Below are 67,360 nucleotides of genomic sequence, written 5' to 3'. Positions count from 1 at the left end.
TCAATAAAACATTATTGTCCTGAATTAAATCCCCCGGGAAAGGGCGCCCTCGGGGACTTCGGAACTTCAGGCCCCGCCCACCACACCTCTGGGGTTCAGGCCAACACGCCGTTGCCATGGCAGCAGGGGGGCGCGGCTGACGTGCTGCGGGGTTTCCGGGAAGATGGCGGCTGTCGAAGCTGCTGCAGAGCCGGTAACGGTGGTGGCGGCTGTTGGGCCAAAAGCGAAAAACGAAGAGGAGGAGGAAGAGGAGCCGCTGCCACCGTGCGAGGCGGTGCGCTGGGCCCCGGTGGGGGCGGTGGCGGAGGCCGGGCCTGGAGCAACTGCGTTTTTCGAAGAGACGGCGGCCGAGGAGCCTGGCGCGGTCCCGGGCTCCCCGCCGGATTCGCCGGGCCGGACGCTGCGGCGGCTGCGGGCAGAGCGGCGGCGGCTGGACTCGGCGCTGCTGGCGCTGTCCTCGCACTTCGCGCAGGTGCAGTTCCGCCTGCGACAGGTGGTGCGCGGGGCGCCGGCGGAGCAGCAGCGCCTTCTGCGGGAGCTCGAAGACTTCGCCTTCCGCGGCTGCCCTCACGTCCTAGGTTACGAAGGGCCCGGCGACCCCGCCAGCGATGAGGGCGATGGGCTGCCGGGAGACCGGCCACGGTTGCGGGGCGAGGACCAGGTAAGTGGTCGGAGCCGGGCCGCGAGGGATATGGGAATAGGGGGGTCGTGTGGGTGGCGATCTAGACCCGGATAATGGTGCATGAGAGGAGAAGCCTCCCCGACTCGGTTGGTGAGTACGTGTGTCGGAGACCAGGAGACTGGAGTGCGGGGCCGGCTGAAGGGCAAGAGGACAGAGGCCTGGGAAACTGAGGGTGAGCGGTGTGCACGAAAGATGTGGGGAGATGCCGGTGCGTGATGACGTGAGGGGTAGAGGAGCGGTGAGCGAAGTGAGTCGTTCAGAGGGCAGCAGAACAGCCAAGAGCAGTGCTGCGCCCACTCACCTTTCCCTCACGTATCTAAGTCTTGAACGCTTACGCTGCTAGAGGACCCCGACTCCGGGGATTGGGAAAATTGGCAAAGGAAAAGGACAGTGAGTTGGAATCCATGGAAATTTAGGTTGACTCCCTGTCCCTGCTTTCCTGAAATCTAGGCAGTCTTTACACTTCTCTGGGTGGGAGTTTGGGTTAACAGCAGGGTCTCTTAGTAACTGAAATAAACACAACTCTTGATTATATAAATTTCCTAATGTTGGAATTTTTCTTTTTTAAGAGACGTTGGAGGGGGGTCTTGGTATGTTGCCCAGGCGGGTCTCGAACTCCTGGTCTCAAGCCATCCTCCCGCCTCAGCCTCAGGACTACAGGCGTGCGTTACCGTGCAGGCTATAATGTTGAAATTTTTAAACTCTTCCTCCATCCTGATGAATCATTAGGTATTCTGAATGAGGTCCTCTGGTAACCGACAAGATCAATTCAGTGTGCCTACCCCAGAAGTAGTGAAACTATGTATAAGACACCAGGTAAACGTTTCCTTACAAGCTTTGCATCTCTGGAAGTGCACAAAGTGCTGGCTTTATTGGAAGTATTGAGGTACACTGCCTTTTCACTTTATTTATTTATTTGTTTGTTTATTTTTGAGACAGGATCTCACTGTCACCTAGGCCAGAGTGCAGTGGCGCAATTTCGGCTTACTGCAACCTCTGCCTCCTGGACTCAAGCAATCCTCCTGCCTCAGCCCCCCCAGTGTCTGGTACTACAGGTGTTTGCCACCACACCCAGTTAATTTTATTTTTTGTTAAGACGGGGTTTCGCCACGTTGCCCAGGCTGGTCTTGAACTCCTGAGCCCAAGCGATCTGCCCTCCTTGGCCTACCAAAGTGCTGGGATTATAGACGTGAGCCACCATGCCCCATCCCTTTTCACCTTTTTATTCTTCAAACTACAATCTACTTGTGGCTTTCTTCCTACTTACATTGGTTTTAGCCAAGCAGATTTATCAAGCAGATAATGATCTGTTTATTTTAATCTGAACTGTTTCCAGTGCAATCCTGTGTTTACTGTTCCACCCTTCTCCGTTGGTGAGTATGTGTGTCAGAGACCAGGTACCTACAACTCCTTACGCAAGAAGCACTCACCTCAAACTGCCAGATTTAAGGGCTAGAAAGGAGTGGACAGCACCAAAGGTTCTAGGTGATAAGAAACTCTGTTCATTTTCACCTTCAGGAACACTAGGCCAACCCCATTTTCCATGATGTGATTATGACACATTGCATGCCTGTAGCAACATCTCATGTACCCCATAAATATATACACATATTACGTACTCATAAAAATTAAAAACTAGCTGGGCGCAGTGGCTCACGCCTGTAATCCCAGCACTTTGGGAGGCTGAGGCGGGCGGATCACCTTAGGTCAGGAGTTCGAGACCAGCCTGACCAACATGATGAAACTCCGTCTCTACTAAAAATACAAAAAAAAAAGATTAGCCAGATGTGATGGCGCATTTCTGTAATCCCAGCTACTGGGGAGGCAGAGGCAGGAGAATGGCTTGAACCTGGGAGGCGGAGGTTGCCATGAGCCAAGATTGCGCCATCGTACTCCAGCGTGGGCAACAAGAGCGAAACTCTTGTCTCAAAAAAAATAAAATAAAAAATAAAAGGTAGACTGTGTGCAGTGGCTCATGACTCTAATCCCAACACTTGGGGAGGCAAAGGCTGGAGGAGGATCACTTGAGCCCAGGAGTTGGAGGCTGCTGTGAGCTATGATCATACCACTATGCTCCAGCCTGAGTGACAGAACAAGACTCTGTCTCAAAAAGAAAAACAAACATTGTACCACCTTAAAAAAAAAAAAAAAGTAGTGCTTAATTCACCTACAAGTTGTAATCTTATATTTATACATTGACAGGTGAACAGGTAGGACCAGAGTAGGAGATATCATTGACTGAATGATTTACTTCTTACCACTTACCTTTTTTTCCTCTCTCTTTTTTTTTTTTTTTTTTTGAGACAGGGTCTCACTCTGTTGCCCAGGCTAGAGTGCACTGGCATGATCAGGACTCACTGCAACCTTGACTCCCAGGCTTAATAGATCCTCCCACCTCAGCCTCTCGAGTAACTGGTACCACAGGCGAGCACCACCATGCTCCACTAGTTTTTTGTATTTTTTTGTAGAGATGGGGTTTTGCCATATTGCCCAGGCTGGTCTTGAACTCCTGGGCTCAAGCAAGCCACCCACCTTGGCCACCCAAAGTGCTGGATTACAGGCATGAGCCACTGTACCCAGCCAAATTTTTTTTTTCCTTGAGACAGAGTCTCACTCTGTCACCCAGGCTGGAGTGCAGTGGCACCATCTTGGCTCACTACAACCTCCGCCTCCTGGGTTCAAGCGATTCTCCTGCCTCAGCCTCCCAAGTAGCTGGGACTACAGGCACCCATCACCACGCCTGGCTAATTTTTGTATATTTAGTAGAGACAGGGTTTTGCCATGTTGGCCAGGCTGGTCTCGAACTCCTGGCCTTGAACTCCTGACCTCATAATCTGTCCGACTTGGCCTCCCAAAGTGCTGGGATTACAGGCATGAGCCACTGCGCCTGGCCCTAGATTTTTATTTTCCACTCTTTTGCCCAGGCTGGTATGTAGCAGCATGATCACAGCTCACTGCATTCTCCACCTCCTGGGCTCAATCCATCTTCCCAGCTCAGCCTCCCAAGTAGCTGGGACCACAGGCGCTTACTACCATGACTGGCTAATTTAAAAAAAAATTTTTTTGTAGAGGTGGGGATGTCCCTATGTTGCCCAGGCTGACCACTGCACCTGGCCCCCAATTTTTTTTTTTTTTTTTTTTGAGACAGAGTCTGGCTCTATCACCCAGACTGGAGTACAGCAGCACATCTCAGTTCATTACAACCTCTACCTCCTAGGTTTAAGCTATTCTTCTGCCTCAGCCTCCCTAGTAGCTGGGACTGCAGGCATGTGCCACTATCCCTAGCACAATTTTGTATTTTGTGTAGAGACAGGGTTTTGCCATGTTGGCCAGGCTGGTCTCGAACTCCTGACCTCAAGTGATCCACCCACCTTGACCCCAAATATTTTAAAACAATATTTTCTTTTATCTTACTTCATACTGGAAATGATTTATGTTATTTCCTGCCTTGCACCAGAGCTCATTGTTCTCTCTTGTTTGCCCATACTCCAGCAAATAGCATACTGTAGCTACCATGGCAAGTGACAGAGTTCAACAGACTTGGTCATGAAAATGTAATCAGAATTTATGGCTGATTTCTTTCTTCCCTGACATCATAAAGTTGGGAAACAGTGAGAACAAAAACAAAGACTTTTCCCCAGTTCTTTCTCCTTGGGCTGGTTAGACAACTTTCTCCACTCAAGAGGTCATTATTTGGAATTTGTCATTCTTTTCCTTTTTTTTTTTTTTTTTGACACAGAGTCTTGCTGTGACACCCAGGCTGAAGTGCAATGGCATGGTCTCGGCTCCCTCCAACCTCCGTTCCCCAGGTTCAAGCCATTCTTCTGCCTCAGCCTCCCAAATAGCTGGGATTACAGGCACGTGCCACCACACTGGGCTAGTTTTTGTAGAGACAGGATTTCAGCATGTTGGCCAGGCTGGTCTCGAACTCCTGACCTCAGGTGATCTGCCTGCTTTGGCCTCCCAAAGTGCTGGGATTACAGGCGTGAGCCACTGCGTTCGGCCATACTTTTCTTAATTCAGTTCGGTGACATACAACAAATGCATGTTGAGCGCTTATCTTGTGCCAGACACTGTGCCTGGCATTTGTGGTTCAAAGTCAAAACCTTTGTCCTTAAGGAGTTCATAGACTAGAAGAGACAGAATCCTAAACAAATAATGTGATATGAGCTAGACTAGAAGTGTGTACAAACTCTAGAGGAAATGTTTAGTTACGCCTGGGGAAATCAGGAAACCTGTTAAAGGAGAACTAGGCCTTCACCAAATGGGGAAGGGGGACAGGGTTCTAACAATATGCAGCTGTACTCTGAAAGGATCACAGAGAGACTGTCCTCAGAAAAGGCTTGCTTTCATGTTGAGCAAAGCTAAAGCAAGAGGATTGCATTTTAAATACTTAAAAAGTTAATTTGTTGTTTTCTTTTTCTTTTTTTTTTTTTTTTCATCTCTCTCATTACTTACTTCTTGAGGGCTTGGTAAGTACCATTTTAAGGTTAAATGTAATACCCTGTAGACTTCTAATTTAAGACGCAGCCTTACCCCTACAAATGATTTGCTGGTTTTGTTTTTTGTTTCTGAGACTCAAGAAAGACAAGGAAGAATCAGTGTTTGAGAATAAGTTGACAAGACTTTACCACCCTGAAGCATTTTTATTAATTGAAATGCAGAAACTACTGGTGGCCAACAGTTAAAATAAGGAGTCACTAGTCAGCAAAACTTACAGATACTTTTTTTAAGAAACATTGTTACCTTCCCATCCCCATTATGTGGCTTTTGGATTTTTTTCACTGCCTTAGGCACTTGCCTTTTACTCTTTTGTTTTTGTTTTTGTTTTTTTGAGACAGAGTCTTGCCCTATTGCCCAGTCTGGAGTGCAGTGGTGAAAACAAAGCTCACTGTAGCTTCAACCTCCTAGACTCAAGCGATCATCTTGTCCCAGCCTCTTGTGTGACTGGGACCACCATGCCACCACGCCTGGCTAATTTTTTTTTTCTTCGAGACAGGGTCTTGCGAAGCCTTGACCTTTTGGGCTTAAGCAATCCTCCCGCCTCAGCCACTCAAGTAGCTGGGACTACAGGCATGCACCACCATGCCCAGCTAATTTTTAAAAATTTTTTTGTGGAGATGAAGTCTCACTGTGTTGCCCAGGGTGGTCTTGAACTCCTGGGCTCAAGTGATCCTTTTGCCTTGGCCTCCCAAAGTGCTGCGATTACAGGCGTGAGACACCACTCCTGGTGCATTTGATTCTTTTGATTTTGCAGAAGTGGTCTATCATACATCAAAGGGACTTTGGTGAACCTTAGGAAAGCTGGTTATGAGTTTTAAAGCCTCTCTCCACACCCTTACCCCAGATTCTTTTGCAAAATTTGGCTGCACAGAGTAATCAGGAGTTGTGTTATGGTAACTGGCTGTGGAGCATGGCGTGTCTTAATTCCTAGAAGGGTATCTTAGCTGAGATAGGTTGTCTCTACCCTAACTAGACCTTTGGAGGGAAAAGCCTAATTGTATTCATATCCTATTTCCAATGAGGGACAGATCGTTTCTTTTTTTTTTTTTTTTTTTTCAGACGGAGTCTCGCTCTGTCGCCCAGGATGGAGTGCAGTGACCGGATCTCATCAGCTCACTGCAAACTCCGCCTCCCGGGTTTACGCCATTCTCCTGCCTCAGCCTCCCGAGTAGCTGGGACTGTAGGCGCCCGCCACCTCGCCCGGCTAGTTTTTTGTATTTTTTAGTAGAGACGAGGTTTCACCATGTTAGCCAGGATGGTCTCGATCTCCTGACCTTGTGATCCGCCCGTCTCGGCCTCCCAAAGTGCTGGGATTACAGGCTGGAGCCACCGCGCCGAGCCCCTATAGTTTCTTAAAGAAAACACCCATTTAACAAATTGCCTAGGATGAAATAATTATTCTTACTTTTGAATCTGTCCTATGAATTGTATATTTCATTTGAGTTATTGGAAACATCTTATATTTTATTGGTCATGACTGGCTCGAGCAGATTGTTAATGTGCCCTGAGTTTTCCTTTTCCTGCATAATAGACCCAATTGTTTTCTTGCCTTAGAGTGAGCAGGAAAAACAAGAACGTCTGGAAACCCAAAGGGAGAAGCAGAAAGAACTGATACTACAGCTCAAGACCCAGCTAGATGACCTGGAAACATTTGCCTATCAAGAGGGCAGTTACGACTCGCTGCCACAGTCCGTGGTGTTGGAAAGACAGCGGGTGAGCAGACCCCAGAGGCACCTCCACCACTGCCCAAGGTTAACTTGTCCCTTCCAGCATTCACAGGGCATCCTCTTTCAGCTCAGTTCTCCTTTGGCCTTACTGAGAATCCCTCTGCTGGCCCAAATCAAAGGGAAATTTTACTACTATAAGGAACCATTCTTTGCTCATACATGGAAAACACAGGTTCCAAAGTTTTATAATATAATAATTGAGCTCTTTCTTTTTGGTGGTTGTAATTAATAATAGAAATAAGAATATGACAATAATTTCATTTGATCACTTAAAAAATTCTACTTGGGCCCATTATACAATGTAATCTAGCTTTTTTGTTTTGTGTGTTTTGTTTTTTTTTTTTTTGAGATGGAGTTTAGCTCTTGTTGCCCAGGCTGGATTGCAATGGCGCCATCTCAGCTCACCACAACCTCCGCCTCCCGGGTTCAAGCAATTCTCCTGTCTCAGCCTCCCAAGTAGCTGGGATTACAGGCATGCGCCACCATGCTGGGCTAATTTTGTATTTTTAGTAGAGACGGGATTTCTCCACGTTGGTCAGGCTGGTCTCGAACTCCCAACCTCAGGTGATCCACCAGCCTTGGCCTCCCAAAGTACTGAGATTACAGGCATGAGCCACCGTGCCTGGCCGTACTCTAGCTTTCTCCTACTACTCACCACCTTTTGATAAACATGCCAGGAATCCAGACTGATTTTAATACTGTATTTATTTATGTAAGACCTGGGTAGACAGGTAAATCTGCTGGTGGAGGTACAGTTACAACCTCCCCTGCATGTTTCTCTACCCCTGTGCTGTGGCTGTTTTTCTGGCTGGTCTGGAGTTTATGTTGTCAGAATTTATTTATTTTATTTTTATTTTTTGAGACAAAGTCTCAGTTTGTCACCCAGGATGTAGTATAGTGGCATGATCCTGGCTCACTGCAACCTCCGCCTCCAGGGTTCAAACGATTCTCCTGCCTCAGCCTCCCGAGTAGCTGAGATTATAGGCACCTGCCACCATGGCCGGCTAACTTTTGTATTTTTAGTAGAGATGGGATTTCACCATGTTGGTGAGGATGGTCTTGAGCTCCTGACCTCAAATGATCCACCCACCTTGACCTCCCAAAGTGCTGGGATTACAGGTGTGAGCCACCACACCCAACCTATTATCAGAATTTTAAACTGTTCCTAATGTCACTAGGGTATTTTGCACCTTGATATTTTATAGAGATTTTTCTTTAGTTGCCTACAGTAGGGCAAGAAGGGATAAGAAGGATTAGAAATTAAGAAAAATTGGCCAGGCACAGTGGCTCACGCCTGTAATCCCAGCACTTTGGGAGGCCGAGGCGGGCATATCACGAGGTCAGGAGATCAAGACCATCCTGGCTAACATGGTGAATCCCCGTCTCTACTTAAAATACAAAAAATTAGCTGGGAGTAGTGACGGGCGCCTGTAGTCCCAGCTACTCAGGAGGCTGAGGCAGGAGAATGGCGTGAACCCAGGAGGTGGAGCTGGCAGTGAACCGGGTCGCACCACTGCACTGTAGCCTGGGTGACAGAGCGAGACTCCATCTCAAAATAAATAAATGAATAAAAGTAAGAAAAATCGGCTGGGTGCGGTGGCTCATGCCTATAATCCCAGCACTTTGGGAGGTTGAGGTGGGAGGATCTCTTGAGGCCAGAAATTTGAGGCCAGCCTGGGCAACATAACAAGACCCCGTCTCTACGAAAAATTGAAAAATTAACCAGGTGGTAGCATGTGTCTATAGTCCCAGCTATGGGGGAGACCAAGGCAGAAGGATTGCTTGAGCACAGGAGTTTGAGGTTACAATGAGCTATGATCACATTACTGGACCCTAGCCTGCGTGACTGAGCAAGACCCTGTCTCTTAAAAATCAGTGTATATTGGCCGGGCGCAGTGGCTCAAGCCTGTAATCCCAGCACTTTGGGAGGCTGAGACGGGCAGATCACAAGGTCAGGAGATCGAGACCATCCTGGCTAACATGGTGAAACCCCGTCTGTACTAAAAAATACAAAAAACTAGCTGGGCGAGGTGGTGGGCGCCTGTAGTCCCAGCTACTCGGGAGGCTGAGGCAGGAGAAGGGCGTGAACCCGGGAGGCGGAGCTTGCAGTGAGCTGAGATCTGGCCACTGCACTCCAGCCTGGGTGACAGAGCGAGACTCCGTCTCAAAAAAAAAAAAAAAAAAAAATCAGTGTATATTCTCCTTGAATGAAGCCTTTAGAGCAACTAAGTATAAGGTTTGTTGGATCATCAGCCACTTTGGATTTTTCATACTGTTGTTCTTCTGAGTGAAATCTGACTAGCCTGGTAGAAATTTACTGTGAGTGGGAGGATCCATTTTTATCAGAGAACTAAGAGTTCTTTTTACTTTAAAAGTAGAGAGTCTGTGTCCTTATCTTGATCAATCAGCAGTTAAGTCATTTTCTTTCACAAATTTAGAGGTCTGTTTTTTTACTTCCATTTAAGGACAGAAGACATACTTAGATTCTCCTCCCTAACCCTCTCCCTAAAAATTTCCAAAGGGTGTGCTCATTGCTTGTGATCTTGATAGGTGATCATAGATGAGTTAATAAAGAAACTGGACATGAATCTGAATGAGGACATCAGTTCCCTATCCACTGAAGAGCTTCGTCAGCGCGTAGATGCAGCGGTGGCTCAGATTGTCAACCCAGCCCGAGTCAAAGAACAGTTGGTTGAGCAACTAAAAACTCAGATCCGAGACCTCGAGATGTTCATCAACTTCATCCAAGGTTAGATGTCATAATAATTATATTCTGAGTACTAGTAAAAAGGTGCCAATTCTGGGTTTTTTTTTTTTTTTTTTTTTGGAGACAATGTTGCGCTCTGTTCCCCGGCTGGAGTGCAGTGGCGCAATCTTGGCTCACGGCAACCTCCTGCGCAATCTTGGCTCACAGCAACCTCCGCCTCCCAGATGCAAGCAATTCTCCTGCTTCAGCCTCCCGAGTAGCTTGGATTACAGGCTCCCGCCACCACGCCTGGCTAATTTTTGTATTTTTAGTAGAGACGGGGTTTCAGTCTCTACTAAAGAGAGTAGAGACTGTTGGCCAGGCTGGTCTCGTACTCCTGACCTCAAGTGATCCGCCCACCTCAGCCTCCCAGAGTACGGGGAACTACAGGCATGAGCCACCACACCGGGCCAAAAGGTGCCAATTCTTGATGTACTGTTTAAGAGGCTTGATGGCTTAGTAGGGGAGACAGCATTGGCAGAGTAGAAAGAGCATGGGTTTCAGAATCAGATAGTTAAAATCTCCACTCTCCTACTCATTGGTTTTATGTCCTTGAGCATGTTACTAACCTCTTTAGTCTTACTCTTCTCATCCATAAAATGATTCATGGTTCATTCACTTAGCAAATATTTATTGAGCCAACTACTGTATGCCAGTCCTCATTTTACACAATTAAATAGGACAAGATTTTGTGAAATTCTTGTTTGTAATAGGCACCATTAAGTATTATTTTTCCTTTAAAGATCTGCCATAAAGAGCTAAATAAGTCTCTTCTATAATTTCTGATTCCAGATGAAGTGGGAAGCCCCTTGCAGACAGGTGGTGGACACTGTGAGTGCAAGGCCGGTGGGAAGACAGGAAATGGCTGCAGCAGAACAGGCAGCAGCAGACCGCCTCCAGGAAACAGCAAAAGTAAGTGTAGTTTCCAGAACAGGCAAATCTCTAGAGACAGAAAGTAGATGAGTGGTTGCCTAGGGCTTGGGTGTGCTGAGGAGAAGAGGGAAATGAGAAACGCTGATGGTATGGAATTGCTTTTGGGGAGGATGAAATATTCTAAAATTGATTGCAGTGACAGTTATACAATTCTGAATATACTAAAAACCACTGAATTAACACTTAAATGGGTGAATCGTAGGGTATGTGAATTATATCTCAATACAGCTATTATTAACCAAAAAAAGGAGGCCCAGCTACATCCTGGGTGGCTCTTGCCTTCATGTGAGACCCAGCATGTGGTTCAGACTGATCTCAGCCTGAGATTTGTTGAGTGTAGCTCCGTGCCATCATGGCCTCTCACTAATGAGCCATTGTCTTTTCTAAGCAGCAAAGGCAGAGGATGTGAAGAAAGTCCGGGAGACAGGGCTGCACCTGATGCGGCGAGCGCTGGCAGTGCTCCAGATCTTTGCTGTTAGCCAATTTGGTTGTGCCACAGGCCAGATCCCTCCAACCCTGTGGCAGAGGGGCCAGGCTGACCGAGACTACTCTCCCTTGCTGAAGAGGCTGGAGGTGTCAGTGGACAGAGTGAAGCAGCTAGCCTTGAGGCAGCAGCCACACGACCATGTCATCACCTCTGCCAACCTCCAGGACCTCTCTCTGGGAGGCAAGGATGAGCTGACTATGGCTGTGCGGAAGGAGCTGACGGTGGCCGTAAGGGACCTGCTGGCCCATGGACTGTATGCCTCCTCCCCAGGGATGAGCCTTGTTATGGCTCCTATTGCTTGTTTGCTGCCAGCCTTCTCCTCGGCCCCTGAGGCCATGCACCCCTGGGAGCTCTTTGTAAAGTACTACCATGCTAAGAACGGCCGAGCTTATGTGGAATCCCCAGCCCGGAAGCTCTCCCAGTCCTTCGCCCTTCCTGTTACGGGAGGCACTGTTGTGACCCCCAAACAGAGCCTGCTGACAGCCATCCACATGGTGCTGACAGAGCACGACCCTTTTAAGCGCAGTGCAGACTCAGAATTGAAGGCTTTGGTGTGCATGGCACTGAATGAGCAGCGTCTGGTGTCCTGGGTGAACCTCATCTGCAAGTCTGGGTCACTCATCGAGCCTCACTACCAGCCCTGGAGCTACATGGCACACACAGGCTTTGAGAGCGCCCTCAACCTGCTCAGTCGCCTCAGCAGCCTCAAGTTTAGCCTCCCTGTAGATCTGGCTGTGCGCCAGCTCAAAAACATCAAAGATGCCTTTTGATGAGAGTGCCCTAACCCCAGACAAGCTCCTTGCTCAGTAGGAATAGATGTGTTAGTCTTCCAGCATAGGAGCAAGGAATCAAAAGTGGGGTTAAAGGCTTTTTTGCCAGACCCTGCTCAGGCAGTTGGCCAAATGAGTGCAAAGTCTGTTTTCCCCACCAACTTAGCATCTCGGAAAGATGTGCTGGAGAGACCCTCTTGTTAAGAAGTTTCTGCCAGGCCGGGCGCAGTGGGTCACGCCTGTAATCCCAGCACTTTGGGAGGCCGAGGTGGGAGGATCACAAGGTCAGGAGTTTGAGACCATCCTGCCTAACACGGTGAAACCCCGTCTCTACTAAAAATACAAAAAAATTAGCCAGACATGGTGGCAGACGCCTGTAGTCCCAGCTACTCAGGAGGCTGAGGCAGGAGAATGGCGTGAACCCGGGAGGTGGAGCTTGCAGTGAGCCAAGATCATGCCACTGCACTCCAGCCTGGGCAACAGAGCGAGACTCTGTCTCAAAAAAAAAAAAAGGTTCTGCCCTAGTTTGTACCCACAGTATATGTGTGGGCACTTGTGCTTGAACCTCTATAAAAGGAATCAGGCCAGGCATGGTGGCTCACGCCTGTAATCTAAGCACTTTGGGAGGCTGAGGTGGGCAGATCACCTGAGGTCAGGAGTTCAAGACCAGCCTGGCCAACATGGCGAAACCCCATCTCTACTAAAAATACAAAAAATTAGCTGGACGTGGGTGGCACACTCCTGTAATCCCAGCTACTCAGGAGGCTAAGGCCGGAGAGTCGCTTGAGCCCAGGAGGTGGAGGTTGCAGTGAGCCGAGATTATGCCACTGCACTCTAGCCTGGGCAACACAGGGAGACTCCATCTCAAAAAAAAGAAGACATTCAACTTCAGGCTCCTGTTAGTTGAGCTATCTTCTTTCACTTGAAGCAGGTTTGAGAGGCCAAGGCCAGAATTTAAGTTCCTTTTATGAATAGATTTCCCTTTCTTTCTGACCCCAAGGTCAGAGGAGACTATATTCCATTTCTGCCTCTAAGACTAGGAATGGAATTTCTGAAACAACATTTCTTTTTTTTTTTTTTTTTTTTTTTTTTTTTGAGACGGAGTCTTGCTCTGCCACCCAGGCTGGAGTACAGTGGCCGGATCTCAGCTCACTGCAAGCTCCGCCTCCCGGGTTTACGCCATTCTCCTGCCTCAGCCTCCCGAGTAGCTGGGACTACAGTCGCCCGGCTAGTTTTTTGTATTTTTTTAAGTAGAGACAGGGTTTCACCGTATTAGCCAGGATGGTCTCGATCTCCTGACCTCGTGATCCGCCCGTCTCGGCCTCCCAAAGTGCTGGGATTACAGGCTTGAGCCACCGCGCCCGGCCTGAAACAACATTTCTAAGGGTGGTGACCACAGGTTGATTTTAATATGAGCCTTTTTTCTTGTAGAGGTAAGAAGTAAAATCTTCCTGACAAGGTAGTCCTCGTGGCACAGACAATAGGCTTTCTGTTTATGAGGGGTGAGAACCGTGTTTGTTATTATGTTCTTTAGCAAGTAAACATTCCTCTGCTCACCTCCCAACAAGACTAACACAGTCTTTAGAAGTAAATATATTGAAGACAAACGAGAAAATCCTGGCTACCTAAGTTGAGTATGTACAGGAATACAAATCGGTAACCAGCAGCTGTTCCTCAGATTGTGACTCACTGGGTACCACTTGTCCTGGAGGCTGGATGGTGGAGGATATCTGGTTATAGGTACTGCAGCAGAGATAGGTGCCACAGGAGGCTACAGCAGATCACTGTTTCCAGAACAGAGGGAGGAGTATCTCATTGCGAAATAGACTCTAGAGTGGTTCTATTTGGTCTTCAGTATTTTAGCCTCTTTAGTTCACATTTGTCATGCAGCTTGTGGTGAGTGCTGCTCTAGGACTGGCCAAAGATGGGCAAAATGGATCACTCCGGACACTACTAATTCAGCATTATTTTCATGTCTTAAAATTGCCACCTGCACTTTGTTTCTGCACTATTTTGTAGTGCATTTTAACTTAAATTTTTTCCAGCAACATGTTACTTAAGATACATTATTGATATTTCATTATAATTAGTGCACCTTCCCTGTGAAACAAGAGAATTGTAAAATGTTGTGGAAAATGATACCTATGTGGATGCTAATGAAATCGTAGTATTTCGTGTAGCTTCTCTGAAGACCTTAGAGACCTGCAGCTTTGGTTTGTAAGTGGGCCTTATCAGCCCATCTGATCCAGATCAACATTTTTTTAAAAGCTGCCTGTATCCTCTATCCTCTGTGATGGATCATCTCACCTTTGATGGTGGTAGTAGGGGTTTTTTGCCTGAACAAGTTCACTAAAAAGTCCCCTTGGCATGACCATCCCCTCCTGCCCACGCCTATAGTCCCTCCCCACAACAGATGTCATCACACATGCTGCTTTTGGAATTGGCACTGTTTTTTTTGTTTTTTGTTTTTTGTTTTGAGGCGGAGTCTTGCTCTGTCGCCCAGGCTGGAGTGCAGTGGCTGGATCTCAGCTCACTGCAAGCTCCGCCTCCCGGATTCCTGCCATTCTCCTGCCTCAGCCTCCCAAGTAGCTGGGACTACAGGCGCCCGCCACCTCGCCCGGCTAGTTTTTTGTATTTTTAGTAGAGACGGGGTTTCACTGTGTTCGCCAGGATGGTCTCGATCTCCTGACCTTGTGATCCGCCCGTCTCGGCCTCCCAAAGTGCTGGGATTACAGGCTTGAGCCACCGCGCCCGGCCTTTTTTTTTTTTTGAGATAGAGTCTCGCTCTGTTGTCCAGGCTGGAGTGCAATGGCGTGATCTCAGCTCACTGCAACCTCTGCCTCCTGGGTTCAAGCGATTCTCCTGCCTCAGCCTTCTGAGTAGCTGGGATTACAGGCGCACACCACCATGCCCGACTAATTTTTGTTTTTGTTTTTGTTTTCTTTTTTGAGACGGAGTCTCACTCTGTCGCCCAGGCTGGAGTGCGATGGCGCAGTCTCAGCTCACTGCAACCTCCACCTCCCGAGTTCAAGCAATTCTCCTGCCTCAGCCTCCTGAGTAGCTGGGATTACAGGCACCCGCCACCATGCCCAGCTAATTTTTAGTAGAGATGGTGTTTCACCATGTTGGTCAGGCTGGTCTTGAACCCATGACCTCGTGATCTACCCGCCTCAGCATCCCAAAGTACTGGGATTACAGGTGTGAGCCACCATGCCCAGCCCTAATTTTTGTATTTTTAATAGAGATGGGTTTTCACCACATTTGTCAGTCTGGTCTCAAACTCCTGATCTCAGGTGATCCACCCACCTCGGCCTCCAAAGTGCTGGGATTATAGGTGTGAGCCACTGCATCTGGCCAGGATTGGCACTTTTAAATCCACTTGTCTGGATATCAGTTAGGGTGGGTGGTAACTGGTATAGCCATATGGCATAGCCCAGCGATCACCCCAGTATTGCCTTTTTCAAATACAAAAACAAAACTTGTGTTAAGGCCTTATGCTAGCATTACAGGAAGCATTTTCATTTGTCTCATTCTAATTTAATTCTCACTACTTACAAGGTGGGACAGTATTATCCTCACTTTACAGCTGAGGAAACTGAACTGCAGAGAGGTTAAATATTCTGTCCCTGTTTACATGATGATGGAATTCCTGAGATTTGGAGTCAAGTTTCCTGAATCCAAAGCCCATAGTCTATCTTGTCACTTCATTTTATCATGTTGTTTCTAGATTTTGGTTCCTCTTTCTCTTTTATCCACCACCCTCATTCCTACCCTTACTATGGGCAGGAGAAGGTATTTTCCACACAGTTGCCAGAAATTTCAGCTCCCGAAGAACTATACTGCAGGGAGACAGGCAGGCAGCCATGACTTTGATGTCCAAGTTCTTTTTTTTTTTTTTTTTTTTTTTGAGACGGAGTCTTGCTCTGCCACCCAGGCTGGAGTGCAGTGGCCAGATCTCAGCTCACTGCAAGCTCCGCCTCCCGGGTTTACGCCATTCTCCTGCCTCAGCCTCCCGAGTAGCTGGACTACAGGCGCCCGCCTCGTCGCCCGGCTAGTTTTTTGTATTTTTTAAGTAGAGACAGGGTTTCACCGTATTAGCCAGGATGGTCTCGATCTCCTGACCTCGTGATCCGCCCGTCTCGGCCTCCCAAAGTGCTGGGATTACAGGCTTGAGCCACCGTGCCCGGCCATGTCCAAGTTCTTGAAACCTAAATGTGTGTATCAACTGAGACAATTCCAATAATACCATCAGCATCCCTGCAGTCAGATATCTGCTAAGCTCTGATATCATCTGTCATCACTGGGAACAGAGCTCTGTCCTTGGCTTAGGGGGAGACAGGACAAGGGAGGAGAGACAGGCCAGTCCACCCATATCCAAGGATACGCAAGAATGGAAGGGTAAAGAGCCATGGATATGTATGCAGGGGAAGTGCAGGATGTGTTGTACAAGTATGATCTGCGAAGTATTGTTAAAGCTGTCTAAGGTGCTCTCCAATCGTTCATTCACTATTGATCACTTAGCAACTGCCTGCCCAGGCTAGATGCTAAAGAAACAGATAAGTAAACCTACCCCGTGCCCTCAACAAACACAGTCAAGCAAAAGAGATACCATACCAATTGGAGATTTGGAAAAATTGTTAAAATATAAATTGCTGGGTCCCATCCCCAGAGTTTTTTATTCAGTTGTTTTGGGGTGGGGCCTGAGAATTTGGTTTCTAACAAGTTCCTAGGTAATGGTGATGCTACTGCTCTGGGAACTACACTTTGAGATGAGAACCACTCATATCCAAACTAAGATTATGTTCTGTAATAAAGGTAAGTACAGATTGGACTGCTGAGAGAGCCCAGAGAAAGGAGAGATTAATTCTGTCTGGGAGAATTCTGGAATAACCTTGAAGGATGGATAGAATTTGAATAGGATTTTGCCTGGCTACTTGGAGAGGAAGAAAAAGACACAAGGAACAGCCCAGGGGGTATGTGAAGGGTGGGGGAGTCAGGAATTTATGCTGCAGGAAAGGTGGCAAGGAAGGAAAGGAGTGAAAGTTCACACTATTGAATAAGCCAACAATGGATTTCAAGAAAAGTGAAGGACTTCTCGGCCGGGCGCGGTGGCTCAAGCCTGTAATCCCAGCACTTTGGGAGGCCGAGACGGGCGGATCACGAGGTCAGGAGATCGAGACCATCCTGGCTAACACGGTGAAACCCCATCTCTACTAAAAAATCCAAAAAAAAAAAACTAGCCGGGCGAGGCGGCGGGCGCCTGTAGTCCCAGCTACTCGGGAGGCTGAGGCAGGAGAATAGCGTGAACCCGGGAGGCGGAGCTTGCAGTGAGCTGAGATCTGGCCACTGCACTCCAGCCTGGGCGACAGAGCAAGACTCCGTCTCAAAAAAAAAAAAAGAAAAGTGAAGGACTTCTCAAGAAAAAGAGTTATTTAAAGCTGTTGTTCAAAATAAGATCTATAGATCATATGGCTCCACTCCAGACCAGAATTACCATCTCTAAGGTTGGAGACACTTTAATAAGCATCCCGGGGGCCAGGCACGGTGGCTTACGCCTGTAATCCCAACACTGGGAGGTCGAAGTGGGCGGATCACGAGGTCAGCAGATTGAGGCCATCCTAGCTAACACTGTGAAACCCCGTCTCTACTAAAAAAATACAAAAATTGCCGGGCGTGGTGGCTCACGCCTGTAATCCCAGCACTTTGGGAGGCCGAGACGGGTGGTTCACGAGGTCAGGAGATTGAGACCATCCTGGCCAACATGGTGAAACTCGTCTCTACTAAAAATACAAAAAATTAGCTGGGCGTGATGGCAGGCGCCTGTAGTCCCAGCTACTTGGGAGGCTGAGGCAGGAGAATGGCGTGAACCCGGGAGAGGGAGCTGGCAGTGAGCCGAGATCCGGCCACTGCACTCCAGCCTGGGCGACAGAGCCAGACTCCGTCTCAAAAAACAAAAACAAAAACAAAAAATTATCCGGGCGTGGTGGCGGGCGCCTGTATTCCCAGCTACTCAGGAGGCTGAGGCAGGAGAATGGCGTGAACTTGGGAGGTGAAGCTTGCAGTGAATCGAGATCGCGCCACTGCACTGCAGCCTGGGAGCAAGCGGGAGACTCCGTCTCAAAAATAATAATAATATAATAATAAGCATCCCGAGTGGGCACGGTGGCTCACGCCTGTAATCCCAGCACTTTGGGAGGCCAAGGTGGGTGGTCAGGAGTTCGAGAACAGCCTGGCCAACATGGTGAAACCCCGTCTCTACTAAAGATACAAAATTAGCCGATACAAAATTGCCGGGCATGGTGGCATGTACCTGTAGTCCCAGTTACTTGGGAGGCTGAGGCAGGAGAATTGCTTGAGCTCAGGAGGCTGATGTTGCAGTGAGCCAAGATCATGCCACTGCACTCCAGCCTGGGCGACAAAGTGAGACTCCATCTAAAAAATAAAAGACATAAGGCAAAATTCAGAGGATTTAGTTACTAATTTGATTTGGAGGGTAAGGTGGCTTAGTCCCAGCTACTTGGAAAGCTGAAATGGGAGGATCGCTTGAGGCTAGGAGTTTGAAGCTACATCACACCTGTCAATAGCCACTGCATCCAAGCCCGGCAACACAGCAAGACCTCATCTCTTTAAAAAATGAAATATATAAGAAAAAGACATTTTAAAAACTACTGGAGGCCAGGCATGGTGGTTCATGCCTGTAATCCCAGCACTTTGGGAGTTTGAGGCAAGTGGATCACTTGAGGCCAGGAGTTCGAGACCAGCCTGGCCAACATGGTAAAACCCCATCTCTACAAAAAATATAAAAATTAGCTGGGTGTGGTGGTGGGAGCCTATAGTTGCAGCTACTTAGGAGGCTGAGGCAGGAGAATCGCTTGAACCTGGGAGGTAGAGGTTGCAGTGAGCTGAGATCACGCCACTGCACTCCAGCCTGGGTGACAAAGTGAGACTCTGTCTGGAAAAAGAAAAAAATTGGAATGGGGCCGGGCACAGTGCCTTGCCTGTAATCCCAACACTTTGGGAGGCTCAGGTAGGAGGATCACTTGATCCTACAAGTTTTTGAGACCAGCCTGGGCAATACAGTGAGTCCCCATCTCTACCAAAACAAGAAAAAGTTCTTTGTTATTGTTTTTTTTAATTACATGGTCATGGTGGCCCACACCTGAAGTCCTAGCTACTCAGGAGGCTGAGGTAGGAGGATCACGAGCCCAGGAGGCTGAAGCTGCAGTGAGCCATGATTGTGCTACACACTTCAGCCTGGAGGACAGAGCAAGACCCTGTCTCTCAAAAAATCAAAACAAAACAAAAGCCATTGCAATGGGATTCTCAGGGATACAGGGAAAACTGTATCACTGGAAAGCTTCAGAAGAGAACTGATGAAATCCTGATTGTTCCCACGTCTTGCCCAAGACAAATCCTATAGGTTCAGATAAGCAAAAACTGTGAGATAGTTTATCTTTCCCTTAAACTCGGAAAGCACATAAGGTACCATCTGGAAACACTGTTCTGGTGAGTGATGGGAACTATAATTCAGTTTGAGAGCTAACTAGACCTAGATTCAGACCTAGATTTGAATCCCGTCTATGCCACTGAGTAGGATTAACCTCAGACACGCAATTTATCCTCTCTGAATTGCAATTTCTTCATGTCTAAATGGGAGGAGAATGCCTAAGATGCAGAGTTGTGCAGATTAAACAGGCTGTGGCTTACCTCATATCTTGCCTGAGAGAGAATCGGTGCTCAGGATAGTGACATGGTAAACAGTATGGGCTCAGGAATTGAATTGCTTGAGGCTGAGCCCCAGCTCCATTACTTACCCACTATAGACTGGGCAAATCTCTCTAAGCCAGTTTCCTCGACTCTAGAATGGAGATAATAATAGTACCTATCTCTTTTTTTTTTTTTTTTTTTTTTTTTTTTTTTTTGAGACGGAGTCTCGCTCTGTCGCCCAGGCTGGAGTGCAGTGGCCGGATCTCAGCTCACTGCAAGCTCCGCCTCCCGGGTTTACACCATTCTCCTGCCTCAGCCTCCTGAGTAGCTGGGACTACAGGCGCCCGCCACCTCGCCCGGCTCGTTTTTTTGTATTTTTTAGTAGAGACGGGGTTTCACCGTGTTAGCCAGGATGGTCTTGATCTCCTGACCTCCTGATCCGCCCGTCTCGGCCTCCCAAAGTGCTGGGATTACAGGCTTGAGCCACCGCGCCCGGCCAGTACCTATCTCTTGGTGTTATGATGACCCAATCTGATGATGTGCATAAATAGATTAACCTGGCCTGGCACAGGGTAAGCAGCTGCCATCCTCCTCCTCTACCTCCCTCATGCTTATTCTAGTTGATAATGTCAGTGACATCACTAGACTGTAACTGTTGGGGGTATATATCCCTCTTGTTTGTTTTTTTTTTAAACCAAATTTAGCAGTGGAGGGCTGTATACCAACTTTAGTGACCCTAACGTTGATAAGTTCTGATAACACACTACCATCGGACCAGCCACCCTTGTCTGATATTTGTCCCTCCCTCTTTAGCTAACCGTGCCCCCGACAGGCACCAATAAATGCCCTATTTTTTTCCCTGTGTCTCCCAAGAGAAAAAGTAAATTTCAGATTGTGTTCCCCCTCCTAGCGCCAGAGAAAGGAACTACAACAAAGCCTAGCTGCTGAGTTCAGACAACGCAAAGCACACACGCCCTCCCAGCTCTTCAGTCCGCCTGAACGACTCTCCTTTGCTCTTGTCTACTGCTGGAGCTGCTAATAAAGCTTGATTCAAATACATGAGCTGCCTAGTCCTGCGTTCCCCTTATGAGCTTCTTCCGCCTGCAAGTCGAGACTCAGCACCACACAAGTAGCGCAGCGAAGCCTGAAGGGCGGGACAGGAAGTGAGGTCATTCCTCCCCGGGGTGAAAGGTTAGCGGAAGTGTTCTTTTTTCCTTTTTGCTGTAGGCCTGAGTGGTTGCTGCCGGTGAGTAGAAGCTTAGGTTGAATCTTTCAATCCGCCGCCATCCGCGGCTTGGGGGTCGAGGGTCCGGGTGGCGCCGGGTGCGTTCCTTCCCTAGGTCTCTGGCGGCTACGTATCCGATCCCGTCCTGCGAGCAGGGCCCGCGGGCGGCCTGGACCAAGGCGGCAGTGAACACAGTCTGAAGTTCCGGCCCAAGACCTGGGCTTGCTGGCAGGAGTCGGCTCTGGGCGTCTTTGGCTTTATGGATTTTTAAGTGGCCCTCTCTTCTTGCTTTCTGCAGACATGGGCAAGTTCATGAAACCTGGGAAGGTGGTGCTTGTCCTGGCTGGACGCTACTCTGGACGCAAAGCCGTCATCGTGAAGGTATCAGCCTCGCGGAACTCTGCGTCCTTGCATCCCGGGACCAGGCTGGCTCTGGTGGAGCAGGCAGGCTTGGAATTCAAGGCCCCCTTCTGGGGCAGTAGCCAGTGAGCACGGTCGGGGTGAATGTGGAAAAGCTTTTGAGAGAGGAAGAGGCACAGTAGAAGCAAATGTGAGCTGAATTGGGCTCCTAACGCTTAACGCCTTCTCCACCAGAGGCTTTAAATATATAGCAATAATGGCTGACATTTATTGCACACTTGCTATGTGCTCCCACTCCCTTTCAGGTATTGTCATGTGCAGTCCTTTAAGTAATCATAGGGAATTCCTTTTCTTTTTTTTTTTTTTGAGACGGGATCTCTGTCCAGGTTGGAGTGCAGTGGCGCGATCACTGCAGCCTCGACTTCCTGGGCTCAGGCGATTCTCCCATCTCAGCCTTACAAATAGCTGGGACTGGCCGGGCGCGGTGGCTCAAGCCTGTAATCCCAGCACTTTGGGAGGCCGAGACGGGCGGATCACGAGGTCAGGAGATCGAGACCATCCTGGCTAATACGGTGAAACCCCGTCTCTACTAAAAAAATACAAAAAACTACCCGGGCGACGAGGCGGGCGCCTGTAGTCCCAGCTACTCGGGAGGCTGAGACAGGAGAATGGCGTGAACCCGGGAGGCGGAGCTTGCAGTGAGCTGAGAGCCGGCCACTGCACTCCAGCCTGGGCGGCAGAGCAAGACTCCGTCTCAAAAAAAAAAAAAAAAAAAAAAAACAAATAGCTGGGACTACAGGTGCGCGCCACCATCCCCAGCTATAGGGGGTTCCTTCCTGTTGCTAAGGTTTAGAGGTGTTCTGTTATTTACCTGAAGTGCTCCAGCTGGGCATCTGTAAGAAGAGGAGGAAATTGCTTTTAGAAAGGTCGCGTAGCCCCTCACTGTTTTCCTGCTACCCATGTTTTTGTAGCTTCTTGAGAAATTTCCCTGGGCTCTGGCCACATACACCACTGCGTTTTACTGTTGTGGGGACACTGGAGTACCCCTGGATTCCCCTCTCCCATCTCCTGAGACTGGGCTCTGGAATGAGGCTCTGGTGTCTTAGCCTTGGCTGTACACTTTACTAGCAGTGGAGCAAGTGAATAGTTAACAAGTCTTGTGAGCAGTGCTTGGCATATAGCAAGTACTTCTTAAATGTTAACTATTGCTACTTTTAAATCTCTTATCTCTAATAAGCCGTTCCAGATGCTTCCTAGTGGAAATAAACACTGTTCTGTTTCTCTTTGGTCATTTCGCATAACTTTCTGTGATTTTTCTTTGTATAATGGTGGGTCTTGGAGACCTGAGGGAGGAAATATTTTTTTGACACTGCCCTACCTCTAACACAGTGCCTAAACAGGCCCTCAGTGAATAACAAATGTAATTCTTATTCATTTAGAACATTGATGATGGCACCTCAGATCGCCCCTACAGCCATGCTCTGGTGGCTGGAATTGACCGCTACCCCCGCAAAGTGACAGCTGCCATGGGCAAGAAGAAGATCGCCAAGAGGTCAAAGATCAAGTCTTTTGTGAAAGTTTATAACTACAATCACCTAATGCCCACAAGGTGAGCATTTCAAGAACTAGAATTTTTAAATTTCTTCTCTCCGCTCTGTTGAATAAGGAGACAAACCTTGCAGCCATTCCAGCACCAGGAAGGAATATCGTTTCCAAATTGTTCATCTTCAACTCATGAAGTGGCCATGGTTTCCAGTTTTACCTTTGATCCATCTTTTAAGTGTTAGGTAAAGATTGTTTTCGATCCACAGTAAACAAGGCATGAGGTCTGATCTGCCCTCTTCCACACTGTTCCACCCTCAAGAATAAATACTATAGGTTTCAAAAAGTCTGAATGCGCGAAAGCAAGCCTCCCTCAGTTAATTTCACTCACCTGTTGGGCCCTTTAGTCTGGGGACATACACTATTTTTTTTTTTTTTTTTTTTTTTTGAGACGGAGTCTCGCTCTGCCGCCCAGGCTGGAGTGCAGTGGCCGGGTCTCAGCTCACTGCAAGCTCCGCCTCCTGGGTTTACGCCATTCTCCTGCCTCAGCCTCCCAAGCAGCTGGGACTACAGGCGCCTGCCACGTCGCCCGGCTAGTTTTTTGTATTTTTAGTAGAGACAGGGTTTCACCATGTTAGCCAGGATGGTCTCAATCTCCTGACCTCGTGATCCGCCCGTCTCGGCCTCCCAAAGTGCTGGGATTACAGGCTTGAGCCACCGCGCCCGGCCGACATACACTATCTTAGTGCAAGTGTTTTTTTGAGAGGAAGTCTCGCTCTGTCGCCCAGGCTGGAGTGCAGTGACGCGATCTTGGCTCACTGCAAGCTCCGCCTCCCAGGTTCACGCCATTCTCCTGCCTCAGCCTCCAGAGTAACTGGGACTACAGGTGCCCACCACCACGCCCAGCTAATTTTTTGTATTTTTAGAGATGGGGTTTCACTGTGTTAGCCAGGATGATCTCAATCTTCTGACCTCGTGATCCGCTCGCCTCGGCCTCCCAAAGTGCTGGGAATACAAGCGTGAGCCACCGCAGCTGGCCTAGTACAAGTGTTTTTTAATAAGTATGATGGGCGGGCGCGGTGGCTTAAGCCTGTAATCCCAGCACTTCGGGAGGCCGAGACGGGCGGATCACAAGGTCGGGAGATCGAGACCATCCTGGCTAACAGGATGAAACCCTGTCTCTACTAAAAAATACAAAAAACTAGCTAGGCGAGGTGGCGGGCGCCTGTAGTCTCAGCTACTCTGGAGGCTGAGGCAGGAGAATGGTGTAAACCCGGGAGGCGGAGCTTGCAGTGAGCTGAGATCCAGCCACTGCGCTCCAGCCTGGGCGACTGAGCAAGACTCCATCTCAAAAAAAAAAAGTACGAGAGGCCGGGCACAATGGCTTCACCTGTAATCCCACCACTTTGGGAGACTGGGGCAGATGGATCACCTGAGATCAGGAGTTTGAGACCAGCCTGAACAACATGGTGAAACCCCGTCTCTACTAAAAATACAAAATTAGCCGGCCGTGGTGGCACATACTTGTAATCCCACCTACTGGGGAGGCTGAGGCTAGAGAATCTCTTGAACCCAGGAGGCGGAGGTTATGGTGAGCGAAGATCACACCATTGCACTCCAGCCTGGGCAATGAGAGCGAAGCTCCGTCTCAAAAAAAAAAAGTGTGAGACCGAGGCAAGTGGATCACGAGGTCGGGAGATAGAGACTACTGGTTAACACATGAACCCAGGAGGTGGAGCTTGCAGTGAACCGAGATCGTGCCACTGCACTCCAACCTGGGTGACAGAGCAAAAGTCTGTTTCAAAAAAAAAGGTGCGAGAATTGAGAAAGTCCCGAACAATAATTGCCAGAACCCAGCAGCATGCACCTTAAAGTTTGCTGCTGGTACTGCACATTTACTCTTGGTTGGCACCGTGGCTCATGTCTGTAGTCCCAGCACTTTTGGAGGCCGAGGCAGGTGGATCACTTGAGGTCAGGAGTTCGAGACCAGCCTGGCCAACATGAGGAAATCTCTACTAAAAAACACAACAATTAGCTGGGCATGGTGGCTGGCACCTGGAATCCCAGCTATTCCGGAGGCTGAGGTGGGAGAATCACTCGAGCTTGGGAGGTGGAGGCTACAATGAGCCAAGATTGCACCACTGCACTCCAGCCTGGGTGACAGCTCACTCCATCTCAAAACATAATAATAATAAAAGGGCAGAGAGCTGTTTCTCGAGTTCTGGGATGTGGTGGGGTTGAGGCAGCTAGTTTTTGTGCTGTCATGAGACTGACTGCATTGGCAGAACTTGAACAATAAGGAATGGTTTCAAATAGAAAGTTAGCCAACTGTCATGATGAAAGTCAAGAAGGCCTAATTTGGCTGGGCGCGGTAGTTCACGCCTATAATCCCAGCCCTTTGGGAGGCCGAGGCAGGCGGATGACGAGGTCAGGAGATCGAGACCATCCTGGCTAACATGGTGACACCCTCATCTCTACTAAAAATATAAAAAATTAGCTGGGCGTGGTGGCGTGCGCCTGTAGTCCCAGCTACTTGGGAGGCTGAGGCAGGAGAATGGTGTGAACCCGGGAGGTAGAGCTTGCAATGAGCTGAGATCGCACTACTGCACTCCACCCTGGACAACAGTGAGACTCCGTCTCGAAAAAAAATAAAACAATAAGGCCTAATTTGATTATTCTTAGCTATAAAAGTAAAGTAGTAGTGGGAAATTGAGAATGAAACATTACATTTTACGTTTTATTGGCTTGAATCCAATAAATGTTAAAAGTAGGCCGGGCACGGTGGCTCAAGCCTGTAATCCCAGCACTTTGGGAGGCCGAGACGGGCGGATCACAAGGTCAGGAGATCGAGACCATCCTGGCTAACCCGGTGAAACCCCATCTCTACTAAAAAAAATACAAAAAACACTAGCCGGGCGAGGTGGCGGTGCCTGTAGTCCCAGCTACTCGGGAGGCTGAGGCAGGAGAATGGCGGGAGCCCGGGAGGCGGAGCTTGCAGGGAGCCAAGATCCGGCCACTGCACTCCAGCCTGGGTGACAGAGCAAGACTCCGTCTCAAAAAAAAAAAAAGTGGATTTCCAGGTAATGTCATCAGGATGTGACTGATGGTTGCTTCTAAGGAGTCAGACCCTGATTCCCTAGTGTCCTACAAAGATTTAGGCTGTGTGGGGGCTCCTGGCAGTATGTGGGCTAATCCTGCCTCTCCACCTTTGTCCCCAGGTACTCTGTGGATATCCCCTTGGACAAAACTGTCGTCAATAAGGATGTCTTCAGAGATCCTGCTCTTAAACGCAAGGCCCGACGAGAGGCCAAGGTCAAGTTTGAAGAGAGGTAAGTAGGCTTTGGTAGTGAATGGTGGAGTATGGTTTCACTATTTCCATTCCTCTCCTCACTGATGTTCTCTTTTTTTTCCTTCTAGATATAAGACAGGCAAGAACAAGTGGTTCTTCCAGAAGCTGCGGTTTTAGATGCTTTGTTTTGGTCATTAAAAATTAAAAAGGAAAGAAAGCCTGTGTCTGCATGCTGTTTGTATTACCAGACTGTGAAAAGGAGAACGTTATTGAATAGGAAACACTGGGTGGGCTGGGCACAGTGGCTCACACCTGTAATCCCAGTGTGAGGCCGAGGCAGGCGGATCAGGAGGTCAAGAGATTCGAGACTGGCCGAGTGCGTTGGCTCAAGCCTGTAATCCCAGCACTTTGGGAGGCCGAGACGGGCAGATCACGAGGTCCGGAGATGGAGACCATCCTGGCTAACTCGGTGAAACCCCGTCTCTACTAAAAAAAAATACAAAAAACTAGCCGGGCGAGGTGGTGGGCACCTGTAGTCCCAGCTACTCGGGACGCTGAGGCAGGAGAATGGCATAAACTCGGGAGGCGGAGCTTGCAGTGAGCTGAGATCCGGCCACTGCACTCCAGCCTGGGCGACAGAGCAAGACTCCGTCTCAAAAAAAAAAAGATTCGAGACCATCCTGGCCAAAGTGGTGAAACCCCATCCCTACTAAAAATACAAGAATCAACTGGGTGTGGTGGTGCAGGTCTGTAGTCCCAGCTACTTGGGAGGCTGAGGCAGGAGAATCACTTGAACCTAGGAGGTGGAGGTTGCAGTGAGCCAAGATAGCACCACTACACTCCAGTCTGGTGACATCGAGACTGTATCTCAAAAAAAGACACTGGGTGATGGATGAGGGCCTGGGAAAATGTTAAATCTGCCTTAATGAGATTTACACTGCCTCTGTCCTTGGCTTGATAATCCCTGTGAAGAATTTTGTAGCCTCCCTGGCTTCTACCCATTACGTGCCAGGAGAACCAGTGCTACACTCTGCCCCTCCTTGTGACAACCAAAAGCCCCTGAGTGGTAGGGATCACGTATTTTTGATTGAGAACCGCTAACCTGAAATTCTCAAACCTTAGCACAGATAGAGATCACCTGGATGGTTTGTTAAGCCACAGATTGCTGAAATCCTGCCCTCAGACCCATCCAGTAGGTCTGAGTTACTAGTAAGTTTTCAGATGACGCTGGTACTGGTGTAGATGAGATGGGCACCACCCTGGAGAGCTGCTCCTGGTGGTAACGACGGATGCCAATGGTGAAACCCTGAGCCTAGAGCTGCTGTTTAATAGGACAAGGGAGTGCTCCTCAAATGGCCTGGCTGGCGGAGACTTGAAGAAAGTGATGAAAGGGGCTTGGGCATTGGGCTGTGCCGCTACTGTGCACTACTGTGTTTGTGCAGGAGAGATCTGTGGCTCTTAGGATCTGGCATTTTACCTCACAATGGACTGCAGCTAGCCATGTTGCATGGATGAAATAGGTGTTCCATCTGAACTGGTTCTGTCACTAGAGGGAACCAAGATTCAAACAGGCCAGTTTGCCAAGGTACCACACTTGCACTTGGGAACCGGAGGGGGCAGGGGGGCGGGAAGGGGCCCAAAGTAGGATTGGTGAGTAACTGGAAAAAACCTTGGGCTAGGTTATTTATTAGGAAACTTTTTTGAGAGGGAGTTTTGCTCTGACCCACCAAATCTGGAGTGAGGTGGTGCCAAATCTGCTTACTGCAACCTCTGCCCACCCTGGCTTCAAGCGACTCTCCTGCCTCAGCCTCCCAAATAACTGGGACTACAGGAGTGTGCCACCACACCCAGCTAATTTTTGAATTTTTAGAAGAGACAGGGTTTCACTATGTTGGCCAGAATGATCTTGAACCCCTGATCTCATGATCTGCCCGCCTCAGCCTCCCAAAGTGCTGGGATTACAGGTGTGAGCCACCACATCCAGCAGGAAACTTTTTTTTTTTTTTTTTTTCCGAGACGGAGTCTGGCTCTGTAGCCCAGGCTGGAGTGCGGTGGCCGGATCTCAGCTCACTGCAAGCTCCGCCTCCCGGGTTTACGCCATTCTCCTGCCTCCGCCTCCCGAGTAGCTGGGACTACAGGCGCCCGCAACCTCGCCCGGCTAGTTTTTTGTATTCTTTAGTAGAGACGGGGTTTCACCGTATTAGCCAGGGTGGTCTCGATCTCCTGACCTTGTGATCCGCCCGTCTCGGCCTCCCAAAGTGCTGGGATTACAGGCTTGAGCCACCGCGCCCGGCCGTTTTTTTTTTTTTTTTTTTTTTTGAGACGGAGTCTCGCTCTGTCGCCCAGGCTGGAGTGCAGTGGCTGGATCTCAGCTCACTGCAAGCTCCGCCTCCCGGGTTTACACCATTCTCTGGCCTCAGCCTCCCAAGTAGCTGGGACTACAGGCGCCCGCCACCTCGCCCAGCTAGTTTTTTTTTTTTTTTTTTTTTTTTTTAAGTAGAGATGGGGTTTCACCGTGTTACCCAGGATGGTCTCGATCTCCTGACCTCGTGATTCACCCGTCTCGGCCTCCCAAAGTGCTGGGATTACAGGCTTGAGCCACTGCGCCCGGCCCGGAAACTTTTTAACTTGAATCTTCTCATACTTAAGTATTAAGGCATCTCTATTGAGACAGACTCCTATTAAGTAGCTTGCCTACTCAGCGTCAAACCCTAAGTTTAAATACTATTCCTACCAGGTTTGGATCCATGCTTCTCCGATTCCTAGCCCTGTGACGTTGGGCATGTTTCTAATGCTCTGTGCCTCAATTTTCTAAATCTGTAAAGTGAAGAAAATAGAACCAACTTATTGGCACTGATTTGAAGAGTTAATTCACATAGAGCACAAGGGTGTTGGCCACGTAACAGCTCTCGGTGCTGGGCAGCCTTTTTTTTTTTTGAGACGGAGTCTGGCTCTGTGGCCCAGGCTGGAGTGCAGTGGCGCGATCTCAGCTCACTGCAAGCTCCATCTCCTGGGTTCACGCCGTTCTCCTGCTTCACCCTCCCGAGTAGCTGGGACTACAGGTGCCTGCCACCGTGCCCGGCTAATTTTTTTTTTTTTTTTTTTAGTAGAGACAGGGATTCACCGTGTTAGCCAGGATGGTCTCCATCTCCTGACCTCGTGATCCGCCTGTCTTGGCCTCCCAAAGTGCTGGGATTACAGGCGTGAGCCATTGTGCCCGGCGGTGCTGGGCACTCTTAGCAGTTTTCTGATTTTTTTTTTTTTTTTTTTTGAGACAAGAGTCTTGCCCTGTCACCAGACTGGAGTACAGTGGCACAATCTCAACTCACTGCAACTTCCGCCTCCCAGGTTCAAGCGATTCCCCCATTTCAGCCTCCCGAGTAGCTGAGATTACAGGTCTGTGCCAACATGCCGGGCTAATTTTTGTATTTTTAGTAGAGACAGGGTTTCACCATGTTGGTCAGGCTGGTCTCCAACTCCTGACCTCAAGTAATCCACCCGCCTCAGCTTCCCAAAGTGCTGGGATTACAGGCATGAGCCACCGCACCCAGCCTTCTTTTTTTTTTTTTTTTTTTTTTTGAGACGGAGTCTTGCTCTGCCGCCCAGGCTGGAGTGCAGTGGCCGGATCTCTGCTCACTGCAAGCTCCGCCTCCCGGGTTCACGCCATTCTCCTGCCTCAGCCTCCCGAGTAGCTGGGACTACAGGCGCCCGCCACCTCGCCCGGCTAGTTTTTTTGTATTTTTTTTTTTTTATTTTTTTTGTATTTTTTTTTTGAGACGGAGTCTGGCTCTGTCGCCCAGGCTGGAGTGCGGTGGCCGGATCTCAGCTCACTGCAAGCTCCGCCTCCTGGGTTCACGCCATTCTCCTGCCTCTGCCTCCCAAGTAGCTGGGACTACAGGCGCCCGCCTCGTCGCCCAGCTAGTTTTTTGTATTCTTTAGTAGAGACGGGGTTTCACCGTATTAGCCAGGATGGTCTCGATCTCCTGACCTTGTGATCCACCTGTCTCGGCCTCCCAAAGTGCTGGGATTACAGGCTTGAGCCACCGCGCCCGGCCATTTTTTTGTATTTTTTAGTAGAGACGGGGTTTCACTGTGTTAGCCAGGATGGTCTCGATCTCCTGACCTCGTGATCCGCCCGTCTCGGCCTCCCAAAGTGCTGGGATTACAGGCTTGAGCCACCGCGCCCGGCCAGCCTTCTTTTTTTTAAGAGACAAGGTTCACTGGGTTGCCCAGGCTGGCCTCGAACTCCTGGACTCAAGCAGTCCTCCTGCCTCAACCTGCTAGAACTATAGGAACGTGTGGGCCCAGCTGCTGGGATTGGCACTTTTTTTTTTTCAGTCGGAATCTTGCTCTGTCGCCCAGGCTGGAGTGCAATGGCGTGATCCGGCCTGGCTAATTTTTTGTATTTTAGTAGAGACGGGTTTTCACCATGGTGGCCAGGGTGGTCTCATGATCCACCCGCCTCGACCTCCCAAAGTGCTGGGATTACAGGCGTGAGCCACTGGGCCTAGCAGTTTTGTGAACTTGAACTATGGGCTTTATCTATCGTGATTGTGTTTCTCGTTCATTCAGCAATTATTACTTTATTTTTCGAGGTGGAGTTTCACTCTTGTCACCCAGGCTGGAGTGAAACAGCGCTATCTCGGCTCAGTGCAACCTCTGCCTCCCGGGTTCCAGCTATTCTGCCTCGGCCTCACAAGTAGCTGGGATTATAGGACTGCACCACCACGCCCGGCTAATTTTTGTATTTTTTTAGTAAAGATGGGGTTTCACCATGTTGGCCAGGCTGGTCTCCTGACCTCAGGTGATCTGCCTGTCTGGGCCTCCCAGAGTGCTGGGATTACAGGTGTAAGCCACCGCGCCCAGCTCATTCAACTATTATTTTATCAATGTAGATGTGCCCAGCATTATTCTAGGCTCTAGGGAAATAATCCATTGAAAAAGCAGGGTCTACCAATGCGCTTGTCCGAGATTGCTGGGAATGGTTGACTGGGTCCAGTTTGCGGTTGCTGTGAGGTGGCTTTCCTTGAGGCACCATGGCTGAGTGAAGTCGACTTTGATGACCAAGAAGGCTCCTCCTAGGGGTGGGGAGGCCTCGGCAGGGGGCGGCATGTGAGCGCCAGAGGGCAGGGATTTCACGGAAATGAAAGTGGAAGCAAACAGCCTGCGAGCACAACCTCCTGAGGTGTTCGGGTCGTGCTGGGGCTGGGAGAGACCAAAGCCCTTCGGGGGGGCGGGTACAAACAAGAGTTAAGTTGTGGTGGATTCTGCCAGTGTGCCCAGCTCTGAGGCCTCAGCTCTTGCCAAACAGACCCGAGACGCATGTCAGCCTCGCTGAATGCCGTAAGTGAGGAGGAGGGAGTTGGGAAGTGGGGAAACAGGAACAATCCTCTTGGCTAGGAACCCACAGATATCTCACGGCCTGGCAGCCAAGCCTCTCCCTGCCCATCTCAGACCTGCTGAAGGGCTGGGGAGAAGCACAGGGCTGGGATTGCCTCTGCCTTGTGGAGTTGGTTCCCTAACCTATTGCCTCAGACAGGAGGAGCTCATTAAATCCTGTGTGTGTGCACTTCTCTGGAGAGAGAATCTGTAGTTTCCATCAGATACTCAAAGGGTTCTGTGACCAAAATAACAATTGTTTTAGGCCAGGAGTGGTGTCTCACACCTGTCATCCTAGCACTTTGGGAGGCCTGGGCAATACAGTGAAACTCCGTCTCTACCAAAATACAAAAATTAGCTGGGTGTGGCGCTGTGCGCCTGTAATCCCAGCTACGTGGGAGGCTGAGACAGGAGAATCACTTGAACCTGGGAGGCGGAGGTTGCAGTGAGCCAAGATTGTGCCACTGCACTCCAGCCTGGGTGACAGAGCGAGAGTGTCTCAAAAAAAAAAGAAAGAAACTAAAGGAATTAGGCTGGGTGCAGTGGCTCACGCCTATAATCCCAGCCAGCACTTTGGGAGGCCGAGGCGGTTGGATCACTTGAGGTTAGGAGTACGAGACCAGCCTGGCCAACATAGCAAAACCCCATCTCTACTAAAAATACAAAAATTAGCCAGGCATGGTGGCACACACCTGTAATCCCAGCTATTTGGGAGACTGAGGCGGGAGAATTGCTTGAACCTGGGAGGCAGAGGTTGCAGTGAGCTGAGATTATACCACTATGCTCCACTCTGGGCAACAGAGGGAGACTGTCTCTCTCTCTCTCTCACACACACACACACTATCTATCTATCTATCTATCTATCTATCTATCTATCTATCTATCTATCTATCATCTATCTATCTATCATAAGAATCACACTCGGTAATCCATAGATTGACACAGTAAAAACTTATCCCACTGCTTAACACCTACAGAGCATTCAATATGTGTTTCTTCTTGTTAATGTTATTATTGCCAACCTTTTCAGAACCCCAGTTCCCCAAGACAATCTTTTTTTTTTTTTTTGAGACGGAGTCTTGCTCCGTCACCCAGGCTGGAGTGCAGTGGCACGATCTCGGCTCACTGCAACCTCTGCCTCACGGGTTCAAGCGATTCTCCTGCCTCAGCCTCCCAAGTAGCTGGGACTACAGGCACGTTCCACCATGCCCGGCTGATTTTTTGTATTTTTAGTAGAGACGAGGTTTCACCGTGTTAGCCAGGATGGTCTTGATCTCCTGACCTCATGATCTGCCTGCCTCAGCCTCCCAAAGTGCTGGGATTACAGTTGTAAGTCACCATGCCTGGTCTTTTCTTTTCTTTTTTTTTTTTTTTTTTTTTTTGAGACAGAGTCTCACTCTTTCACCCAGGCTGGACTGCAGTGGCACAATGTCAGCTCACTGCAAGCTCCATCTCCCGGGTTCATGCCATTCTCCTGCCTCAGCCTCTCTGAGTAGCTGGGACTACAGGTGCCTGCCACCACGCCCGGCTAATTTTTTTGTATTTTTAGTAGAGACAGGGTTTCACCATGGTCTCAATCTCCTGACCTTGTGATCTGCCTGCCTCAGCCTCCCAAAGTGCTGGGATTACAGGTGTGAGCCACCATGCCCGGCCTTTTCTTTTTTCTTTTTTTTTTTTTTGAGATGGAGTTTTACTCTTGTTGCCCAGGCTGAAGTGCAATAGCATGATCTTGGCTCACTGCAACGTCCACCTACCAGATTCAAGTGATTCTCTTGCCTCAGCCTCCCCAGTAGCTGGGATTACAGGCCCACGCCACCATGGCTGGCTAATTTTTTGTATTTTTTTAGAGACAGGGTTTCACCATGTTGACCAGGCTGGTCTCAAACTCCTGACCTCATGTGATCCGCCTGCCTTAGCCTCCCAAAATGCTGGGATTACAGACTTGAACCACAGCACTCGGCTTTATATACGTTAAATTGAGCCATCTTGGCTGGGCGTGGTGGCTCAAGCCTGTAATCCCAGCACTTTGGGAGGCCAAGATGGGCGGATCACGAGGTCAGGAGATCAAGACCATCCTGGCTAACATGGTGAAACCCTGTCTCTACTAAAAACTACAAAAAACTAGCCGGGCGAGGTGGCAGGCGCCTGTAGTCCCAGCTACTCGGGAGGCTGAGGCAGGAGAATGGCGTGAGCCCGGGAGGCGGAGCTTGCAGTGAGCTGAGATCCGGCCACTGCACTCCAGCCTGGGTGACAGAGCGAGACTCCGTCTCAAAAAAAAAAAATAAAAAATAAAAAATTGAGCTGTCTTTTTCAAATAAAAATCCAGATTTTTTGTTTTTTGTTTTTTGAGACAAGATTTCACTCTTTTTTCCAGGTTGCAGTGCAGTGGCTCAATCCTGGCCCACTCACTGCAGTCACCTCCACCTCTAGGGATCAACAGATCCTTCCATCTCAGCCTCCTGAGTAGCTGGGACTACAGGCATGTGCCACCATACCTGGCTAATTTTTAGATATTTTGTAGAGGTAGAGTTTTATTGTGTTGTCTAGGCTGGTCTCAGACTCCTGGGCTCAAGCGATCTGACTTCCTCCGCCTCCCACAGTGCTGGGATTACAGGCGTCTGCCACCACGCCCCGCCCAAATTTTTTATTTCAATTAAAAAGGGGAAGATTAGGGGGCCAAGGTCCGTGGCTCATGCCTGTAATCCGAGCACTTTGGGAGGCTGAGGTGGGGAGTTTGGGACCAGCCTGGCCAACATGGTGAAATCCCATCTCTAGTAAAAACAAAAAATTAGAGCCGGGCACAGTGGCTCACTCCTGTAATCCCAGCACTTTGGGAGGCTGCAGTGGGCAGATCACAAGGTCAAGAGATTGAGACCATCCTGGCCAACATGGTGAAACCCCATCTCTACTAAAAATACAAAAATTATCTGGGCATGGTGGTGTGTGCCTGTAATCCCAGCTACGCGGGAGGCTGAGGCAGGAGAATCACTTGAACCCATGAGTCAGAGGTCCCAGTGAGCCAAGATGGTGCCACTGCACTCCAGCCTGATGATAGAGTGAGACTCCATCTCAAAAAAATAAATAAATAAAAAATAAAAAATTAGCTAGGCATGGTGGCAGGTGCCTGTAATCCCATCTACTTGGGATGCTGAGGCAGGAAAATCTGATGAACCCAGGAGGCAGAGTTTGCAGCGAGTCGAGATTGTGCCACTGCACTCCAGCCTAGGCAACAGAATGAGACTCCATCTCAGAAAAGAAAAAAAAAAAAAAAATAGCTGGCATGATGGCACACACCTGTAGTCCTAGCTACTCAGGAGGCTGAGATGAGAGGATCGATTGATTCCAGGAGGTCGAGGTTGCAGTGAGCCATAATCGAGCAATTGCACTCCAGCCTGGGTGGCATTGAGACTTTGTCTCAAAAAACAAAAAGGCCGGGCGCGGTGGCTCAAGCCTGTAATCCCAGCACTTTGGGAGGCCGAAACGGGCGGATCACGAGGTCAGGAGATCGAGACACCACCCTGGCTAACATGGTGAAACCCCGTCTCTACTAAAAATACAAAAAACTAGCCGGGCGAAGTGGCGGCGCCTGTAGTCCCAGCTACTCGGGAGGCTGAGGCAGGAGAATGGCGTGAACCCGGGAGGCGGAGCTTGCAGTGAGCTGAGATCTGGCCACTGCACTCCAGCCTGGGTGACAGAGCGAGACTCCATCTCAAAAAAAAAAAAAAAAGAATAAAGAAAAAAAAAAATATGGATAGATTTGCTGTGGGGGAAAACTTGGTTATGGCTAGAAGAGGTTTACTTTAGCAGGGACATGCTCTTCCCAGTGCGTCAGAGTCCCCACCACTCTCTGTCATCCTACATGGCTCTATTAACTCATTGATGTTATCTAACTGGCCCTTAAAGGCACTGTGTTAGCACTCTCTGATTTACAGAAATATGAATAACTTAGGGTCTTTTTCACTATTCATAAACCAGCACAATTTGGTCAAGCTCTAGTTTTCTGCTAAAACTAGACCAAACTCACAATGAATTTATTTGGTGCCCTCTGTAATGTGCTCCTTTACCATCATTCATTCACTTCATTTCTTCATTCAACACACTTTTACTGGACACATATTTTGTGCTGGAGATCTTGCTGGACACTGGGAATACAGAGATGGTCAGGACAGAGCCCTATCTTTCCAAAAGACCTCATGCTTCTCTGAACCGAACTTACTTATCAGGATTCCTAACCACAGGGTGAACTCTGCTCTATTCCACAGACAAAGGTGCATTTATTGGTGTCCCTGGTGCCACTTCCCTGCCTATGATATCAGCTCTCTCTCTGGACCCATTCCAGATCACATCCAGCCCAAAAGGCTACTTGTTGTACAGTGGAAAGTGTAGCAGTCCAGGGACAAGCTAGAATTGATGGGTAAACTACCTCTCCACTCTGGGCTTCATTTCTTCACTGTAAAGCACAGGTTAGCAGGGTGGGCGCTGGAGTCAGACAGCCTAGGGCCAAATGACTTTGGGCAAGTCATTTAACCTCTCTAAGCTTTAATTTCCTCATCTATAAAATAAGGATTGACTGGGCATGGTGGCTTACACCTGTAATCCTAGCACGTTAGGAGGCTGAGGTGGGCAGATCATCTGAGGCCAGGATTTGAGACCAGCCTGGCCAACATGGTGAAAACCTGTTTCTACTAAAAATACAAAAAGTAGCCGGGCATGGTGGTGGGTGCCTGTAATCCCAGTTACTTGGGAGGCTGAGGCAGGAGAATTGCTTGAACCCAAGAAGTGGAGGCTGCAGTGAGTTGAGATCATGCCACTACACTCCAGCCTGGGAAACAGAGCAAGACTCTGTCTCAAAAAAAAAAAAAGAAAGAAAGAAAGAAAAAATTTAAAAATAAATCAATAAAATAAGGATCATAGGATATCTTTTTTTTTTTTTTTTTTTTTTTTTGAGACGGAGTCTTGCTCTGTCGCCTAGGCTGGAGTGCAGTGGCCGGATCTCAGCTCACTGCAAGCTCCGCCTCCCAGGTTTACGCCATTCTCCTGCCTCAGCCTCCCGAGTTGCTGGGACTACAGGCGCCCGCCACGTCGCCCGGCTAGTTTTGTGTATTTTTTAGTAGAGACGGGGTTTCACCGTGTTAGCCAGGATGGTCTCGATCTCCTGACCTCATGATCCACCCGTCTTGGCCTCCCAAAGTGCTGGGATTACAGGCTTGAGCCACCGCGCCCGGCCCATAGGATATCTATCTTATAGATACCCTGTTGTTCTAAGAATTGAATGAAATAATTCATCAGAAGGGCTTAACACAGCGCCTGGCGTATAGTAAGTACTTAGTAAAAGTTAACAGTGTTACTGTATGACATTTTGCAACTTGTCTCCCCTTCTCTTGGAGGTGTCCCTAATTGGGTTAACCCCTTTGGGATTGTCCCTCTTCCAAACTCTGGCTGCCCTTCACAGTCAGTCATGTGATCATGTACTATCTTGAGCACTGTTTGGCAGGTCTGAGGGCTGTACCCTTAATCTTCCACTGTCTGTGGCAGTGCCCAGCACTTCCTAGCAGGAGCTCAGTGTTTGTTGAACTCTAGATCTGTGGTCATGAACAAGTCATGGACGCTGCAAAGGCTCCTGCCCTTTCAAGAGCAGCTGAGATGAGGCCAGCCAAGCCCTGGGTGGAGGGGGCCAAGACCAGCCCAGGGCAGCACAAAGGGGTTGGGTTGTTCTTGAGCTTAGCATCAACTCTGCTTCTGGAGAGTCCAGAATAGGCCCCAATTCCCCTGGGCTTGTTGATTCTCTGAAAGGACAGGTGGAAGTCTCGTTGTTTCCTTCTGTTCCAAAAGGCCCTCCACGCCCTTCAGGAGGAGCAGGCCAGACTCAAGATGAGGCTGCAGGAGCTGCAGGAGCTGCAGGAGCTGCAGCAGCTGAGAAAGGAGCTCGGGGACTCCCCCAAAGACAAGGTAAGGTGAGAGACCTGGTGTTGTCTAGTAAAAACGAGCTGGTGAGGCCGGGCGCAGTAGCTCACACCTGTAATCCCAGCACTTTGGTAGGCCGAAGTGGGCTGATCACCTGAGGTCAGGAGTTTGAGACCAGCCTGGCCAACATAGTGAAATCCCATCTCTACCAAAAATACAAAAATTAGCTGGGCATGGTGGCGTGTGCCTGTAATCCCAGCTACTCAGGAGGCTAAGGCAGAAGAATCGTTTGAACCCAGGAAACGGAGGCTGTAGTGAGCTGAGACTGCACCACTGCACTCCAGCCTGCGTGACAGAGCAAGCCACCGGGCATGGTGGCTCATGCTTGTAATCCCAGCACTTTGGGAAGCTGAGGCTGGTGGATCACCTGAGGTCAGGAGTTTGAGAACAGCCTGGCCAACAGGGTGAAACCCCGTCTCTACTAAAAATACAAAAATTAGCCGGGTTTTGTGGTTCATGCCTATAATCCCAGCTACTTGTGAGGCTGAGGCAGAACTGCTTGAACCTGGGAGGTGGGGGTTGCAGTGAGCCAAGATCATCATGCCACTACACTCCAGCTGGGTGACAGAGTGAGACTCCCTTTAAAACAAACAAACAAACATACACACACAAAAAAGAGCTGGGGAGTTCTCAGTTTTATTCCTGGCTCTGCTACCTCTTTGCTATGTGACCTCCAGTATGTTACTTGAACATCTGTAAAGTAGAGCTACCCACCTCCCAGGACAAATTAAGATGTTGTATGTAAATGGCCTGGTATGGACCAGACCTGCATTCATCTACTCATTTATCCAGCTTTTCTTTCAGTAAATGTATTTATCTCCGGCACTCAGCATCAATGGAATGGAACTGGAGATGCCTTCCTCCTAGGTGGGAGTGAGGAACACTCCTACTCCCCTCCCCTACTTCCAGGTCCCATTTTCAGTGCCGGAGATCCCCCTGGTGTTCCGAGGACACACGCAGCAGGACAGGGAAGTGCCTAAGTCTTTAGTTTCCAATTTGCGGATCCACTGCCCTCTGCTTGAGGGCTCTGCTCTGATCACCTTTGATGACCCCAAAGGTGAGCTCATGGGGAGCCTCAGGAGGGAGGTGGGAAGGATTCCCAGTACTGACCCTGTTTCCCCACCACCCAGTGGCTGAGCAGGTGCTGCAACAAAAGGAGCACACGATCAACATGGAGGAGTGCCGGCTGCGGATGCAGGCCCAGCCCTTGGAGCTGCCCATGGTCACCACCATCCAGGTGACAGAATGACAGAATCCTGGGGCATGAAAAAGGTGCCATGCACCTGGGCATGGGAAAGTGGAGCTGTGTCTGGGACCACCCCTTGCTGTCTCCCCCTAGGTGTCCAGCCAGTTGAGTGGCCAGAGGGTGTTGGTCAGTGGATTTCCTGCCAGTCTCAGGCTGAGTGAGGAGGAGCTGCTGGACAAGCTTGAGATCTTCTTTGGCAAGACTAGGAACGGAGGTGGCGATGTGGAGGTTCGGGAGCTGCTGCAAGGGAGTGTCATGCTGGGGTTTGCTACGGATGGAGGTGAGGGTCATGCAGACCTCCTGCAGGGGAGATGAGGGTACAGGGTGTGGAAGATTAAGGTACAGGGAGAGGAGAGGGCTTGATGCTAAAGGTCCACCCCTCCTTGTTCCCCACAGTGGCCCAGCGCCTGTGCCGGATTGGCCAGTTCAGAGTGCCACTGGGTGGACAGCAGGTCCCTCTGAGAGTCTCTCCCTATGTGAATGGGGAGATCCAGAATGTTGAGGTAAGCGGGAGGGGTGGAGAACAGGGGCTGGGCTGGGTAACCTGTCTGTCCGCCAGGAACTTGCCCAGTGAAAGATCAGAGGCCCCAAACCCCACTGACCTACCCACGACCAGCCTCTCCAGGCCTCCTGACCTCATACCCCCATGGGGCACTGCCTGCCCTACCCCCAGCCCCTAGCCCCTTTCTCCCATGAGCCTTTGCGATCTCCTGGCTCCTTTTCCAGATCAGGTTGCAGCCAGTTCCCCGCTCAGTGCTGGTGCTCAACATTCCTGATATCTTGGACGGCCCAGAGCTGCATGACGTCCTGGAGGTCCACTTCCAGAAGCCCACCCGTGGGGGTGGGGAGATAGAGGCCCTGACAGTCGTATCCCAAGGACAGCAGGGCCTAGCAGTCTTCACCTCTGAGTCAGGGTAGGGGCCTCCCCTTCTCATTCTCCCCACCCCACGGCCAAGGCTCTCACACGGGGCTGGGCTTGGGTGCCCATGTAGGAGGTCTTTATGTTCACCAACAGGGAGGGATCACACATTGTGAAACACTTTGCCTGGAACAGTAAAAAGAGCCTGCACTCCATGATGTTCTTCCTCATTTCACTCATGAAAGGAAACGTGATTCGGGCATGTAAAGAGGTGGGGGCTGGAAGAAGCCGGATCTTCTGCTGGCAGCGCCGGCCTTCCAGAAGCTCACCTTCCCTCCACTCTCAGAGGCAACAAGCAGGACCTAGGGTTTGGCTTTTTATTGACACAAACACAAAGGCAGCTGTGGTAATGGGGTGGTGGGGTACACAAAAGCAGAAATCGCACTTCACACATTTAGGCCTCATTTAGACAATGAGGACGCTGAGCCTGTCCCTCCACCTCCCATTGCAACAGTTGGGGCGATAACCCTCCCTAATTCTAGCTCAGTGAGTAGAGGGAGTGACCTCCCTACCCAGGAAGTCCCCATTTTGGTCACAGTGGCCCAGGTCCTGACCATCCCGCTCTGTATTCCCCTGTTCCATCTCCCCACCCATGTAAACAAAGTTGTGGGCTGAGTTTGATAAGCTGCAGCTCTGCTTTGAGAAGGCAGTGGGGCCTCCCCTAAGTGCAAGGGGAATGTGCTTGGATTTTTACTTTGGTCCCAGAACAAGAAACAGACAGAACAGCCTTGCAGAGCTCTGGCTGGTAAATGCCACACGTATCTGCAAGGCTGAGGAAACTTCCCCGCCTTTCTCCTCAACCATCATAGAGACAGGACATGGCACAGACCACGATGAGGGCACCAGTTTTTGCCCTGCTCCCCCAGGAGGCTCGGGACTGCCCCACCCAATGGCACATACACAGATTTTTGGCAGTGTTGTGGGACTGGGTAGGAGCGAAACCCCAGCTCCACCAGAACAAGGAAGGCACTGGGGAGTACAGGGGAGGAGAAGGAGGTGGGAGACAGGATCCTCCCTCCCCGCCGCCACACACACACAAGCACAGGTTTTCATTGCTAAGGCACTGAGAACAAATCCAGAGAACTCAGTGAAGGGTGGGGGCTCTGTATCGCTCCCAGAGTTGTGACCTAGGGGAGTAGGTCTGATTTCCGCCCTGTTGGAAGAGGCAGCCTTGGTTAAGAATGGCAGAAAACCTGGAGATGGAAGAAGCCCAATTGTGCTTACGATGTTGGGGACAGAGGAGGAGATTGGGAACTGGTCAAGCCCAGAGGTGGGCACTGGTCGGCCCAGGCTGAAGGGACACTAGGGAGAGACAGGTACCTGCTGGACTCACAGAGATTGGCCCCATATCCTGAGCTGACATTTCAATTCTTTGGGGAGGTGGTGGGGCAGGGACCGGAGGGAAGATGAAGCAGAGGTGAAAGCACACGGAACACAACGGAGGGGACTGGCTAACCTTGGCACAAAAGCAGCACAGCAGGCCCGGGGAAAGGGCGGGGGCAGGAAGCAGCCGGCCTCCCTCTGACCCTCCCTGTCCCCTTGGCAGGGCCCAGACATCCAAATGGTCACTTCCCAATCTCTTCAGAGGTCAGGAAGCGGGGAGGGGCAGGGGAGAGCGGTCATCACCACAGAGACCTTCGGGGGAGGGAGGGCAGAGCATTATGACAGAGGCTGAAATGCAAGTCTGGTGGCCAACAGAACGCAGCTTCCCAACTTCTCCCTTTGCTGGTCTCTAGGGTCTCACAACCACTCGCTCTAGTTCTCCTTCTCTGGCCCTGGAACCAGGAGGACCTTGCCCACATTCTTCTTCTCCTGCATCTGTTTCATGGCATCGGCCACCTGGGGAGGAAGGAAAGATGAGGCTCCCAGTGCTATCCAGCCTCCATCCAACAAGAGCCAGTGCGATGCAGGCAGCCCTCCTCTTCCCCAGGAATCTGCCCCTTGGGACCCCAGCCTTCATGAGTCCTATCCAAGCCCTCCCTGCAAAGTCCTCAGATTCACCTTCTCGAAAGGCCAGACTGAGTCAACGTGGGGCTTGATGTGGCCCTGGTTGTACAAAGCCAGGAGGCGGGTCACCACACCAGTGACCAGTTCCACTTCACCATCCAGGTAGCCCAGGTGGAAGCCACATACAGCCCGGTTAGCCTGCAGCAGCTGCAGAGCTGTCACGCTGAATTGATTCCACCATGTCCGGGCCAGGGCCATCAGGTTCCGTTTGGGGCCCGTCAGCAGGTTGGCCATTCCTGAAGGACAAGGTGACATGGCCTGTGAACACCCCAGGCACATCCCTGTGTGCCTGCATCTGTACTTTCTGTTCCCTGTGATCCCCTTGCAATTCTCCACACCAGTGCCAGGGGGTGATTGGATAATTCTCAAACTGCTGGTTACCAGGCCCAAACCAACCGTGGCTGACTTAAAATTGCTCCAGGGGCTGGGTGCTGTGGTTCACACCTGTAATCCCAGCACTCTGGGAAGCCAAGGTGGGAGGATCATTTGAGGTCAGGAGTTCAAGACCAGCCTGCCCAACATGGTGAAACCTTGTCTCTACTAAAAAATACCTTGTCTGTACTAAAAAATACAAAAATTAGCCAGGTGTTGGCTGGGCGCGGTGGCTCACGCCTGTAATCCTAGCACTTTGGGAGGCCAAGGTGGGTGGATCACCTCACGTCAGGGGTTCGAGATCAGCCTGACCAACATGGAGAAACCCCGTCTCTACTAAAAATACAAAATTAGCTGGGCATGGTGGTACATGCCTGTAATCCCAGCTACTCAGGAAGGCTGAGGCAGGAGAATCGCTTGAATCCAGGAGGCGGAGGTTGCAGTGAGCCAAGATCGCGCCATTGCACCCCAGCCTGGGTAAAATGAGCGAAACTCCGTCTCAAAAAAAAAAAACAGACTGGGCACGGTGGCTCAAGCCTGTAATCCCAGCACTTTGGGAGGCCGAGACGGGCGGATCACGAGGTCAGGAGATCGAGAGCATCCTGGCTAACACAGTGAAACCCCGTCTCTACTAAAAAATACAAAAAAAAAAAAAAAAAACTAGCCGGGCGAGGTGGCAGGCGCCTGTAGTCCCAGCTACTCGGGAGGCTGAGGCAGAAGAATGGCGTAAGCCCAGGAGGTGGAGCTTGCAGTGAGCTGAGATCCAGCCACTGCACTCCAGCCTGGGCGACAGAGCCAGACTCCGTCTCAAAAAATAAATAAATAAATAAATAAAAATAAATAAATACATAAAACAAACAAAAAAACCGTAACAATACAAAAATTAGGCCGGGTGCGGTGGCTCAAGCCTGTAATCCCAGCACTTTGGGAGGCAGAGACGGGCGGATCACGAGGTCAGGAGATCGAGACCATCCTGGCTAACATGGTGAAACCCCGTCTCTACTAAAAAAAATACAAAAACCTAGCCCAGCGAGGTGGCGGGCGCCTGTAGTCCCAGCTACTCGGGAGGCTGAGGCAGGAGAATGGCCTAAAACCCGGGAGGTGGAGCTTGCAGTGAGCTGAGATCCGGCCACTGCACTCCAGCCTGGGCCACGGAGCCATACTCCGTCTCAAAAAAAAAAAAAAAACAAAAATTAGCCAGGCATGGTGGCGCGTGCCTGCAGTCCCAGCTACTTGGGAGGCTGAGGCAGAAGAATCAGTTGAATTCGGGAGGTAGAGGTTGCAGTGAGCTGAGATCGTGTCACTGCACTCCAGCCTGGGTGACAGAGCCAGACTCTGTCTCAAGAAAAACAAAAAAAAAGCCAGGCATGGAGATGGGCACCTATAATTCCAGCTACTCAGGAGCCTGAGGCAGAACTGCTTGAACCAGGGAGGTGGATGCTACAGAGAGCCGAGGTTGTGCCACTGCCCTCCAGGATGGGTGACAGAGTGATACTCTGTCTCAAAAAAAAAAAAAAAATTGCTCTAATCTTTATGTATTTGTTTGTTTGTTCCTTTGTTTGAGTCAGGGTCTCGCTCTGTTGCCCAGGCTGGAGTACAGTGCCACCACACCTGGCTAATTTTTGTATTTTTTCTAGAGATGAGGTTACGCCATGTTGCCCAGGCTGGTCTCGAATTTCTAGGCTGAAGCCATCCGCCTGTCCTGGCCTTCCAAAGTGCTGGGATTACAGGCATGAGCCACCATGCCTGGCTTATTTTGTTGTATGAAATATTTTTTTAAATGAAAATGCACCTTGCTTAAGACACTCAAGGAGGTAGGACAGAAAGAAGGCAGGCTGGTTGTTCAAGAATAATCCCTAGGCCAGGCGCGGTGGCTCAAGCCTGTAATCCCAGCACTTTGGGAGGCGGAGACGGGTGGATCACGAGGTCAGGAGATCGAGACCATCCTGGCTAACACGGTGAAACCCCGTCTCTACTAAAAATACAAAAAGCTAGCCGGGCGAGGTGGCGGGCGCCTGTAGTCCCAGCTACTCGGGAGGCTGAGGCAGGAGAATGGCGTGAACCCGGGAGGCGGAGCTTGCAGTGAGCTGAGATCCGGCCACTGCACTCCAGCCTGGGAGACAGAGCCAGACTCCGTCTCAAAAAAAAAAAAAAAAAAAAAAAAAAAAAAGAATAATCCCTAAACAAGAACACAGAATTTGGCCAGCTGTGGTGGCTCACGCCTATAATCCCAGCACTCTGGGAGGCTGAGGCAGCTGTACCACCTGAGGTCAGCAGTTCAAGACCAGCCTGGCCAACATGGTGAAACCCCGCCTCTACTAAAAATAAAAAAATTAGTTGGGCATGGTGGCGGGCACCTGTAATCCCAGCTACTCGGGAGGGTGAGGCAGGAGAATCACTTGAATCCAGGAGGCGGAGGTTGCAGTGAGCCAAGATCGTGCCACTGTACTCCAGCCTGGGGGCCAAGAGCAAAACTCCGTCTCAAAAAAAAAAAAAAAAAAAAAATGTAGAATTTACTATGACTCATATGAAAAGTTGTGACAGAGAATGAAAAGAGCTGGCACCCAGAAGTCAGCAATCTGAATGCAACATACAGGACCATTCCTAACCCTGATTGTCTACAGAGCACCAGAGTCCCTACCCCTCTTCATTCAAAAGCCCTGGGCCCTATATTCCACCCCTTAGACCCTCCCTCCTGCCCTCACATGCTCTCTCCATGCCTGGCCCACTAACTTACCATAGGTGACGACTTTGCCCATGGGTTTCAGGAGGTTGTAGCCCTTGGCAGTATCTGACCCGCCCAGAGGGTCCATGACGATGTCCACTCCTGTCATAGAATGGGGAACCCAAGAACAACATTAGGATCCACAGATCTGGAGCTCCCCTCCCTGTCCTGTGCCTCCCTACCCCCTCCCATATTCTGCCCCCAACCTTTAGGGGAAATCTTCTTGATCTCATCCACATAGTCAGTCGTGTGATAGTCGATGGGATGTGTGACTCCATTCTCCTTCAGTGCCTCGTGCTTGCCGGCCGAGGCCGTTCCGAACACTGTCACATTCTCCACCGTACGGCACAGCTGCACGGCAGCCATTCCCACACCCCCTGCAGCAAGACACCCATAAGCAGGGGATATGGAGTCGCCCTGGCTACCAACCACTCCATTCTAGCCTGCCAAGGACTCAGCCCATCACCTTCATTTTGCCTAGGCTTGTTTTAGGGCCATGTGTAATTTCCATGACTGAGAAGTGGTGGGGAGGGTAGCTAGAGAGGTGGGGGTGTGGGATGAGAGCACGTTGCTAAGGATAGCACACCAGACTAGACCTGGTGCCTGAATGTTACCACGGCAACTACACAGCAGAGGCCTCTGGGCACCACAGGCCAAGGCAGTCTGGTGTTGCCATGGCAACAACCCAGACAGGCTGCAGGGAAGGGGCCTGGAAGGAAATCTGGGTGGGGTAAGGAGTGATAAAGTGAGGGGACCCGTCACCTGCAGCCATGTGTACCAAGACGCTGTGGCCAGGCCGTAGGTTGCCGAAGTCAAAGAGGACCATGTAGGCTGTAATGTAATTGACGAGCAAAGCAGCAGCTTCCTCAAAGGTCATGGCCTCAGGCATCAGGAAGGTCTGGACCGAGGGCACAGTCACCTCTTCCTGCCACATCCCTGACCGGTTCAACACCATCACCCGGTCTCCTGCCTTGAAGAAGAGAAGAGTATCATTCAGTTGCCTGGGCGCGGTGGCTCACGCCTGTAATCCCAGCACTTTGGGAGGCCGAGGTGGGCGAATCACGAGGTTAGGAGTTCGAGACAAGCCTGGCCAACATGGTGAAACCCTATCTCTACTAAAAATACAAAAAATTAGCTGGGCGTAGTGGTGGGCGCCTGTAATCCCAGCTACTTGGGAGGCTGAGGCAGGAGAATTGCTTGAACCCAGGAGGCGGAGATTACAGTGAGCTGAGATCGTGCCACTGCACTCCAGCCTGGGCGACAGAGTGAGACTCTGTCTCAAAAAAAAAAAAAAAAAAAAGAAGAGTAACTTTCACTCACGTATTCATTCATTCACCCACAGGCTATTTACTGATTTTGCCCTAGGTACAAGGCCCCCTTCTTCCAAATGAAGTAGCAGGAGAAGCAGCAATAGTCATGGTAATAATAATAACAACATCATCAACAAAAACAACCTACCTTTACTGTGCTGACTGAGGGCCAAGCCTGATTTCAAGTCCTTTATATATAATGCTTAATTAATCCTTACATCATTTCTTTGAGGCAGATACTATCCTTTTTTTTTTCTTTTTCTTTTTTTTTTTTTTTGAGACGGAGTCTCACTCTGTCCACCTGGCTGGAGTGCAGTGGGGTGATCTCGGCTCACTGCAAGCTCCGCCTCCTGGGTTCACGCCATTCTCCTGCCTCAGCCTCCCTAGTAGCTGGGACTACAGGCGCCCGCCACCGCGCCCGGCTAATTTTTTGTATTTTTAGTAGAGACGGGGTTTCACCGTGGTCTCGATCTCCTGACCTTGTGATCCGCCCGCCTCGGCCTCCCAAAGTGCTGGGATTACAGGCGTGAGCCACCGCACCCGGCCTGGCAGATACTATCCTTATCATCATCTTACAGATCTTACATGTCACTATTGTGTAAGATCCCTGAATGCAAGAAGCTTACAGTTAGGGCAGCATGAAGTATTGTGGAAGAGATCAAACTGCTGTGGTTACAAAAGTGGTCTCGACTGTTTACTGACTGTGTGACTTTGGGTGCATAAAAATTACTTAATCTTTTTGAGCTCCAGTTTTCTTATCTCTCAATTAGGGCAGTTATGAGGACCAAATGGAAAAAAAAATTTTAGCACAACGTCTGGCACATAATAAGCACTTAATAATGTTAGCTAATAATAATAATAATAATAATAATATAATAGCAGCAAGGAAGTCACACAAACAACCAAAAGAAGGCCATACCAAAGTGCAGGCAAAGTTCTCTGAGCGCTTACAGCAGGGTGTGATCACCTCGGGAGAAGTGTGTTTGAGCCAGCACTGGGAGCCCAGAAAACACTTTCGCTCAGAGATGGTGCAAGAGGGGCGACAGACAAGGAGGGCTACACAGGCCTACACAGCAGTAAAAGGCTTCCTCCCCACCCCCACGGGAGCCTCTGTGCAGGAGGGAAAGGGGGCAAAGATAACAGAACCTTTCTCTCCAGCTTAGCAAGTGGGTTCAAGGGAAGGGCAGGGAAAAGGAGGGAGCGTCAGGAGAAAAGACCTCTCTGCACTCTGAAGCGCATGAAGAGGGAGGTGTGGGTGCTGTTCTGGGACAATCCGGGTCTGTCTTGATCTCTGCCGGGAATGATGGGAAATCTGTATATTAACAAGAGTTAGGGTCCATGGGGAAGGGGGATGGAACTCCCACTTATGCCCTTTTTCATGTCCTCATGCTCCCACATTCCACTGAAGAGGAGAACTGAGGACATGCTGGGGTCTTTTCTTCCAAGTTCTGGCCTGAGATGAGGTCTGGAGAATGAGAACGGAAGCCCTCCACCCAGGGACTCAAGACTAGCAGATACAGAACAACCCAGGAGAGCTGCGAGGAGTGCCTTGGTCATTTGGGGTCAAGGCCAGTCCCAGATTTGACCCAGAACAAGTCTCACTTACCCTGGTTCATGCTAACCCTCAGGCCATCCACATCAGGGCCAAGACCCCTCCCCAGCCCAGACACCAGGAGGGAGGAGGAGGGAGAGAGACAGGGAAGGGCCCTCCCCGAAGAATCCAGGCTCTTACATCAGATTCTTGCCCTGGACAGGATATCCTGTATTTACCAGGCGGAAAGTGTGGGGAGGGGAGGTGAGGTGGGTGGCCTTCAGCAGTAACATGAACTACAACTACCCCCTAAAAATATTCCTCTTAGCGCCTGCTCAAGAGTGGGATCATTTAGAAGTCAGTTTGAGGGTGGGGCCAGAGCTGAATTCAGAGGAAAGACTTTAAGGAGAAGCTGTTTGCATACCCGATGAATCCAACAAACCTGGCTCCTCCGGAATCCAACAAACCTGGCTCCAGAATCCGGGGCTGGCAGGTCTGCAAGAGGCTACATCTGAGGGGCCTCTTTTTGAGGGGTCTGATTTAAAAAGAAACCCCTGGCCGGGCGCGGTGGCTCATGTCTGTAACCCCAGCACTTCGGGAGGCCAAGGTGGGCAGATCACCTGAGGTCAGGAGTTCGAGACCATCCTGACCAACATGGAGAAACCCATCTCTACTAAAAATACAAAATTAGCCAGGCGTGGTAGCACATGCCTGTAATCCCAGCTACTAGGGAGGCTGAGGCAGGAGAATCGCTTGAACCCGGGAGGCAGAGGTTGCGGTGAGCCGAGATCGCGCCATTGCACTCAACAAGTGCAATGGCAACAAGAGCGAAACTCCGTCTAAAAAAAAAAAAAAAGAAAGAAAAAGAACAAAAAAAGAAACCCCTAAACAAATGGAGTGCTGAGGCCTCATCCCAGGTCTCTCAAAAAGCTGATCATTTTGAGCTCTCCGGTGTCCAGGGTTGTGGCCGAGATTAATGATAAATGAGGAGAAACAAGCCTGCAGACTTGGCCAACCAGTTCAAGGCGCCACACCTCTCCGTTCCAGTCCAAACCCCTGGCACCGAGGTTTCTGAAGTGGGGGTCCTCTGCAGGAGGAAGGCAGAGGTGGGTCCCCCCTACACGCCCCGCCCCAGGCGTTCCCAAGGGCAGCCCCGGGTCGTGGCCCGATGGCTGAGTCACAGGAGGAGGAGATACTGCAGTCACGGGAGACACAGAGCCCAAGACAAAGATCGGGTGACCCAATCCCGCCTCCCCCACCCCAAAACCAGATCGGCGGTGTAAGCCTGGTGGCAGTGGGGGAGCAAGGCTCTCTCTTCTCCGTGACGGGCGTGTCTCGTCTCCTTGGCCTTGCTTTGGGAGGGGCCGCCTCACACCCCCACAGACCACGGGGCTGCATGTGACCAGGACTCTGGCACGGCCGCTGTGCCCCCGCCCAACCCCGGCGACATAGCCCAAGCTCCCTCGGGAAAAGGGGGTACTAACCGTCACTCACAGTCACAGACCACAATTACCCAGAGAGTGTTTGGTGGGCAAGGGTACAGGTGTGGTTTCAACGGGGGGGCGGGGGTGGGTGGGGACGGTGGTGTCGTTGTGCGCATGCGCATGGGCGCTTTATTGTTCCCCCCTACCCCCGACCAGCACAGCTTCTGGGCGGCGGCCACAACTAAAAAAGGTTGGGGAAGGGGCGATAATTCCGCCTCCCCTCCTCACATAAATGCCGTTCTCCAGGAGCCCCAAAACACAAGTTTCTTTGCTACGCTTTCCACGCTTGTGCACCCAGGTCCGCGCCAGTTTCTCCCGCCCTGCCACACCCCCGGCGCCCGCCCACTCGTGCCCCACTGCCCCGATGCCTGCGCAGCCCTGCCCTGCCCTACGCAACCCGCTCACCTTGCGGTCGCTGACTCCCTCGCCCACTGCGATCACTACGCCCGCGCCCTCCATGCCCGGAGTGACAGGCAGCGGCGGGAGCCTGTCGTACAGCCCCTGCCTGGCCATGAGGTCTGCGAAGTTGAGCCCGCAGGCCCGCACGCGCAGCGTCAGCTGGCCGGGCCCAGGGGCCGGGGGCGCGGCCGGCCGGCTCTGCAGCTTCACCTTGTCGTATCCTCCAAAGCCCGTGAGCACCAGGCAGCGCAGCGGCGGCGGCGAGGCGGCGGCTGCGGCCCCTTCGGAGGCCGCGGGCTGCTGAGAGTCGCTCGTTCTCTCGGTTTTCGCAGGCGGCGAAGAGGCGTCTTCCCCGGCCCCTGCCTCAGCGGCCGCCACCACAGTGGCCGCCTCGGCTACCTCTCTCTCGGCTGACATGGCTGGGACTCCCGACGAGAGCGTACAGCTGGACTGAGAGTGCACAGCTGGGGAAGGCGGGGCGCGTCGGGAAGAGCCGCGGCTGCAGGATCCAGCGGGAGGGGCGGGGCGCTGGGCGAGGCGGGGCCTCGCGCGCGGCCTTAAAGGGCCAGGGCCACAGTGGCGCAAGCTGGGAGAGCACGAAAATGGGCACCAGGAACGTCTGTGGTCTTGGGCTCGAGCAGACCGCGATTTATTTATTCATAGTAAACTTTATTCAAATTAAAAACTATTTTAAGGGATAGGCCTGGCGCGGTGGCTCACGCCTGTAATCCCAGCACTTTGGGAGGCCGAGGCGGGCAGATTACAAGGTCAGGAGATCATTGCGGGTGGATCATTTGAGGTCAGGAGTTCAAGACCGGCCTGGCCGACATGGTGAAATCCCCGTCTTTACTAAAAATACAGAAATTAGCCGGGCGGTAGTGGCGCGCGCCTGTAATCCTAGCTATTCGAGAGGCTGAGGCAGGAGAATCGCTTGAGCCTGGGAGGCGGAGGTTACGGTGAGCCGAAATAGCGCCACTACACTCCAGTCTGGACAACAAAGTGAGACCCTGTCTCAAAAAAAAAAAAAAAAAAAAAAGGCGCCGTGGCTCACACCTGTAATCCCAGCATTTTGGGAGGCCGAGGCGGGTGGATCCCCTGAAGTCAGGAGGAGTTCGAGACCAGCCTGACCAGTATGGTGAAACCCCGTCTCTACTAAAACTACAAAAATTAGCCAGGCATGATGGCAGGTGCCTATAGTCCCAGCTACTCAGGAGGCCGAGGCTGGAGAATTGCTTGAACCCGGGAGGCGGAGGTTGCAGTGAGCCAAGATCCTGTCACTGCACTCCACCTTAGGCGACAGAGGGAGACTCCATCTCAAAAAAAAAAAAAAAAAAAGGCCCGGTGCGGTGGCTCACGCCTGTAATCGCAGCACTTTGGAAGGCCGAGGCGGGCAGATTACAAGGTCAGGAGATTGAGACCATCCTGGCTAACACAGTGAAACCCCGTCTCTACTAAAAAATACAAAAAATTAGCCGGCCGTTGTGGCGGACGCCAGGAGTCCCAGCTTCTTGGGAGGCTGAGGCAGGAGAATGGCGTGAACCTGGGAGGCGGAGCTTGCAGTGAGCTGAGATTGTGCTACTGCACTCCAGAGCGAGACTGTGTCTCAAAAAAAAAAAAAAAAAGTTAAGGAACAGTCCCAAAACTTGAACTTACATCAGATTTGGAGTTACTTACATGTAGACTGGAGTCCAGCTAAACTGTATCTCAGGCTCTGACTGTACCTTTATGTAACCCAGGCAGGGATGAGACTTAATTCACTGTGGTCTTGCAGTGGCAAAGTAGAAGCATGGAGACCAAGCCTTTAAAACTTTCTGACTTTGGTGTTAACGTTCTGTTCCTCATTTTCCCTTCTGTAACATAGTGATGATGCTGCGTGCTCTAGTTATATTTTTATTTTATTTTTTTTGATACAGGATCTCACTCTTTCACCCAGGCTGAGCAAGGTGGCGCGATCACAGCTTTCTACAGCCTCAAATTCCCAGGTTCAAGCAATCCTCCCACCTCAGCCTCCTGTATAGCTGGGACCACAGACATGTGTCACCACGACCGGCTAATTTTATGTTTTACCGCTCTTTGCAGAGCAGGGCTACCCCATAGGCAGCGTGCCTAGAGTGGCTAAACCAGCTAAGTTTTGATTTGTTTTTCTAGAGACAGGGTCTCGCTAATATTGCCCAGGATGGTCTCAAACTCCTGCACACAAGCAAGCCTCGGCCTCCCAAAGTGCTGAGATTACAGGCGTGAGCCACTGCGCCCGGCTTCTAGTTATCTTTACACAATTATTTGCAACATATATTATTAACTCGAATTGCCTCGATATAAAAAAGTACTTTTTTTTTTTCCCGAAATTCTGTTGCCCAAGCTGGAGTGTAGTGAGGCAATCTCGGCTCACTGCCACCTCCACCTCCCAGGTTCAAGTGATTCTCCTGCCTCAGCCTCCCGAGTAGCTGGGACTACTGCCACGCGCCACCATGCCCGGCTAATTTTTGTATTTTTAGTAGAGACTGGGTTTCACCATGTTGGCCATGCTGGTCTCAAATTCCTGATCTCAGGTATCCACCCACCTCGGCCTCCCAAAGTGCTGGGATTACAGGCGTGAGCCACCGTGCCTGGCCAAAAAAGCACTTTTAAAAGGTAAAAAAAAAAAAAAAAAGTAAAAGATGCCACGCAAATACGTATCAGTGGTTTGATTATTGTTAGACTCTTTTTTTTTTTTTTCTTTTTGAGACGGAGTCTCGCTCTGTCGCCCAGGCTCGGGTGCAGTGGCCTCTCAAAGTGCTGGGATTACAGGCGTGAGCCACCGCGCCCAATCTATTGTTAGACTCTTTTTTTTTTTTTTTTTTTTTGAGACGGAGTCTCGCTCTGTCGCCCAGGCTGGAGTGCAGTGGCCGGATCTTAGCTCACTACAAGCTCCGCCTCCCGGGTTTATGCCATTCTCCTGCCTCAGCCTCCCGAGTAGCTGGGACTACAGGCGCCAGCCACCTCGCCCGGCTAGCTTTTTGTATTTTTTAGTAGAGATGAGGTTTCACCGTGTTAGCCAGGATGGTTTCGATCTCCTGAACTCGTGATCCGCCCGTCTCGGCCTCCCAAAGTGCTGGGATTACAGGCCTGAGCCACCGCGCCCGGCCTTATTGTTAGACTCTTAATCAAGCCTGACTTTTGGGTTTAACTCTGGCTCCAGCAGAGCAACTCTGGCGGTTGGTTCTTTCTCTTCCTTTTTTTTTTTTTTTTTTTTTTTTTTTTTGAGATGGGGTCTCGCTCTGTCGTCAGGCTGGAATGCAGTGGCGCGATCTCCGCTCACTGCAACCTCCGCTTCCCGACTTCAAGCGATTCTCCTTCCTCAGCTTCTGGTGCACGCCACCACACCCGGCTAATTTTTGTATTTTCAATAGAGACGGGGTTTCACCATGTTGATCAGGATGGTCTCGATCTCCTGACCTCGCGATCAGGCCGCCTGGGCATCCCAAAGTGTTGGTATTACAGGCGTGAGCCACCGTGCCCGGCCGGTTCTTTCTCTTCTAATCTCCTTCTCCCCAAGCATCCACCAGAGGACGCAGCTCCCCCAAAACTTTCCACCCAGTGCTTGGCTGGAGGAACTCAGTCCACGCTTCTCTGCTAGTCTAAGCCCGCGGTTAAGTCAATGCAACCCGAGACCCGGCTGCCCGTTGTCATGGGGACGGAAAGCTATGATGTCACCACCGTCCGGGTGGGTGTGCTGGGGTTCACCCTCCCATTTCCCCAAGACCCCCTGCCAGGACACGGGCGGAGGCGGGAGAGAAAATCAAAAAGCCTCGCTCCTTCCCCTTAGCATCTCTCTCCCGCCGTGTTCAGGAAGTGGATGGCTGCCCCCGCTCTTGTCCGCACTGGTGCACCTGCGTGCACGCGTGGGTACACAGCAGGGCCGAGCTTCGCGCGTGTGCCGCTCACATTAGTGTACCCCTAAGAACTTCGCTTGAACTCTGCCCTGCCCTTATCTCCGAGAAAGTCAAATAAGCCCTGTTCGGCCTGTCCCAAACCGGCTGGGGCCCCTCAGCCCACACGGGCGCGCTGGACCCGGGCTCTGGGGCCTCTGTTCCCAGGGCTCCGCCCAGATCTGCTGGGCCCCGCCCCCCGGCTGCGCGGGTGGGAGGCGGGGCCGGGGGGCGAGGCCGCCAGGCTGGGGGCGGGGCGGAGGGGGGGCCGCGGCCCCGGGAGGGGGCTCGGCGCGGGCCCGCGCGATGCCGGTGTTGGCGGCCCGAGCGGCTGCAGCTGCAGCGGCGGGGGAGGCGGCGGCAGAGGCGGCGGCGGGGCCCGGGAGGGGGGTGGCGTGGGGGACCGGCGCGTAGCCGGGACCATGGAGGGGCAGAGCGGCCGCTGCAAGATCGTGGTGGTGGGAGACGCAGAGTGCGGCAAGACGGCGCTGCTGCAGGTGTTCGCCAAGGACGCCTATCCCGGGGTGAGGGACCTGCGTTTTGGGAGGGGGGCGCTAAGGCTGCTGCGGGATGGGTGACAGGGGCCCTGGGGACGGATGGGAATGGGTACTCGGGTAACCAGGGACAAGATACAGGGGCTGGGAGGACGGGGGGAGGCCTTGAAGGCTCGGGAAGGACTGCAGAGGATTGGGGTGAGAGGAATTAGGGAGCGGGGTGAGATGGATGGGGTTTGGGAGAACCAGAGCTTCCGGGAGGGAGGGTGAGGGGAATGTCGGAGGTCCTGGGCAATGGAGAAGGGAAGAACTAGGGGGCTGAAGGGACCAGGAGGAGGTCTGGGAGCCTAGCAGAGATTCTACGGGGGGCAGGAGCTCCCGGGATCTCCCCTTTGCCCAATCCCAGACCAACTTGTGTCCAGGGGCTGGGCTGGACGGGGTGTGGGAGTGAGGAGGGCATTTATCTGGGGTGAGGACTTGGAGAGAGGATCTCATCTGGATCCATCCGTGTCTGCAGAGTTATGTCCCCACCGTGTTTGAGAACTACACCGCGAGCTTTGAGATCGACAAGCGCCGCATTGAGCTCAACATGTGGGACACTTCAGGTAGCCAAGTCCCTGGGGGTCACCCTGACTTCCAAGGCGGCCCACTCTGTCCCCTCCCTTGGCTAGACCCTTAGGTTCCAGGTCAGCCCAGCCCATCCATCCAATTCCAACAGGAAGGAAAAATCAATTTTCCTCTTAAAGCCAGGGAAACTGAGGCAGAACTTGCGGAGCCTGACAGAAACCATGTCCTAAAGGAGAAAGCCTAGCATCTGAGCCCTTCAGCTGGGTTCTGCCTACCTGGGAAAGTTGGGAAGGAATGGCTTTTAATTTGGAACATGTTTCTTCGGAGATAAGACCGTTTAGAAAAGACATTCAGAGGCCGGGTGCGGTGGCTCACACCTATAATCCTCGTACTTTGGGAGGCCCGGGTGGGCAGATCACCTGAGGTCGGGAGTTCAAGACCAGCCTGGTCAACATGGTTGAAACCCCGTCTCTACTAAAAATACAAACATTAGTTGGGCATGTGGCACGTGCCTGTAATCTTAGCTGCCGGGAGGCCGAGGCAAGAGAATCGCTGGAACCTGGGAGGGGGAGGCTGCAGTGAACCGAGATCATGCCACTGCATTCCAACCGGAGCCAAAGAGCAAGACTTGGCCGGGCGCGGTGGCTCAAGCCTGTAATCCCAGCACTTTGGGAGGCCGAGACGGGTGGATCGCGAGGTCAGGAGATCGAGACCATCCTGGCTAACACGGCGAAACCCCGTCTCTACTAAAAAATAGAAAAAACTAGCCGGGCGAGGTGGCGGGCGCCTGTAGTCCCAGCTACTCGGGAGGCTGAGGCAGGAGAATGGCGTAAACCCGGAGGCGGAGCTTGCAGTGAGCTGAGATCCGGCCACTGCACTCCAGCCTGGGCGACTGTGAGACTCCGTCTCAAAAAAAAAAAAAAAAAAGAGCAAGACTCCGTCTCAAAAAATAAAAAAAGAGAAAAGACATTTAGAATGTCTTGAGTGAGGAGTGGTCAGGGAGCTGTTTGTCTCCATTGAACTAGAGAAATCTGAGGTCAAGTCCCAGGAGAATGGGAGAGTGCTTTCCTGCCACTGCTGTTTTCCTCCTCCCAACATAAGGAGGGTTTTTATTTATTTTTATTTATTTTTATTTTTGAGACGGAGTCTCGCTCTGTCGCCCAGGCTGGAGTGCAGTGGCTGGATCTCAACTCACTGCAAGCTCCGCTTCCCAGGTTTACGCCATTCTCCTGCCTCAGGCTCCCGAGTAGCTGGGACTACAGGTGCCTGCCACCACGCCCGGCTAGTATTTTGTATTTTTTAGTAGAGACAGGGTTTCACCATGTTAGCCAGGATGGTCTCGATCTCCTGACCTCGTGATCCGCCCGTCTCGGCCTCCCAAAGTGCTGGGTTTACAGGCTTGAGCCACCGCACCCAGCCGAGTTTTTCTTTTCCTTTTTTTTTTTTTTTTTTTTGAGGCGGAGTCTCGCTGTCTCCCAGGCTGGAGTGCAGTGACCGGATCTCGGCTCACTGCAAGCTCCGCTTCCCAGGTTTACACCATTCTCCTGCCTCAGCCTCCCGAGTAGCTGGGACTACAGGCGCCTGCCACCTTGCCCGGCTAGTTTTTTTGCATTTTTTAATACAGATGGGGTTTCACTGTGTTAGCCAGGATGGTCTCGATCTCCTGACCTCGTGATCCGCCCGTCTCGGCCTCCCAAAGTGCTGGGATTACAGGCTTGAGCCACCGCGCCCGGCCCCCAGCCGGGTTTTTTACAAGAGTTCCCTTCGGGGCTTTAGACTGCCAAAGCCCAGAAAGTACATGCAACATTTTATGAGAATGACTATAGATTTCATGAGCTTCTCAAAGGGGTCCAAACCTTAGTCAAGAATAAAAATTATTCCTTTTTAAACCCCTAGGGAAGCAGAGAGCCATTTCCCACCATTTGACTCCCCTTCTGCCCACTGCCCCACTTGGGAAGCCCAGACTCCATGATGGGTATAATGATGGGTATTAATGATGGGTATTAATGGTTGCTCTTTTCCATTCTCTGCTCCCGCCATCCTTTGACCAGGATCTGTAAGGTCTCCCATTCCCTTCCAGGCCTCCCATGCACTCAGGCCCCTCATGCTCTGTCTTCCTTCAGGTTCCTCTTACTATGATAATGTCCGGCCTCTGGCCTATCCTGATTCTGATGCTGTGCTCATCTGCTTCGACATTAGCCGACCAGAAACACTGGACAGTGTTCTCAAGAAGGTGGGAGCCTGGGGAAATAGGGCAGCTAGACTGAGATGGACCAGACCCCATGGTCCTGACATAAAATGGGCCAGGAGGAGGGAGTGATAGCTGGGGTATGGCCATCAGCTGGTTAGCAAGTGAAGCTCTCATCCCTGCCAACCTGCCTCCAGCCCCCATCCCTCCCAGCCACCCACTTCCTGAAAGTCCTGAGCTGGATACAGCAGCTAGGGGAGGTAGGGGAGTGAAGGGAGAAACACTCACAGGATTCTTTCTCTGCTCTTCCAACTCCTTGGCTGTGGGAGCCCCAGATGGAGGGGATGGGATGTGAAGGCTGATCCTGGAGCTCAGGAAAGCCCTGTGGCCTCCTCTCCAGGCCCCAATTTCCATGAGAAAAGCCAGTGGTGAATGGACAGAAGTCAGCTAGGGCAGCCCCATTCCCAGGTTGGGGAGGGGAGGATGGGATAAATTTGTTCCCAGGAGACAGTATGGGAAAGGTGAGTGGGAATGGGAAGGTTCCAGGCAGCAGATCCTTCATAGCCACTGAGGGAGAAGAGTCCGCAGGCCCACGCCAGCCCTCTCGTCCCCTCTACTTCTCTCTCACCCCATCCTGTTCTCAACCCAAGCCTAGCATTCTCACCTCTTCCTTGTATGGGAGAGTTCTGAGGGATACATGGTTTCCGCATGCTGTGAGGAAGAGAGGGCACACTGCTGGCATGGTGAGCAAAGGCTCACCCTGTGCTTCCCTCCACCCCTCCACAATTCTCTTTTCTTCTCCTACATAGTGGCAAGGAGAGACTCAAGAGTTTTGCCCCAATGCCAAGGTTGTGCTGGTTGGCTGTAAACTGGACATGCGGACTGACCTGGCCACACTGAGGGAGCTGTCCAAGCAGAGGCTTATCCCTGTTACACATGAGCAGGTGCGACCCTTGACCTCTGACCTCATCCCAGCCTAGACCTGTCACCTCTGCACCTTCAGTCTCTGATTTGAAAACACCTTACCTGGCTCATCCTTTGTTCTGGCCTGTGACCTCTGACCTGATCCCTTGACTCTCCCCAGCCCTCACATTCAACTCCAGCCCTCACATTCAACCCCAGCCCTCAGTCTCCGTGCCCCTTTTTAAGCTGCAGGCTAAGACCTATAACTTTCTTCCATGCACTCCTTCCTTTTCCAGGGCACTGTGCTGGCCAAGCAGGTGGGGGCTGTGTCCTACGTTGAGTGCTCCTCCAGGTCCTCTGAGCGCAGCGTCAGGGATGTCTTCCATGTGGCCACAGTGGCCTCCCTTGGCCGTGGCCATAGGCAGCTGCGCCGAACTGACTCACGCCGGGGAATGCAGCGATCCACTCAGCCGTCAGGACGGCCAGACCAGGGGAATGAGGGCGAGATACACAAGGATCGAGCCAAGAGCTGCAACCTCATGTGAGGGGCTAGGAGAGGGCAGAGTGTGAAGAGGGGTGGTGAGGGACACAATTGTTCCCCTGCCTGTGCCCAGGCTTTCTGACCTCCTGAGCCTGGCTGGGAAGTCAGGGCAGGCAGAGCAAGCAATTCTTCTGGGCAGGGGAGCTGGAGGGCAGAAGGGTATCATCATTTCTCATCTCCTCCTCCCTCCTTTTCTCCAGTGGATATTGAGGGAGCTAACAGGGCTAGCATCTGGGGCATGAACTGAGATGGGGCAGGTGGGGATTAGGGAAGCTGCTATCAAATAGTGACCTTGGGGGAGTCTCCTATGTGAAGAGTACCCTCCCTCTCCACCCCCAGTCCCCATATCCTGGTTCTGGCCCAAGGAAAATGTACATTCTATGACCTTCTCTTTTCCTCTCCTCTCACTTCTGCAGCTATTCTCACACACCTAACCTCTAGGCAACATGCACTAAATTCAAAAGCAAGGGGAAGCCCTTCCTCCACCATCAGTCCACCAGCCCTAGAACCTCCCTTGCCTCTACAGTCACCCAATAAAGCCCAAGTCCATGGAAAACGGCTGTGGCTTTAGTTTTGTTGCTTTTTAAAAAAATCAATTGACCAATCTCTAGCAGTAAGAGGGAAAGTTAGACCTCAGCCGAGGAACTTTCCATGTCTGCAGATAGAACAGAGGACAAAGCCATAGGTTGGATCAGAAGTGTCCTTTTAGGAGTCAGAGTTGGGAGAAGGAGACATCCTGGGACTATTCATCCCAGTTAATAAAGTGGGCAATTCTCAGGCCATTAGGGGATTTTAGAGCAGACTGATATGCAATTAGTCAGCATTTCTCAGCCCAGCCAGGCCTGCTGCTAGTGTGGGAGGGGTCCTGCTCACCATCTGTACCCCTGGCTTGGAGTCTGCTGGTGCCGTGGGGGTTGTGAGGGTAAGGAGGCATCAAAAACCTCCACATCACAGAAGCTACCCCTATACAGCGTGAAGTTTCCTAAGGGGTCAGTAGTTTGATTCTGGGGTCTTCTTAGAGGCTCAGGCCAGGGACCTTTCTCTCCTTCCATGCTGAGTTCCTTGATGACTTTCAGGGAAGCATCAGCTGTTAGAGTCACCCCTACCGTCCCTTCAAGGAAAGATGATGGAGAGGACGGCCGAGCGCCTGTTGTCAGGAAAGACAGTGCTGGTCTGTTTTCTCGGGAGTCTGGTTTCAGATTGTCCTGTATTCCCTCCCTGGCTCTGGTCCCACTGGCCTCTTTTCGGTGACATTCTCCCCCAGGAACCATCCCTGGCCCTTCCCTCCCCCAGCCCCAGCCCCAGCCAGTTCTCCCAGACACACTGGAAGAGAACACTGACCTTACCCAACTGTCTGCTGGGATCCCACCCAAATTTATAGCCCATTCCTCCCTCTTCATTCATTCAGCAAGTATGTATTGAACACCAACTGTGTGCCATACACTGGCTTGGGAGATTGCAAGGACCAGTCTCTAAGCTTCTGGAGGCCAACCCAGTGTGGAAGAGAGGTACCCCAGGTGTGAGGGTGCCACGACTGAGGGATATTTGTACATGTACAGGGTGCTATGGGAGCTCCTTGCAGCCTGAGAAGCGAGTCCTATTAGCCAGGTCCTGAGGGTTGAAGAGGAGTTTGCCAGGCAGGGAAGGGGTAGGAAAGGCACTCTGGGCAGAGGGTACAGCATGTGTAAACACGTGGAGATGAGAACGAGCATAGCACTGTTGGGGCTCCCATGGCAGGGAGAATAGAAGACAAGGCTAGGAAGGTACCCTGAGGCTACTGCAGGGTCCACAGAGGAACCAGGATTTCATTCTGAGGATGAATGAAATCATCCTCAGAGGATGAAGCCACCAGGAATTTCAGGCAGAGAGTGAAGTGATCAGAGTTGTTTTTTGGATAGATGGTTATCTGGATGAGGTATTTGGGGCTGGGAGACTTGGCTCTAAGATGTGTCATTTAAAATAGCTTGTCAGCAGTGGCTCACACCTATAATCCCAGCCAAGATTCCTCCTTTGGGAGGCCAAGGTGGGAGGATCGCTTGAGGCCAGGAGTTCGAGACTGCAGTGAGCTATGATCATGCCATTGTCTTCCAGCCTGAGTGTCAGAGTGAGACCCTGTCTCTAAAAATAAAAATAAAAAATGAAAAATAAAAAATAGCTTCTTGTTTCCCTTATGCCAGGTTCCAGTATTGAGAGACAAGAAATTCCCACCTACCACTCCCTGGCTCATCAGATACCCCTATCCCAACCTCTCCTATGGGACTAGTTCATCTCAGCCCATCTCAAAGATTCTAGGATAACTTCAATGGCATTTGAAATTATCTAAGTGCCCCTCAAACTGAGACCTGGTTAGGGACTGACTCAAGGACCCTGAGTCCTCGGCTAAGGGTACAGGAGAGGGCAGGGGCTCCAGGCCCAGCTAGGTGGATCTCCATCTGTCTCTGAGGACTGACCCTTTCCCCACAAAGACCTGCCATAAAAATCGACTTGTGATTTTTAGCTGAGTGGCTTCTCTTTTCCACTTTGGATTTCTCAGTGCATAGCAGGTTCAAGCCTGCAATCACCAAAGTGTAGAATGTGGAGTGTTTGTGCCCCCTCTTTCCTCTAACCCCCATCTCCTGCCATGTGAGCTCAGGGAATGCAAACATAATTAGAAAGATCAATCAGCTGGAGGAACCCCCAAAATTTAATACCTTTTCAATACTACCAGGAATGGATTTTTGGTCCCTTTCTGCAGGTCTGGATTGCCAGATGTTTTGTTTCTGGGGAGGAGGGCTCTGGGCTGAGGAGCTCAGTGGGTGGGAGGAGGGAATGGGATTGTTTCTGATCCTCAAAGGCCTCTGTAGGCTGAAGGGAGGGGACCTTATTCCCTTCCCCACCCCAGATGCAGGAGTCACTCAGCTTTCTTCTCTGCAGCTGTTTCCCTCACCAACTAGACTGGTTTGGGAAACAATGTAGCCTCGTTATACATTTAATGAAATAAACAACTAATCACACTGTGATGGCTGCCAGTGTTTCTGGTTTTTTTTTTTTTGAGACAGAGTCTCGCTCTGTTGCCCAAGCTGGAGTGCAGTGGCCGGATCTCAGCTCACTGCAAGCTCTGCCTCCCGGGTTCACGCCATTCTCCTGCCTCAGCCTCCTGAGTAGCTGGGACTACAGGCGCCCGCCACCTCACCCGGCTAGTTTTTTGTACTTTTTAGTAGAGAAGGGGTTTCACCGTGTTAGCCAGGATGGTCTCGATCTCCTGACCTTGTGATCCGCCCGCCTCGGCCTCCCAAAGTGCTGGGATTACAGGCTTGAGCCACCGCGCCCGGCCTTCTTCTTTTTTTTTGAGACAGAGTTTCGCTCTGTCATTCAGGCTGGAGTGCAGTGGCACCATCTCAGCTCACTGCAACTTCCGTTTACCAGGTTCAGGCGATTCTCCTGCCTCAGCCTCCTGAGTAGCTGGAACTACAGGTGTGTGCCACCACACGCAGCTAATTTTAGGTTTTTTTTTTTTTTTTTTTTTTTTTTTTTGAGACGGAATTTCACTCTTACTGCCCAGGCTGGAGTGTACTGGCGTGATCTCGGCTCATGGCAACCTTGCCTTCTGGGTTCAAGCAATTCTCCTGTCTCAGCCTCCCGAAATAGCTGGGATTACAGCCATGTGCTACCATGCCGGCTAATTTTGTATTTTTAGTAGAGATGGGGTTCTCCGTGTTGGTCAGGCTGGTCTTGAACTCCCGACCTCAGATGATCCACCTGCCTTGGCCTCCCAAAGTGCTGGGATTACAGGCGTGAGCCACCGTGCCCAGCCATTTTTGTATTTTTAATAGAGACGGGGTTTCACCATATTGGCCAGGATGATCTCGATCTCTTGACTTCAGGATCCACCTGCTTGAGTCTCCCAAAGTGCTGGTATTACAGGCGTGAGCCACCGCGCCTGGCCTAATTTTTGTATTTTTAGTAGAGACAGGGTTTCACCATGTCGGCCAGGATGGTCTCAATCTCCTGACCTCATGATCTGCCCTCCTCGGCCTCCCAAAGTGCTGGGATTACAGGCCTGAGCCACTGCACCCCGCCCTGGTGTTTCTTAACCTAGGCAATAAGCCTGCCTGGGAGGGAGGAGGGGGGACAGTGTGGATGGGAAGAGAGGACTCAATCAAACTCCTGAAACACTTCAGCTGACAAGGGTCCTCCCCTTGTGACTCTGGCCCTCCCAGTAGGGACAGTCATGGGAAGAGCTTCAGATTCGGAGGCAGAAGTCCCGGGGCCTGGGTTGAGCTCTGCTGCTTCTTCCCTGGGGAGTCTTTGGTGAGGCGCAGCACCTCTGTGAACCTCAGTTTTTGCGCCTAGAAAAGGGGTCGGATCACTACATCTTCCTCATTGTGTTGCTGAGCTGATGTCAACTTTTATTCTTTACAACCAAGACACCAAGGCTTAAGTGCTTCTAAACCGGGCCTGAGGGAGTCGGGAAAGGCTTCTTAGAGGGGTATTTTGTGCTGGGACTGGAAGGCTAGAGGAAGACAGAAGACAGGAAGCAGGAGGTGGTTATGTCTTGTTCCCACACCTATCCTGGGCCTGAAGAGAGCTTTAGTGACTCCTCCAAAGATTGAGGTCCCTTCGTCTCCATTTTTCTGAACTCTTATTACTTTTTCTGCAGTCTCTGGGTGAGGACTTCATGTTGCCACAGTGACCCTCTCCCTGCTTCAGATGCACTCAGACTTGTCCTACAGGCTGAGGAAGGTGTGGGGGAAGGGGTCATGTTCCTGAGATGCCCAGTGGGGCAGGCACTCCTGGCACAGCTCTCTCCCCCGACTCCACATTCTCTTCCCCAGGAAAGGGTTTAGCCTTTTGTTCTCAGTTTGTTCTACACAAGGCAGCTCCTCTCCTGCTTCCTTCCTTTCAGCCGGGTTCTCAGATCTCCCTCCATCTGTCTGGTCAATCCCTTACTTGCTGTCCTCAAGGCTGTGAGTGAGGGTCAGAGAGTGGGGAGGCTCCAGGTCAGGAGGTGTGGGATGATTCCCGAGTAGCTACCCGCTAGCAGCCGAGAGACAAGAGAGTCATGTACACTAGTGCCCCTCCCCACAAGAAAATGCCTCTGCTATTGACTCCTAAATAACAGATGTCTGTCTGCATATTAATGAGATTGGACGAATAATTGGTGAGTTTTTCATTCAGTGTCAGAATGAACCGGGAGGCCTTATGTTCATGCACGCAGACACCCACTCACCCCTGACTCTCCCCTTCCCCCACAGCACAATGAAACAGACACAGACGCCAGCAGGCTTGACCCATGAAGGGGAGGGGCAGACGGGGAACCACCGGGAGGGGTGTTAGCAGGAGGGAGACCCCCATGGTTGGTCTGGGTTGCTCAGGTTTCTCTCTTGATCACTGCCTCCCCATCTCCCCAGGGGCAAAAGCTTGCATTTGTGAGATTTCGCCACCCTGCAGAAGGGGCTCAGAGGAGGAGGGGCTGTGGTGGGAGGCAGTTGCTGCCTAGAGGAGAGTAACAAAACAGTGGTCTCCTTCAGCGACTTTGTGCCTCACTTGAGTCTGGAATCAATGAGCCCCTTACCCTGCGTTAGACCCTGTGCCAGGGTGTGAGATGGAAGAACAGAGGTTTTGGAGTCAGGTAACTACAATTTGCTAGCTGGGTGCCCTTGCACAAGTTACTTAACCTCTCTGAGCCTCACCCTTTTTGTCTCTAAGAACACCTACCTTGCAAGATTGAAAGGATGAAATGAGATAAAGTGTGTTATGTGTCTGTCTTAGTGACTGGTTTATAATAGGCCCCAACACATATTTTTGTCTCCCAACCTATCCCCAAAACAAACCAAGACACTTGCTAAATTGCTGCCTCTCATGCCAGACCCACCTTTGTTAGGGAAGGGGTTAATTAGAAGTCTAGTAATTATCCTAGCTGCCTGGAAACCAAGAGGAAAAGATACAGAGAGGAATAGAAACAGAGAAAAAGAAATAGACACAAGAGACAGAATGATGGAAACAAAGGCCCCGGGAACAGGAGACCACAGAGATGGGAATGGCAACATGGAGAAGGTATTGTGGGCAAACAAAGTCAACCTCAAATGACAGTTTAGAATCCAGGCCTGGTACAGTGGCTCACACCTATTATCCCAGCTATTCAGGAGGCTGAGGTGGGAGGATCATTTGAACCCAGGAGTTTGAGACCAGCCTGGGCAACATAGGGAAACACTGTTTCTAGAAAAAATAAAAGAAATAAAAATTAGCTAAGTGTGGTGGCACATACTTATAGTCCTAGCTACTCAGGAGGCTGCGGTGGGTGGATCACTTGAACCAGGAGTTTGAAGCTGTAGTGAGCAGTGATCACAACACTGCACTCCAACCTGGGTGACAGAGTGGATCCCCATCTCAAAACAAAACAAAACAAAACAAAACAAAACAAAACAAAACAAAACAAAAAAACAGTCCCAGTGCTGTGGCTCACACCTGTAGTCCTAGCACTTTGGGAGGCCAAGGCTGGAGGATCACTTGAGACCAGGAGTTCGAGACCAATGTGGGCAACACAGTGAGAGCTTGTCTCTATAAAAATTAGCCAGGTGTGGTGGCCCACAGAAAGTTGAGGTGGGGGGATCACTTGAGCCTGGGAGGTAGAGGTTGCAGTGAGCTGAGATTGTGCTACTGTACTACTTCAGCCTGCATGACCGAGCAAGACCTTGTCTCAAAGAAAAAGGATCCAGAGGTTAGAGTCTAAAATGCTTAGGTTTGCCATGTTCTTGCTGTTTGACCACAGCAAGTCTCATCCCCTCTCAGCACCTCAGTCTCTTCTTCTATAAAGTGAAGGGGTGATTTGCTCTCTAAGGTCCCTTCTCATTGTGTGAGAACAAGAGTCCCAGTGGCCTGGGAGCACAGGGGAGGGGACGCGGCTGCCCACCCTTCGACACTATTACCCATTGGTCATTTGTGCTCTGTCTCCTCTCTCCCTTGGTAAATGGATCTGCTGCGCCAGCAAACAACTGTCCATTGTGTCCTAATGAGGGACGAGCAGGGAAAACCAATCACTTATGATGCAAATGAGCCCACGGCTGCAGCCTCCTCACATTCACTGAGTGCTTCTCTTCTGCCCAGAGCCCAGCCCGCTGCCCCAGTTGGGCCTTTCTCCCTAGCCCCAGTTCCCATCTGGTCCTGGAGGAGGAGTGGGGAGGCCCAGACTGGCCTCCCCATTGTCGTTCATTGCACTCCCTGCAAGGAGTTTCAACCCTCAAATCCTCCGAGCCTGGCCCAGCTCCTCTCCCCACCCCAAAGGTGGCTCAGTTTGATTTTTTAAAAAAATCTATTGAAATTCACATAACATACAGTTAGCCATTTTATTTATTTATTTATTTATTATTTTTTTTTGAGACGGAGTCTCGCTCTGCCACCCAGGCTGGAGTGCAGTGGCCGGGTCTCAGCTCACTGCAAGCTCCGCCTCCTGGGTTTACGCCATTCTCCTGCCTCAGCCTCCCGAGTAGCTGGGGCTACAGGCGCCCGCCACCTCGCCTGGCTAGTTTTTTGTATTTTTTAGTAGAGACGGGGTTTCACCATGTTAGCCAGGATGGTCTCGATCTCCTGACCTCGTGATCTGCCCGTCTCGGCCTCCCAAAGTGCTGGGATTACAGGCTTGAGCCACCGCGCCCGGCCGCCATTTTAAAATATACAATTCAGGTGCATTTAGTGCATTCACAATGTTGTGCAACTACCACCTCTGGACTCAGGTTTTATGCCCTCTGCCCATTCGATGCCCTACAGCCTTCAGCGGGACTGGGAAGCTGCTGAGGCCTCAGCAGAGCTGAGGACTAATGGAGGCTGGTGAATAGGCTGAGAAAAGCCCGGAGCTGGCCTGAGGTGAAGAGGTGATCCCCACGCTTTAGGATGACGTTAGAAGGCTTAGGGTTTGGTGGGAAGGGGACGTCACTGCCTTAGCCAGCACAGACCTGTGGCCACATTGTAGAACATTATTTTATTTATTTATTTATTTTTTTGACATGGAGTTTTGCTCTTATTGCCTGGGCTTGAGTGTAATGGCATGATCTCAGCTCGCTGCAACCTCCAGCTCCCGGGTTCAAATGATTCTCTGGCCTCAGCCTCCTGAGTAGCTGGGATTACAGGTGCACACCACCATGCCTGGCTAACTTTCTATTTTTAGTAGAGATGGGGTTTCACCATGTTGACCAGGCTGGTCTTGAACTTCTGACCTTAGGTGATCAGCCTCCCAAAGTGCTGGGATTACACGCATGAGCCACCACGCCGGCCCCAGTACATTCTTGCATTCTTGAATTTCCATGGGAACTTTTTTTTTTCCATCTTAATTTCTCAGGCATTAGAAACCAGAAGTGGCTTCTGTACAGATCTTGGTTTCCATAGCTTTCAGAGCTTCTGTGGGCTTGGGGATGATCCCGTCGGCAGGCTTCTCACTTTAGCAGCTGCAGAAGGCCCGGAGACAGCCCCACAGTCCTTTGCCTCCAGGAAAGACCTCCTGCCACCTAGAACCCTAGGAACAATCCTAGACTTTCTACCTAATGTGTACTAGCTTATTCCAGAGTCATATAGCCTAACAGCTGGGAAGAGCCTCCTAAGTTGAGTTTCTCTTGCTAATACACTGTCATTTGATTTTATATGACTTTTTTTTTTTTTTTTTTTGAGATGGAGTCTCGCACTGTCGCCCAAACTGGAGCGCAGTGGCCAGATCTCAGATCACTGCAAGCTCCGCCTTTTGGGTTCACGCCATTCTCCTGCCTCAGCCTCCCGAGTAGCTGGGACTATAGGCGCCCGCCACCTCGCCCGGCTAGTTTTTTGTATTTTTTAGTAGAGACGGGGTTTCACCGGGTTAGCCAGGATGGTCTGGATCTCCTGACCTTGTGATCCGCCCAGCTCGGCCTCCCAAAGTGCTGGGATTACAGGCTTGAGCCACCGTGCCCGGCTGACTTTTTTTTTTTTTTGAGATGCAGTCTTGCTCTGTCTCCCAGGCTGGAGTGCAGTGGTGTGATCTCAGCACACTGCAAGCTCTGCTTCCCGGGTTCACGCCATTCTCCTGCCTCAGCCTCCCCAGCAGCTGGGACTACAGGTGCACGCTGCCATGCCTGGCTAATTTTTTATATTTGGTTTTATATGACTTTCAAGAGAAGATGGCAAACATCTGCTTACCTGTGTGTCTGTTACCTTGGATTCACCCTCTCTTCCCTCATCTAGGACGTGCAATAATGTTTTAAACACACACACACACACACACGCCCTCTGGAATTAACCAGTGCCAACTGCTGCAGCACTGCAGAGAAAAACACTCTATAGTCACAAACTTCCCATTATCTTCCAGTGCATATCTCCGTTCAACTGGAGTCCAGTTAGTTGACTCTCTCCCAGACATAGCCCAGACAGCATAATGAGGGCATTTCCATCTGTGGCCTAATGAATAGGGACTCCTAGGCTAGTTATTTCCAGGTCTGCCACCAGCTCAC

General features: G+C 50.9%; 5 protein-coding genes across 9 annotated transcripts; 4 read left to right on the top strand and 1 right to left on the bottom strand.

Annotated features, from left to right (window-relative positions):
* The first annotated feature begins 13 nt into the window (after positions 1-13).
* Positions 14-12,722, top strand: RUNDC1 (RUN domain containing 1). Of its 4 annotated transcripts, none has more exons than XM_033182879.1 (6): positions 14-661; positions 5,149-5,154; positions 6,740-6,898; positions 9,463-9,661; positions 10,451-10,570; positions 10,983-12,722. In XM_033182879.1, the coding sequence occupies exons 1-6, from the start codon at positions 164-166 to the stop codon at positions 11,846-11,848; spliced, it is 1,848 nt and encodes a 615-aa protein (XP_033038770.1). In that variant the 5' UTR covers positions 14-163; the 3' UTR covers positions 11,849-12,722. The 4 variants fall into 4 exon arrangements, with proteins under 4 accessions (XP_033038770.1, XP_033038769.1, XP_033038772.1 ...); XM_033182878.1 differs by having other exon boundaries at positions 10,980-12,722; XM_033182881.1 differs by lacking the exon at positions 5,149-5,154.
* Positions 12,723-20,689: 7,967 nt separating this feature from the next.
* RPL27 (ribosomal protein L27) lies at positions 20,690-26,189 on the top strand. Its single transcript, XM_033182877.1, has 5 exons — positions 20,690-20,801; positions 21,079-21,161; positions 22,580-22,749; positions 25,901-26,011; positions 26,100-26,189. Exons 2-5 carry the CDS (start codon positions 21,081-21,083, stop codon positions 26,146-26,148), a joined length of 411 nt encoding a protein of 136 aa, XP_033038768.1. The 5' UTR covers positions 20,690-20,801; positions 21,079-21,080; the 3' UTR covers positions 26,149-26,189.
* A 4,884-nt stretch (positions 26,190-31,073) lies between these two features.
* Positions 31,074-39,634, top strand: IFI35 (interferon induced protein 35). The gene is made up of 7 exons (XM_033182873.1): positions 31,074-31,314; positions 37,183-37,299; positions 38,224-38,371; positions 38,445-38,551; positions 38,654-38,840; positions 38,957-39,063; positions 39,287-39,634. Exons 1-7 carry the CDS (start codon positions 31,294-31,296, stop codon positions 39,476-39,478), a joined length of 879 nt encoding a protein of 292 aa, XP_033038764.1. The 5' UTR covers positions 31,074-31,293; the 3' UTR covers positions 39,479-39,634.
* A 148-nt stretch (positions 39,635-39,782) lies between these two features.
* On the bottom strand, positions 39,783-49,825 carry VAT1 (vesicle amine transport 1). Its single transcript, XM_033182872.1, has 6 exons — positions 49,314-49,825; positions 45,346-45,553; positions 44,790-44,960; positions 44,596-44,685; positions 41,481-41,722; positions 39,783-41,318 (listed from the first exon to the last, which is right to left on the bottom strand). Exons 1-6 carry the CDS (start codon positions 49,722-49,724, stop codon positions 41,235-41,237), a joined length of 1,206 nt encoding a protein of 401 aa, XP_033038763.1. The 5' UTR covers positions 49,725-49,825; the 3' UTR covers positions 39,783-41,234.
* A 3,649-nt stretch (positions 49,826-53,474) lies between these two features.
* RND2 (Rho family GTPase 2) lies at positions 53,475-58,464 on the top strand. Of its 2 annotated transcripts, XM_033182874.1 has the most exons (6): positions 53,475-53,739; positions 54,227-54,314; positions 56,400-56,509; positions 57,274-57,408; positions 57,664-57,908; positions 58,325-58,464. In XM_033182874.1, the coding sequence occupies exons 1-6, from the start codon at positions 53,638-53,640 to the stop codon at positions 58,347-58,349; spliced, it is 705 nt and encodes a 234-aa protein (XP_033038765.1). In that variant the 5' UTR covers positions 53,475-53,637; the 3' UTR covers positions 58,350-58,464. The 2 variants fall into 2 exon arrangements, with proteins under 2 accessions (XP_033038765.1, XP_033038766.1); XM_033182875.1 differs by having other exon boundaries at positions 53,503-53,739; positions 57,664-58,464.
* Positions 58,465-67,360: the final 8,896 nt, after the last annotated feature.

This window comes from Trachypithecus francoisi, unplaced genomic scaffold (assembly GCF_009764315.1).
Source record: "Trachypithecus francoisi isolate TF-2019V2 unplaced genomic scaffold, Tfra_2.0 Lachesis_group20, whole genome shotgun sequence".
NCBI classification, from domain to species: domain Eukaryota; kingdom Metazoa; phylum Chordata; class Mammalia; order Primates; family Cercopithecidae; genus Trachypithecus; species Trachypithecus francoisi.
Note: the sequence above shows the minus strand (reverse complement) of the source record. Positions and strands in the feature narration are given on the sequence as shown.

Bases quoted from the DNA above. Each gene is read 5' to 3' on its own strand.
- IFI35 (XM_033182873.1), top strand. From the start codon at position 31,294: ATGTCAGCCTCGCTGAATGCC. The intron at 38,372-38,444 runs GTGAGCTCATGG...CCCACCACCCAG, and splicing joins CACCTTTGATGACCCCAAAG to TGGCTGAGCAGGTGCTGCAA. The intron at 38,841-38,956 runs GTGAGGGTCATG...TGTTCCCCACAG, and splicing joins GGGGTTTGCTACGGATGGAG to TGGCCCAGCGCCTGTGCCGG.
- RUNDC1 (XM_033182878.1), top strand. From the start codon at position 164: ATGGCGGCTGTCGAAGCTGCTGCAGAGCCGGTAACGGTGGTGGCGGCT. The intron at 6,899-9,462 runs GTGAGCAGACCC...TGATCTTGATAG, and splicing joins TGGTGTTGGAAAGACAGCGG to GTGATCATAGATGAGTTAAT. The intron at 10,571-10,979 runs GTAAGTGTAGTT...GTCTTTTCTAAG, and splicing joins GCCTCCAGGAAACAGCAAAA to CAGCAAAGGCAGAGGATGTG.
- RND2 (XM_033182874.1), top strand. From the start codon at position 53,638: ATGGAGGGGCAGAGCGGCCGCTGCAAGATCGTGGTGGTGGGAGACGCA. The intron at 54,315-56,399 runs GTAGCCAAGTCC...GTCTTCCTTCAG, and splicing joins CAACATGTGGGACACTTCAG to GTTCCTCTTACTATGATAAT. The intron at 57,409-57,663 runs GTGCGACCCTTG...TTCCTTTTCCAG, and splicing joins TCCCTGTTACACATGAGCAG to GGCACTGTGCTGGCCAAGCA.
- VAT1 (XM_033182872.1), bottom strand. From the start codon at position 49,724: ATGTCAGCCGAGAGAGAGGTAGCCGAGGCGGCCACTGTGGTGGCGGCC. The intron at 44,686-44,789 runs GTTGGGGGCAGA...ATTCTATGACAG, and splicing joins CAAGAAGATTTCCCCTAAAG to GAGTGGACATCGTCATGGAC. The intron at 41,723-44,595 runs GTAAGTTAGTGG...CTTGTCCTTCAG, and splicing joins GGGCAAAGTCGTCACCTATG to GAATGGCCAACCTGCTGACG.
- RPL27 (XM_033182877.1), top strand. From the start codon at position 21,081: ATGGGCAAGTTCATGAAACCTGGGAAGGTGGTGCTTGTCCTGGCTGGA. The intron at 21,162-22,579 runs GTATCAGCCTCG...TTATTCATTTAG, and splicing joins GCAAAGCCGTCATCGTGAAG to AACATTGATGATGGCACCTC. The intron at 26,012-26,099 runs GTAAGTAGGCTT...TTTTCCTTCTAG, and splicing joins AAGGTCAAGTTTGAAGAGAG to ATATAAGACAGGCAAGAACA.